The sequence below is a fragment of the Saccopteryx bilineata genome, chromosome 6 (genome assembly GCF_036850765.1).
Source record: "Saccopteryx bilineata isolate mSacBil1 chromosome 6, mSacBil1_pri_phased_curated, whole genome shotgun sequence".
Taxonomy (NCBI): Eukaryota; Metazoa; Chordata; class Mammalia; order Chiroptera; family Emballonuridae; genus Saccopteryx; species Saccopteryx bilineata.
In genome coordinates, this window is record NC_089495.1 from 161,946,447 (window position 1) to 162,017,196 (window position 70,750).

The 70,750-nt window shown below is 46.9% G+C and overlaps 2 protein-coding genes, 1 non-coding gene and 1 pseudogene across 3 annotated transcripts; 2 read left to right on the forward strand and 2 right to left on the reverse strand.

Annotated features, from left to right (window-relative positions):
* Positions 1–9,914: 9,914 nt before the first annotated feature.
* Positions 9,915–10,100, reverse strand: LOC136309833 (small Cajal body-specific RNA 16). The gene has a single exon (XR_010726466.1). It is a non-coding gene; the product is annotated as a small Cajal body-specific RNA 16 (non-coding RNA).
* Positions 10,101–11,348: 1,248 nt separating this feature from the next.
* LOC136309410 (CMRF35-like molecule 8) lies at positions 11,349–30,439 on the forward strand. Its single transcript, XM_066237564.1, has 7 exons — positions 11,349–11,515; positions 15,435–15,776; positions 16,536–16,728; positions 23,940–24,085; positions 27,539–27,576; positions 27,993–28,100; positions 29,416–30,439. The coding sequence occupies exons 1-7, from the start codon at positions 11,458–11,460 to the stop codon at positions 29,548–29,550; spliced, it is 1,020 nt and encodes a 339-aa protein (XP_066093661.1). The 5' UTR covers positions 11,349–11,457; the 3' UTR covers positions 29,551–30,439.
* Positions 30,440–54,150: 23,711 nt separating this feature from the next.
* LOC136309411 (pumilio homolog 3 pseudogene) lies at positions 54,151–55,460 on the forward strand (annotated as a pseudogene).
* Positions 55,461–56,774: 1,314 nt separating this feature from the next.
* Positions 56,775–66,084, reverse strand: LOC136308570 (CMRF35-like molecule 7). Its single transcript, XM_066236056.1, has 4 exons — positions 65,954–66,084; positions 59,910–60,239; positions 58,662–58,740; positions 56,775–57,657 (listed from the first exon to the last, which is right to left on the reverse strand). The coding sequence occupies exons 1-4, from the start codon at positions 65,991–65,993 to the stop codon at positions 57,552–57,554; spliced, it is 555 nt and encodes a 184-aa protein (XP_066092153.1). The 5' UTR covers positions 65,994–66,084; the 3' UTR covers positions 56,775–57,551.
* Between the last annotated feature and the right edge of the window lie 4,666 nt (positions 66,085–70,750).

The window sequence follows — 70,750 nt, forward strand, 5'->3', positions numbered from 1 at the left end:
AGAACAGGGGCGGAGCCTCATCCCATCCACAGTTAATACTCATATCCTACAAAGCACTATTAACTCTTGGCTTGCCTGTAGTAGCTCTTGGAAACACACACACTCTACCAGCTTCTGGTAGTGCCTGTGGGAAGACCACCATGGTGCTGGGACAGATGAGCAGTGAGGGGTCTAGATGGTTGTTGGGATGTGTGGGGGAGGAAGCTTCTGACCTTGCTGAGGCCTTGGGTGTTGAGGTCATCCCCAGAATGTCAGAAGCTCACATATTCAAGCTCAAGGGCAAATGTGGTTGCTGAGAGGTTTTTGAACTGACCATTTGCTGGTTCACCCCCAGCCTTGGTCAGCACAGCAGCTTCAAGGGCTGAGGAGGCATGCTTTGTTCTCCTCGGGCCTGGGCTCAAGGCTGTCCCCTGGGTGGGGGAGGAAGCAGAGGAGGCAGGGAAATGGAGATTCCCTGGGAAGCCTGTCAGTTTGGGACCTCATGATTCCCATCACCCAACATTCTCGTCCCCTCATGCAGTGGGTCAGCGGTCAGGGTGGCTTCCGCTGCCCCTCGGAGCCACTGGGGAGTGCTCTGTGCATTCACGCCCTGCAGAGTCATTGTAAAGCCAGTAGCCATGACCACCATCACAGCCGCCTGGCCCTTGCAGGTTCACATTTGATTCGGACAGACGGTAATGAAACAACGGAGCCAAGAACTGGTGGGCCATTAGCTTTAATCCTACCTTGCACCCAGCGGGCAAGAAATACACACAGTGGGAAAACACTCCCCTTTCCATTCAGGGCTCCCAAAGCCACTGACTCATCTGAGTTTCCTAGAATCAAAGGTTTCTACCTCACTAGCCTTATTCACCTTTGTTCCCCATCTCCTTCTCTCTGCACAAACTCTGCACAAACTGGCTTCTCCTTCAGCACTCCACCATCTTGGCTGCCTCTCTTCTGCGGTGCTAATTTCAGGAACTGAGAGAGAGAGCCCCTGGGCTCCTTTATTTTATAGTGTAGAAATTAAATAAAGCCTTTAAGCCAGTATACAAATAAGGAAGTCTCTGATACAAAGCCACTTATCTGAGGCATAATTGGGATTCCTCATAAGAGTGCACCACCCCACATCATGCAACAGTCAAGGGTGTGGAGAAAAGCTTAGTGTTGAGAAGATCTTAGTATTAAAAGGGTGGAAAAGGCTTAGTCTTAAAACTAAGCCTTAGGCTATAAGGACCCTGCCTGCTTACAGCCTGTCCCCCAGACCCAATGCAAACTATAAGCGAGCAAACATATATATCATATTTACAAATTTATTTGACCTACAGTCATGGTATGTGGACAGAAGTTTTGGGGTTAATGTGGACACATATTACACATGGCTTGCAGGAAAGTTATTTCATCTCTCTGAGTCGTGAGGAGTAGAAACTGATGCAGGTACATGGTGGCAGTTTAGCAGACCACAGCTTAAGTGACATGGATGAATTCCTGTCTGCATTCTCCCATTGAGCTTCCTGTGGAGCAGGTCAGGTGTGTAGTGGCGTTCCCATTTCACAGGTGGGGAAACTGACTGTATAAGGTCGCACAAACAGCTAGAGTGCAGCTTGGGGCCAGCTCTGCCCCCATTGCCACAGTCAGAGTCCTCCCTTACCCACTCCCTGCCCTGGTCCTGCTCCCTGGAGGGATTGCAAGGCATCACCGTGACTCAGGAGACACCTGGGGCCAGTGCTGGGAGGAGGCAGCCCCCTTAGACGCCACTATCGGTGGGCATCCCTGGGGAGCTGGGAGGGGGTGTTGCTGGGTGTGAGCTGCTTGGTGCTGCCACTGCTGTCCGTTCTGAGTGTGCGGACGTTGGCCTCTGCTGGAACCTGGCCCTCGCTGGCGGGAGGTTCGGGGGAGGGCAGGAACCTTAAGTGTTCCGCTGAATGGATTTTAACATGCTCTCTCCATTCTAAGTTCTATCCTTTCCCTCTCTCTGTGGTGGAGTTTGATGCCCTGGGCTCCTCAGTATCTATCAATAATTCTGGCTCCTTTTCCCTGGGAAGGGCAGTGGGCACATCAGCCTGGGCTGTGGGGGCCTCATGTGGTCCCTGCTTTTGTGATCTTTTATTTTTAGTTGAATTTATTGGGGTGACACTGGTTAATAAAATTATACAGGTTTCAGATGCACAGTTCTACCACACATCTTCTGTACATCACATTGTTGTGTTCATCACCCCCAAGTCAAGTCTCCACCCATCACCATTTATCCCCCCATACCCTCTCCACCCCTTCCCTTGTGAAGTCTTACAGTCTAACCATGAAACGGAGGGCAAGCAGTGACCGCCCGGTGTAGGTGGTCAAATACAGAAATAGACATTGCAGGGGACAGGGAGGGATGCCGGGGTGCATAGGGGCCTGGAGAAGGAGGAGTGTCTTCTGAGGGGGATAGCCTGAAGAGTCATCCCTTTCACTGTGGGTGCCCCAATCCCTGTGACTGGGACATTGAGGAGCCCCAAGACTGCTTCTGCAGGTAGAGCCAGGAACAGGATTCTGCTGGGTGGGGTGCTCCCTCCTGAGCCATGCCCACAGGTTCCCTGCTGAGCTCGCAGGTCCCCTCCAGAGCCAGTCTCAGGCCTAGTTCCCCTGTCCAGGGCATTGGCTCTGTGGGTGGCGAGGCTCTCAGGCCTCTGGCTGGGACTGCCGTCCATCTGCACACCCGCAGCTTCCTCTTCCTCTCCGTCTGCAGCACAGTGCACCCAGACTGGGATGGGCTGGACAGCGTGCTATGGGCCATCATGACCAACTGGTTGTGGACAGTGGGGTGCACTGGAACATCGGTTTTTCAAGCTGCCTGGAAAGTCCAGCCACACTGGCGGGGAGGCTTCCCCAGGGGTGGGCAAGAGAGTGGGCTGTGGGCAGTCCCCAGCATCCTGCAGAGAGGCGGGCAGGCCAGATCAGGACAGGGCCAGGCAATCGACGCTGATCTTGATCACCCAGGCTCCTGGGGAAGGGAAACCAAATGCTCCTAGTTCTCCGGGAAAGAAAGGGGTGGGGGCCCCTTCCTCCCTCCCCCTCCCCCAACTGCTTCTCAGTCAGTCCGTTTGCCTCATGGACCCTGAGTCACATCTGTCCAACCACAGCCAAAGCACCTGGCTGGTAGTAGGTGTTCTCAGCCACAGCTCACCCCACAGTCAAGCTCCTCCCACTGCAGCCACGTCATGTGGCCACTGCGACTCCACTGCTGCAGGTGGGGGCAACCTTGGCCCTTAGGTCACACTGGAGCCCCTCACTCAGGGGGAAGAAGAGGCAGAGAAAATAGGGAGCCATTAATTACCCTGGAGAGAGGGCAGCTCTGACTTGTGCTTCCCCCCCCTTCAGGGGAAGTTCTGCTGAGAAGCCCCACAACTCAGTCACCCCAAATCTTTTCTGGGGCCCCAACAGGTTGCAGGACTCAAAGCTGCTGCCAGTCTGCCCAGGGAGCCCCAGCCTGTCACCAGTAATGCCCTACCCACTGGACCCCAAGCCTTTGCATTCACACTGGGAAGAGGCTCCCAACCCAGTGACAGGCCTTATGGTTTCAGGACCCACGTGAGAAAGGGGCCAGGTCCTGCACCCATGGCTGGTCTTTCCTGTCTGCTAGTGGTTGGTAGGTAGCAACAGGAAAAATGCCACTTCCTTAATTTTCTAAAAACATGTAGTAAGTTGATGTCATTTTGTTTCTTCCTTAGGGTTTGTGGACAGGCTCAGGCAAGTGGGCCCCTCGGCCCTTTTCTCTCTGCAAAGTTCAATTGTGTGCCTCTGTTTTCAAGGAAAATTGCATCCCATAGATTATATGTAAAGCCTACTTTATACGCTCAAATCCTATTTTTCTGTTGCTTTTTATTAAAAATGTACCCTGAAAAGGTGCTCATACCTGCCTGCAGTGCTGAGGCTTACAGTCTAATGCACTATCACAGCTTTGCCTACAGGGGTTGGTTCAAAGCCCAGGTATAGGCAGAGACCCGCAGCTGAGCAAAGGTGCTCACCCCTGCCCATACGGTGCCGAGGCTTGCAGCCCGGGGACAGGGGCAGGGTGAAGGATGAAGCTTGTAGACTCGGGCATGTGAACACAGCCCCTCCCGTGGAGGAGAGGTGGAAACCGAAGTGACAGCCACAGCCAATGGCAACGCCCATACCCCAAGGCCCAAGGCAGCAGCAGAGGGGGTGGTGGGCCTGCAGACAGACCACACCTAGGGAACACAGAGGCCACACTTCTTATACACAGACAAAATGGGAAGGCAGAGAAATGCAATCCAACTGAATCAAGAGAAATCCCCAGAAAAGGACTTGAATGAGTTAGATACAACCAAATTACCAGATGCAGAGTTTAAAATAATAATTGTTAGGATGCTCAAAGATATTAGAACACTAATAGATGGTCATAATGAACAACGAAATAAAGAGATCGCAAGTATAAAGAAGGCCATTGACATAATAAAAAAGAATTAGTCAGAAATGACAAATACAATATCAGAAATAAAGACCACAATAGAAGGAATTAAAAGCAGAATGGATGAAGCTGAGGATTGAATCAGTGAGTTAGAGGACAAGATCAACACAGAAGCAGAGCAGCAAAAAAAAAAAAGAAAAAAAAAAGCAACTCAAAAAGTCTGACGAAACTCTAAGAGAGCTCTGTGACAACATGAAGAGAAAAACATCTGCATCATAGGGGTTCCTGAAGAAGAAAAGAAAGAAAAAGGGATAGAGACTTTGTTCAATCAAATCATAGCTGAAAACTTCCCTAAATTGATGCAGGAAAAAGTCACACAAGTTCAAGAAGCACAGAGAATTCCATTAAAAAGAAACCCAAAGATATATACACCAAGACACATCATAATTAAAATAGCAAAGCTAAATGATAAAGAGAAAATATTAAAAGCTGCTAGAGAAAAAAAGGCTATCACTTACAAAGGAGCCCCCATAAGGATGACATCCGACTTCTCAACAGAAACACTTGAGGCCAGAAGGGAATGGCAAGAAATATTCAAAGTAATGCAGAACAAGAGCCTACAACCAAGACTACTTTATCCAGCAAGGCTATCATTTAAAATTGAAGGAAAAATAAAAAGCTTCCCAGACCAAAAAAAAAAATCAAAAAAAAAAAAAATCAAGGAATTCATTACAACCAAACCAAGGCTGCAAGAAATGTTAAGAGGCCTGTTGTAAACAGATCAAAGAGGAAAAAGAATATAGCAAAACAGGAATACATCTTTAAAGAATAAAATGACAATAAACAACTACATATCAATAATAACCTTAAATGTAAATGAATTAGATGCTCCAATCAAAAGACATAGGGTAGCTGCATGGATAAGAAAACAGGACCCATACATATGCTGTCTACAAGAGACACACCTTAAAACAAAAGATGCACATAGACTGAAGGTAAAAGGATCGAAAAAAATATTTCATGCAAATGGAAATGAATAAAAAGCTGAGGTAGCAATACTTATATCAGACAAAATGGACTTTAAAACAAAGGCTATATAGTAAGAGATAAAAAGGTCACTACATAATGATAAAGGGAGCAACCCAACAGGAAGATATAACCATCATAAATATCTATGCACTTAATATAGGAGCACCTAAATATATAAAGCAGACCTTGATGGATATAAAAGGTAAGATCAACAGCAATACTATAATAGTAGGGGATTTCACTACTCCATTAACATCACTGGATAGATCCTCAAGAAATAAAATTAACAACAAAAAAGCAGACTTAAAAGACACACTAGATCAACTCGATTTAAAAGATATCTTCAGAACCTTTCACCCTAAAGCAGCAAAATATACATACTTTTCAAGTGCTCAAGGTACATTCTCTAGGATAGACCACATGTTAGGGCACAAAGAAGTCTCAACAAATTTAAGAAGATTAAAATCATATCAAGCATTTGCTCTGATCACAATGGCATGAAACTAGAAATCAACCACAACAGAAAAACTGAAAAATAACTAAATAGCATGTTATTAAATAACAAATGGGTTAACAATGAGATCAAAGAAGAAATAAAAAAAATCCTTAGAAACAAATGATAATGAGCATAAAACAACTCAAAATTTATGGGACACAGCAAAAGCAGTACTGAGACGGAAGTTCATAGCATTACAGGCATTCATTAAGAAGCTAGAAAAAGTTCAAATAAACAACTTAACCCTGCATCTAAAAGAACTAGAAAATGAACAGCAAGTAAAGCCCAGAGGTAGAAGGAAGGAAATAATAAAGATCAGAGTGAAAATAAATGACATAGGCGTTGCCATTGGCTGTGGCTGTCACTTCGGTTTCCACCTCTCCTCCATGGGAGGGGCTGTGTTCACGTGTAAAAAAACTATACAGAGGATCAATGAAACCAGGAGCTGGTTATTTGAAAAGGTAAACAAGATCGATGAACCTTTAGCCAGACTTACCAAGAAAAAAAGTGAGAGGACTCAAATAAATAAAATTAGAAATGAGAGTGAAGAAATAACAACTGACACAACAGAAATACAAAAACAGTAAGAAAATACTATGAAGAACTGTATGCCAAAAAATTAGACAACCTAGATGAAATGGACAAATTTCTTGAAACATATAATCTTTTAAAAATCAATCTGGAAGAATCAGAAAACCTAAACAGACCGATTACAACAAATGAGATAGAAACAGTTATCAAAAGATTGTAAGAGGCCTGACCTGTGGTGGCGCAGTGGATAAAGCGTCGACCTGGAAATGCTGAGGTCGCTGGTTCAAAACCTGGGCTTGCCTGGTCAAGGCACATATGGGAGTTGATGCTTCCAGCTCCTCTCTCCCTTCTCTCTTTCTGTCTCTCCTCTCTCTCTCTCTCTCTCTCTCTCCTCTCTAAAACAAAATGAATAATAAAAAAAAAAAGATTGTAAGAAAATACTATGAAGAAGCGTATGCCAAAAAATTAGACAACCTAGATGAAATGGACAAATTTCTTAAAACATATAGTCTTTTAAAAATCAATCTGGAAGAATCAGAAAACCTAAACAGATCAATTACAACAAATGAGATAGAAACAGTTACAAAAAACTACCAACAAACAAAATCCCAGAGCCCGATGGCTTCACAGGTGAATTCTACCAAATATTCAAAGAAAAACTAACTCCTATCCTTCTCAAGCTATTTCAAAAAATTCAAGAGGAAGAAAGACTTCCAAACTCCTTTTATGAGGCGAGCATAATTCTGATTCCAAAACAAGTCAAAGACAACACAAAAAAAGAAAACTATAGGCCAATATCCCTGATGAATCTAGATGCTAAAATCTTCAACAAAATATTAGCCAACCGGATTCAGCAATATTTGAAAAACATCATACACCATGATCAAGTGGGATTTATTCTGGGGAGGCAAGGCTGGTACAATATTCACAAATCAATCAATATGATTCATCACATAAACAAAAGGAAAGAGAAAAACCACATGATAATTTCAATAGATGCAGAAAAAGCATTTGATAATATCCAGCACCCATTCATGATCAAAATTCTCAGCAAAGTAGGAATACAGGGAACATACCTCAACATGATAAAGGCAATCTATGACAAACCCACAGCCAACATCATACTCAATGGGCAAAAATTAAAAGCAACCCCCTTAAGATCAGGAACAAGGCAGAGGTTCCACCTTTCACCACTTTTATTCAACATAGTCCTGGAAGTTGTAGCCACAGCAATCAGACAAGAAGAAGAAGTAAAAGGCATCCAAAGTGGAAAAGAAGAAGTAAAACTATCATTATTTGCAGATGATATAATATTGTATATAGAAAACCCTAAAGTCTCAAAAAACTACTGGACCTGATAAATGAATTCAGCAAGGTGGCAGGATATAAAATTAATATTCCTAAATCAGAGGCATTTTTATAAACCAACAATGAACTGTTTGAAAGGGAAATTAAAAAAATAATTCTCTTCACTATTGCAACAAAAAAAATAAAGTACCTCGGAGTAAATTTAACCAAGGAGGTTAAAGACTTGTACTTAGAAAATTATAAAACATTCATAAAAGAAATCAAGGAAGATACAAACAAGTGGAAGCATATACCCTGTTTATGGATAAGAAGAATAAACATCATTAAAATGTCTATATTACCCAAAGCAATTTATAAATTCAATGCAATTCCTATTAAAATACCAATGACATACTTCAAAGATCTAGAACAAATATTCCAAAAATTTATATGGAACCAAAAAAGAACATGAATAGCCTCAGCAATCTTGAAAAAGAAAAATAAAGTGGGTGGTATCACACTTCCTGATAACAAGTTACACTACAAGGTCATTGTACTCAAAACAGCCTGGTACTGGCATAAGAACAGGCATATAGATCAATGGAACAGAACAGAGAACCCAGAAATAAACTCACACCTTTATGGACAACTGATATTTGACAAAGGAGGTAAGAGCATACAATGGAGTAAAGATAGCCTCTTTAACAAATGGTGTTGAGAAAATTGGACAGCTATGTGCAAAAAAAATAAAACTAGACCACCATCTTACACCGTTCACAAAAATAAACTCAAAATGGATAAAAGATTTAAATGTAAGCTGTGAAACCATAAGCATTTTAGAAGAAAACATACGCAGTAAGCTCTTCAACATCTCTTGCAGCAATATATTTGCTGATTTATCTCCACGGGCAAGGGAAATAAAAGACAGAATAAACAAATGGGACTATATCAAACTAAAAAGCTTTTGCACAGCTAAAGACAATATGAACAAAATAAAAAGACAAACCACACAATGGGAGAACATATTCAACAATACGTCTGATGGGTTAATAACCAAAATTTATAAAGAACTTGTAAAACTCAACACCAGGAAGATAAACAATCCAATCAAAAAATGGGCAAAAGAAATGAATAGACACTTCTCCAAAGAGGACATACAGATGGCCAATAGGCATATGAAAAAATGCTCAACATCACTAATCATTAGAGAAATGCAAATTAAAACCACAATGAGATATCACCTCACACCAGTCAGAATGGTGCTCATCAACAGAACAACACAAAATAAGTACTGGAGAGGATGTGGAGAAAAGGGAACCCTCCTGCACTGCTGGTGGGAATGCAGACTGGTGCAGCCACTGTGGAAAACAGTATGGAGATTCCTCACAAAATTAAAAATCGAACTACCTTTTGACCCAGCTGTCCCACTTTTAGGAATATACCTCAAGAACACCATAGCACTGTTTCAAAAGGAGAAATGCACTCGTATGTTTATGGCAGCATTGTTCACAATAGCAAAGATCTGGAAACAGCCCAAGTGTCCGTCAGTGGACGAGTGGATTAAAAAGCAGTGGTACATATACACAATGGAATACTATGGGGCCATGAAAAAGAAGGAAATCATACCTTTTGCAACAATATGGAGGGACCTGGAAACTATTATGTTGAGTGAAATAAGCCAGGCAGAAAAAGAAAAATATCATATGACCTCACTCATTTGAGGACTGAGGAACAGAATTGAGACAGAGGAGAGATCAAAGGGACCAGAGGAAAAGAGGACAGAGGGAAAGGGGATGATAGGATGGGATAAACCTGAAGGGAAGGGGGGAGGGTGCTATGGGGAGGGGGGAATGGGAAATGTTGAGGGGAATTTGGGGGAGGAGGGATGCATTCGGGGCAACACTAGAATCTATGTAAACACAATAAATTAAAATCAATTAAAAAATGTATTCTGAGAAGGGAGGAATGGCCTAAAGATATTATTACTTCACATTTGAGTATTTTCATAATTACTAGACTATTCATTCCCTGGATTAGCTATTATTCTTGACATTTCACAGGAGCCGGGTTTTGTTCAGGCCACGTCAGAGGTAAGTGGATGAGCCACAGGAGAACCCAACTCCTGCCTCTCAGTCTGGTATGCTCCTCTTTTCTTTTTCTTATTTGTGTATTTCTTTTTGGTCTTGTTTGTAGTATCATATGTGATAATCAAAGTGCCGCAAGAATGTTTGCACCTGTTACTGCAAATTCAAAACCCAGGAAGAACTTCTCCTGGGATTTACTTTGGGTCAGGGTAGGGCTGCCTGGTGTGAGGCTGCACCCACAACTGGGCAGGTTGAGTAACACTAGAGGCTTTTCCCTGTCCATCGGTGCGTCTCCCTTTTAACCATGACATTCATGACCATAGCCATGCCTTCTGGTGGTTTAATTGTAAAGTATAGGTTCTGAGAAACTACTAGTATTTGACAAGTAAACCATCTCGTATGACACTTCTGCATTTTCCTCTCCAGGTCAAGATCTAGGTCAGGGGTCGGGAACCTTTTTGGCTGAGAAAGTCATAAACGCTACATATTTTAAAATGTAATTCCATGAGAGCCATACAATGACCCATGTATGTTACGCATTATCCAATAAAAATTTGGTGTTGTCCTGGAGGACAGCTGTGATTGGCTCCAACCATCCACAACCATGAACATGAGCGGTAGGAAATGAATGGATTGTAATACATGAGAATGTTTTATATTTTTAATGTTATTATTATTTTTATTAAAGATTTGACTGCGAGCCAGATGCAGCCATCAAAAGAGCCACATCTAGCTCACGAGCCATAGGTTCCTGACCCCTGATCTAGGTCTTCACAGTGTTGGTCAATCTATGACTATATTGCTATAGAAATCCTCCCGATTCCTACCAAACTCTTTGTGGAGCCCTCCGGAAGGACAGCCAGCGACTCTCCTTGGTTCCCTCGCACTCTCCTGGGGAAAATGCTACTGTGGCCTGTAGGGCTTGCTGAGTCCCTGGTCTGTGTCCTGCCCTGAGCTGGGTCTAGCCTGAGCCACACAGAAAGCAAGGTCACAGCCTGAGGAACTTTGGGTCAAGTTGAGGGCACATTTGCAAGACTAGGAAACATTCAGGGACTCTGAGGTCATTGTGTCAACTTGGGGGTTCAGGCCTTGAGCTGGAGGAAGGGAGCTTATATTCATGGAAAGGGAGCTCCCTGGGGTGGCCTAACTGTGGGTGCTGTTCAGGGCTCCTCTCCACAAGGTCTCACCCTGACCACCCACCTTGAGGAGAGGGGTTGGAGGAGTGGCTGGGCCCGACCAGAAGGAAACCCGGCCCTGAGCTCTGGTCTTGGGGGATGAGAGAGAGGGTGGACACAGGCCTGTGAGCTGTGGAGGAATGGAGAAGTCTCCTCTCTGAAAACGTGAACAGAACTGTGCCTTATCTGGGATTTAGTAGGATTGTGCTGGGTTCCGGGGGGGGGGGGGGCTCTCAACCAGCCCTGCCCCCCCACCTCCACCCCCGGTCTCTGCTCCCTCAGTGCCCTCCATTTCCTGACCAGCTCTAGAAACAAAACCAAAACAGCAGTTAACAGGAAGCAGCGGAGCAGAGAAAAGCAGAAGTAGGAGCCTTGTCGTTTTGGCTGGCCCCCTCCAGGAGGACTGAGGCATGTGGCCTGCCGGCTGCCAGCCTTCAGTGAACCAGGGACCAGGCTGCCACAGAGATGACTCAGCAGGGCCCGGCTTGGCTGCCTGCAGCTTTGCTCCTTCTCTGGGTCCCAGGTGAGGGGCTGCTGGGGAGGGTCAGCGGGCGGAAGGGTGGGAGGGAGAGTGGAAGGCTGGTGTAGGGCTGTGGGAGGCGGTCGGTGAAGCAACCCCAGGCTGGGCTCTATACTGAGCTCAGGATGGGGGTGCTCTGTCCACCAGGGAACACAAGGAGCTCTGGGAACACAAGGAGCGAGGGTCTGACTCCTTCAGCATCTGCCTGACCCTTGATGAGCCACGGTGGGGCTTGGAGCAAAGGGGTGGGCACGGAGAAGGGCTTCTCCAGAGGTGAAGAGGCAGGGAGGCAGGACACAGTGGGGAGTGTGGGAGAGTGGTCGCCCTGAGCACACATGGGAGGCTGGGTTTTGATGGGAGGCGCCCTCTTGGGAGCTGAGTTAGCAGGCCATGGTGTCAGGGACATGGAGGTGTGTAGGGAGGGCCCCTTGAGGGGACAGAGCTGAGAGCCAGCAGGGAGATGGGGACAGAGAGGGAAGGCTGTTGGGAGGAAGGGGGGTAGGAGGTTTTCACCAGAGAGAAGGACCAGGCTCCTCTCCACGATTTTCTTCCATTTCCTTTGTGAACTAGCTGTCTATCAGAAAGCTATGACTTGTGAATTAACTGGAAGCAGTCATCTCATCCTGGCCGTGTGTTTACTGACCCTCCCGCTGTTCTGCATTTCCATGGGACCTGCTGGCTGGAGAGCCCAGGTACCTTCCTGATGCCTCTTCCCTCGCCACCCTCTCACTGACCACGAGCTGATGCCCAGGACCGAGGTGGCATGGTCACTCCTGCCTTGTCCGCGACCGGGGCAGGTGTCCAGTGTTTCCCATTAAGTCTGAAGAAGGTGCCCACACGTGTCTGTTTACGAAGCATTGTTAAAACCAACAGCAACAGTTGTCAGATGCTTTTTCATTATCTATGGAGATGATTACACTCCTCTCCCTGAACTCTTAAGGTGGTCAATTATATTAAGAGATTTGGCCAGATTTTAGTCTCACTATATCATACTGACGACACAAAAAGAATTAGGCAGGTTTTCCTGTTTCTGTATTTTTCTGCAAATGCTGAAATGCAATTGGAATTGCTTGTGGCTTGAAAGTTTAAGGGTACTACCTTGGGCACTATCTGGGTTTCGCTCCTTTTTATTTTGGAAGGATAAAACTCTTCCCCCCTTACTCATTGAGGTATAATTAAAGTAAAATTTGTGCACATTTATGGTGTACACGTGATCTTTGATATAAGTATACATTGTGAAATGATCACCACATCATCTCATGTAGTCACCACTGGGAAACGACTCATGCTAATACTCATCATTCTTGGTCTACATTAAAAAATGTATTGGGGGCCAAAATTGGGCATTTACAAGTTTCATCCAAGTTTGCAGACTTATTTGTAGAGACTTGCAAATGACCCCGGTTAATTTTCTTTGTGGTTGTCTGTGGATGTATCTTTCCCCTTTTATTCTTGATTTGCCTGCCCACTAGAATGTCTGTTTCATTGTTTGTCCCTTTCAAAAGAAAAATCCATTTTCAATTTACAGTAAATCTGCTGTTTTTCTGTTTCCTGATGCACCTACTTCTGCTTTGGCTTTTCACTTTTTCCTTCCTCCTGGGCTGGGTGTCAGCCTGTGCTCCTCTCCTGAGGAGTTGGAGGGTTCACTCCTCTCTCTGGGATTGAGAGGGAGGAGACTGTGGTCCTAAAGTAAACATTAGGACAACAGAGGAACATTCTGGTGGGAGGGTTTGGGAAATGGTGAGGACCCTGGCCCCAGGTCCAGGTTCCTGTGTGTCTGGTTAGCAGGGAGGGGTTGGTGATAAGTGGTAGACCAGTCAAAGCATAAAGACGCCAGACTGGGAGGGTTGTGCATAGTGTCATGGCTCCAGGTATGTGGGGGACAGACTGCAGGTTTTCAACATCCTCCCTATCTCTAAGTTATAATGACACCTTCACGGGGCAGAAGTTTCAGGGGAAATGGTGACATTTTTTTTCACCCAAGAGTTTAGATTTATGGTGGAGAAAAGCAAATCTGGAGGGGGGTGGGAGTGAGAAGGAGGGAGGGAGGGAGAGGGAAGACATGGAGAGAGGGAGGAAAGAAAGGAGAGTGAGGAAGGGAAGGAGGGAGGGAGGGAGGGAGGGAGGGAGGAAAGGAGGGAGGGAGGGAGGGAAGGAGAGAGGACACATAAGAACAAACACAAAGGGAAGTCAGACACCGGAGATGGACAGATGGACAGGACTGGGTGTTGGGGGTGCGGTGATGGGCTAACCAAGGTCAGGGAGGGAGCCAGGGCCTTGGCAGAGAAGGAAGACAGGAGAGGACAGCTGCAGAGAGGTGGAGTATAGATCTGGGACATGGGACCAGGACAGGGGTCTTAGGTGATGAAGGAAGACTGAAGCAGATATGTGTTTATTAAGCACTTACTTGGTCTGTGTTGATTTTAGTAATTTGTGTTTTTCTGGAAAATCACACATTCTTCCAGATTTACACATGTATCTATAGAGAATTTCTGCAAAGTTCCATCTTGATTCTCTTCATTTTCTCTGTATTTGTGGTAATTTATTTTATTTATTTATTTTTTTTTTTAAATTTTATTTATTTATTTATTTTTTACAGAGCCAGTGAGTCAGAGAGAGGGACAGACAGGGACAGACAGACAGGAACGGAGAGAGACGAGAAGCATCAATCATTAGTTTTTCGTTGCATGTTGCAACACCTTAGTTGCTCATTGATTGCTTTCTCATATGTGCCTTAACCGCGGGCCTTCAGCAGACCGAGTAACCCCTTGCTGGAGCCAGCGACCTTGGGTTCAAGCTGGTGGGCTTTTTGCTCAAACCAGATGAGCCCATGCTCAAGCTGGTGACCTCGGGGTCTCGAACCTGGGTCCTCTGCATCCCAGTCCGACGTTCCATCCACTGCGCCACCGCCTGGTCAGGTGGTAATTTATTTTTTAAAGATTTTATTTATTGATTTTTAGAGAGAGAAGGGAGAGAGAGAAAAGTGGGGGGAGGAGAGGGAAACATCAACTCATAGCTGCTTCTCATTTGTGCCCTGACTGGGCAACCCCAGGGCCCCAAACCAGCAACCTCAGCATTTCAGGTCGATGCTTTATCAACTACGTCACCACAGGTCTGGTTTGATCTGTGGCTATTTCTTAATCTGGCTAGACAGAGGATGACCTATTTTTATTAGGTTGAATCATATGGAATTCCTGGTTTCTTGGTCAAAAACAGCTAGATATCAGCAGTTTCGTATAGTTCAACCTAATAATGTTTACCGGGTATTTTACACCCATTATCTCACTCAGTGCCCCAAGTGCAATATGAGGCCTACCAGATCACCACTGTGCAGATGGGCACCTGAAGCTCAGAGAGGTTAAGTAACCTGCCCCAGAACACACAGCTGCTATGTCAGAGAGCTGACACATAAACCAGTCTTCCATGCTCTTTCACTTCACCTTCACCATCACTAGTGAGCGTCTCAGTAAGTGTCACACCTGTGACAGGGCTCAGGAAGGCCTTCTCTGCAGGGCATGTGCTCACCCAGGCCAGTAGAGGAGGTTGTGACAGCCTCTGTGGAGGGACTGAGGGACGCATGTGGTCATGGCACGGTGGACACGGGGCTGCGATGGGGTGGTGAGGGGAGCACACTGAAATAGTACTTGAGGGTCTCCGGGGAGAACAGGGCACTGGAGTGAGTTCTTATGGTCCTGACAAGTTTGCAAGTGGGATCCTGGTCAGTGAGGGGTGGGAGGGCAGCAAAAGGAAATTGGGGTCTCGAGAAAGGGGCTGTGGGATCAAAACACTGGGCAACAGAGAGGAAGAAGGGGACACTCAAGATACGATCTGGCTGATGTAAAATGGGGAGACCTATGGGGTGACCCAGGGCGACCTGACCTTGGCCCATCTAATGAGGAGCTGGACTGGCTGTGTCTTTCAGGCTGTTTGTCTCTGAGGGGCCCCAGCCACGTGATGGGCCCTGTGGGGGGATCCCTGAGCGTGCAGTGTCGGTACAATGAGGAGTTCACAGAAAATAAGAAATACTGGTACAAAGGCTCATATTCGCCACTGGTGAAGAAGATTGTGGAGACCACAGAGTCACAGAGAGAAGTGAGGCATGGCCGTGTGTCCATCAGGGACCATCCAGCAAACCACACCTTCACAGTGACCTTGGAGAGCCTCACAGAGGATGATGAAGGGACATACGGGTGTGGGATCAATTTACCATGGCACGAAGGAGGATGGGACCCCACCTGGAAGGTTGTGGTGACTGTGATTCCAGGTGAGCCGCACACACCCTCCCCCGTCCCAGCTCCAGACTGACAAGAAAGTCTCAGCTTGAAATAGCCGGGGCAGGGATCAGATCAGAGACTCAGAGCAAACTCGAAAGAGAGAGAGAGAGAGAGAGAGAGAGAGAGAGAGAGAGAGAGAGAGAGAGAGAGAAGAAGAGAAGAGAAGAGAAGAGAAGAGAAGAGAAGAGAAGAGAAGAGAAGAGAAGAGAAGAGAAGAGAAGAGAAGAGAAGAGAGGAGAGAGAGAGAAGCTTCCTGGAGGAGCTGGCACCTCTTCTCAGTCCTGAGGGATGGGAAGGTGCTTGACAGGTGAAGGGGAGGTGGAGAAGGCAGTGTGTGGAGGAGAGGAGACATTGTAGGTCAGCCTGCAGAAGCCAGAGCTGCATGGGGGAGGTCAGGAGCACAAGGTGCTAAGCATGTGGGAGCTCTAAGTGACGTGTCTGGTTTGCAGCAAACCAACATCTCTGGCAGGCAGCATGTGGCAGTCGCTGGAAGGAGGCAATACAGGGGGCAGAGGTGACTTAGAGCCTCTCTGGAGGGCCATGACCCTCCTAGCCAGGCCTGAATCAGGACTCTCGGGGGCAGTACCCATGTCCTAGTAGGAAATGCTCACTTGGCCCTGGACAATCCTGGGCAGACTTTGGCCTTCCTGAGAGAGTGTTTTGTGTAAAACCAAACCAAAATGGTGTTGGCCAGTGGTAGGAGAGTCGGAAGAGAGGTCTCTGGGTCTGATTTGTGTTTTCTGCACCAGCCACACCATCAACACCACTGATAATGTTACCTACGACTATTACTACAGCCAAGACCACGACAATCACAGCCAAAATTCCAACTGTGTCCACAACTCCAGTCACAGTGGATGTCACCTGCAGCACGAACAGCCAGGATGACTTCCAGAAGATCCAGGACCACAGGCAAGGCACCCTAGTCCCTGTGTCCTGGAGGTGGGCTTGGTCATCAGGAGGAGCTCAGGGCGGCCACCTCCCTCCCAGCCGTGTGGTCCTCTGGTGGTGGTGTTGTGTGTGTGTGTGTGTGTGTGTGTGGGGGGGGTCCTGCCCCTGCTGGCTGGAGCTTCTGGCTCCCTTTGCACCAGCCCCAGGCTGAAAGCTTGGGCTGCTGAGTCCATGCTGGACCTGCCTGGGGTCGGAGACTTCTTGAGGAGAAGCTAGTGTGGATGAAAGGGAAGTAACATTTAATTAGAGCTGTTGTCACCCACCAGGCTCGGCTAATTGCCTCCCGTGAGCATTCTCATGTGCTCCCCACCATAACCCTCTACCACTACTGTTCTCACTTTACAGATGGGTAAACTGAGGCTGGACTGGTTAAGTGATTTCTGGGTCATGTAGCTACAAGAGGAAGGCTGGGCTTTCAACACAGGGTTATATGATTCTGAAGTCTTAGTTTCTTTCTTCTAAACTAGTGATTCTTGACTCTTGGAAGAGGTCACAAACCCCAGGAGAATCTGACAACATTTACAGACTTTCCAGAAAAATGCATGCTGTTCCAAACCATTGTGCGGTTCACAGACACCACCTGGGGTCCTGTGATTCCCTTCCAGCACTGATGACACCTGGATTCACACACACCCCACAGGCTAAAGGGCTTGGTCCCATACTACTGCCTGACTTCAAATGTCAGAGCACCTTGGGGATCCCCAGGCCACTGCACTTCTAACCAACTCACTACAAATTTGGGGGTTCCATAACCCCTTGGCTTTGACTATTGGTAAGCTCACTGACAGAAGACAAGAAAGTGCCATAGTTATGATAACAGTTTTACTGTAAAGGATAAAAGTTGGGACCAGCCAAATGAAGAGACACACAGAGTGAGGTCTGGGAGGGCTCTGAATGCAGAGCTTCCCTGCCCTCTCCCAGTAGAGCTGGGGTGCATCATCCTCCTGGAACATGTGTTCAACAACCAGGAAGTTCCTCCAAGGTCTCATGTCCAGATTTTTTATTTGGGTTTCATGACATAGACTGACTGGTTGAATCACTGACCACATGATTGAACTCAATTCTCAGCCCCCCTGCACTCCCTGAAGGTCAGGCTGGCTCAGAGCCCAAATCTCTAATCACATGTCTGTTCCTTCTGGTGACCAGACACCATCCTGACTTATCTTTTTTCTCTCTTTTTTTTTTTAGTTTAAAGTGGAAGTGAGTTTAGTAGTGAAACAGTGAGACAAAGAGTAGGCTACTGCATAGACAGAGCAGCCTGAGTCATCTCATCTCTTAGTATAATCTTAGGGGTGATGCAAGGGGTTTGTGAATACCAAGAGAAATCCTGAGGGTTTAGGGCCTCCCTCCCAGGAGCCGGCTGCTGCTAAAGCGAGGCTAGTAATTCCAGGTCCTGAGTGAAAAAGGATGGGCTCAGGAGGCCTCTGCAATGCTGATGGCAAGAACAAAGCACACTCAACACCTGCTTACTGCTTTATTTATAGGGCAAAGTAAGGCCATTAGCAAATCAAAGAGATCTCTGATCACATTTCCAAGGCAACCCAAGAATTTAACCAAGTGCCGAAAACCCCCACCATACATAACATCTTCACGAAACAAAGGATAAAAGAAACTTGCCTCCAGTCTTTCCAGGGGACATGGGGGGCAGGATGAGTATAAACAATCCAGCACCATAGCAAAATAGCCTTTAACAACTTCACAGAACAAGTGAGGTGGGGGGTTGGGCAGACTGTCAGCTTACTGCCAGTTCCCCACACCTCTGTCCCCCCAAAATCTAAACTTCAAAGAGCCCATTGGCTTTCAGTCCCCAGTGTATCCCCCTTTTCTATTTTTTAACTTCAATTCGTGTGCTGTGATTCATACTCATGTGATTTCCCATGTTCCAATTTGGAGGCAGACTGGAAAAATATAAATAAACACAAAATTAAAATAGCCAATACTAACAGATATCAAAACAAGTGTCTTAATACAATAAAGGGATTAAAGCCTTTTAGATTATCAAGCAAATTCTTAGCTAATACAGATGGATCTAAAATAGAATTTTTGCAGTTCTGAATGTCCTTTACATGTTATATAATTTCACCAGGTCCATGTTGACACCATCACTGCTCCACATTATTTGTAAATGTAACCCAATCCCACTTCAGTCTGAGAACTGTCCCAAGGAGCAGGAGTCACACACATTCAGGAAAAGTCTGCAAGGCACTGGAACTGTTGTCACATTTCCACACTTTGCAGCTAGCGTCCAGGTCCCAATGACCACTGCTTCTAGCACATTAAGCTTTTGTTTCAAGCTTAGTGTCAAGACTGGATTTCTGGCAATGATTCAGATAAACTGGAAGGGCCATCTGCAGCATGTAGGGAGATGGAGCTTCTGTTCTCTTTAACCTGGAGAGATGAAACCAGGGGGCCTTTTCCTGGAGTTTTGCAGCCATGGGGTGGTGAGGAGAAACTTGGGATTCACTATGCTGGGTGGTAGAGGTAAATTCATAACAGAAGTGGGCAAAAAGAGAGAGAGAGAGAGAGAGAGAGAGAGAGAAAGAGAGAGAGAGGCTCTGAATTTGGAGAGTAAGTCCCAGCCTAAAATAGGTATGGAGCATTGAAGCAGGAGAAGAAAAGAGTGTGTAAAGGAGATACTGTGTATTAAATAAGGCAGCAGATTCATGACAAACAGGGAGGAAAATAAGACCATCAACACCCACAACAGAGATCTTTGAGGGATGAACAGAACCTGAGTATTCAGGCAAAGCAGAATAAGTGGCCCTCGTGTTTATAAGAAATAAGATCAGCTTACCTGCTATTTGGATGGTTTCCCTAGGCTTGTTCATGGTGACGTGAGATTGGGCTGATGGCCGTGGGCACCTTCAGTCTTCAGTGGCAAGTCTCAGGTGGCTGGGGTAGGGCTAGAAGAGACTAAACCCTCCTTAGAGGAGCTAGGAGGCAGCCTACCTTCCAGTGTCCCTTTTTTCCACAACAAGGGCATGGCCCTGGTGGGGGCCAAGAAGCCAGGCAAGCTTTAGCCCAATGACCTTCCTTTCCACTCTTGAAGCAGGGCCCTCATGGAGTCTTATGAGGCCCATTAGGGGCATTGGAGCCTTTAAGGGTATATGTCAAGAGCTGGTATTTTGCCTGATCTCTTTGGGCTTTGTCTGCCTTTTCCTGTTCCTCTCGGTCATTATAGACTTTAAAATAGTCATGCTCAGGAGATCTCATTGAGGGGTTTGAGGATCTTCCTCTGCCTATATAAACTTTTTCCATATATCTAGAGCTGATTGGAAAAAGACAGGACAGTGTTATCAGCTGGATCAAATGAAGGAAGGTAGAAATTTGCAGGAGAAAGAAGTTTGGAGTGTGCTAAGAGGATTTGATAGAGGGAACAGGTTTGACAGAGAAAAGGATGACAGCATAGTAAAATAAGCCTTATACAATAGCTCTTGTGAAGTGAGTTTCATCCTGGCTCATGGTGTCTTACCAATCATTCAGGAACCCACCTAGGAGCCTCAGCAGACCTAGAAAAAACACACACACATCCTCGGCCCCATAGAACAAGGTCTGGCCCTTGCCAGATTCCTGTGAGTGGGTCCCTTCATTGCACTTCAGAGAAGGCTTTCCTTGAAGGATTCCAGAGTATCTTGGCTGCTGAATGGCCTTGTACATCAGTATTTAAAAAATTTAAAAGCCCTGGCCAGTAGGCTCAGTGGTAGAGCATCGGCCTGGCGTGCAGGAATCCCGGGTTCGATTCCCAGCCAGGGCACACAGGAGAAGCGCCCATCTGCTTCTCCAGCCCTCCCTCTCTCCTTCCTCTCTGTCTCTCTCTTCCCCTCCCGCAGCCAAGGCTCCATTGGAGCAAAGTTGGCCCGGGCGCTGAGGATGGCTCCATGGCCTCTGTCTCAGGCGCTAGAATGGCTCTGATTGCGCAGAGCGACACCCCAAGATGGGCAGAGCATCACCCCCTGGTGAGCATGCCAGGTGGATCCCGGTCGGGCGCATGCGGGAGTCTGTCTGACTGCTTCCCCGTTTCCAGCTTTGGAAAAATACAAACAAACAAAAAAATTAAAGTAAAAAGCATGACAAAGAAGATTTGCAGGAGTTCCAGGATATGACTCCTCCTTTTTTATTTTTTATAATTGACCTTTAAGCATTTGCTGGGCACACTTTATAATGCCTTGACCCTGAGGATTGTAGGAAATACCTGTCCTCATGTTAATTCCAAAAGTCTGACAAAATATAGTAAATGCTTTTCCAAGTAACACTCCCATATTTTTCAAAACATTTCTACCCCGTTAATTAACAGGCACTCTAGAGAGCACATAAGGCTGGCAAAATCCAGTATGACCTTTGTTATCTTTTCATTGTAAAAAAAAAACCTTACATCTTTGTTAGGGAAATATACCTTGCACCAAGTCTCGCAGCTTGCCCCTCATTGACTGCTTCATGAGTGAGTCGAGAGAAAAGAAAACAAAATAAAACCCAATGTTACTTAGCAATAACAGATGCACCAGCTCCACCAAATTAGCAAGTCTTTAGGATCCACATTCTATTCTATTTAAATTTAAATGAGCACTCCTTACATGTTCCAATTTAAAAAAAAAGTAAGGATGAAACCGTTTTATTTTTTCAATATTAGAGCTGGCATTTCTAATTTTTGCATGCAAGAACTTAAATCAGGCCTTAAAAAGAGACACATTTTAGACAACATTAAACAAAGACTAAACAGAAAGAAGAATCAGACGAACCAGAGAGAAACCCGGGATTTCAGAGCACAACCAGATTAGAAAGATGCTTGCCTGATCTTAGGGCATTTTGTGAGAGGGACAAAAGATGGATGAGACTAATCAAAACTTTCTCAAGAGAAATCTTGGCGGCTGCAAAAAATTTTGTAGACAGATCCACCTCAGGTCCCCTGTCCAAATTTCCAGATAAAGAATAGGAAAGAAACAAAATGATAGTTCAGAGGATTGTAGCTAAAACATTGAAGAGAATTAGACAATAACAGGAAAAGTTGTAACTTTCCTAACACCTGAGTCTCCTATTCATTCTCAAATTCCAATAGCTGCTGCAACTGGCAGTTCAGTTGGGTATGCTGAGATTTCTCTGCCTCAATTTTAGCTGAGTCAAACTTAGTTGACAGGGCTGGGGCAGGCTCCATTGTCTGTTTCCCTGAATCACCTGCCCTTCAGCAGTATACTTAGATTTACATTCATTCACCCAATGTCTCCGTTTCCTACATACAGCATGGGCAGAAGTCTGGAGCTTTAGGAGCTGGCTGCCCTTGAAGGAGAGGCCAAGACTGATATCTGGTTGGAACAGGGCAATTTCTAGCAAAATGTCTAAACCCCTGCATTGGAAACAAGATCCACAGGCAGATGTACTTCCCTGACCTTCCTTCTTTCATTTGTTCTGCTGTTTATCAAAGTATTGTCCTGGAGAACTCCCCTGAAACACTAAGGCAATAGCCATATATGAAGCCCCAATATCAGCATATATTCTGATGTAATCCCCTATATCTCGAGCCTGATCTAAAGCTTGTTGGAGCAAGAATCTCCAAAGGTCTGAGACAAAGACCCTGGGAGCAACCCAATAAGCATAAGAAAGAGCAGAGGGCGGCAGAGGTGCAAAGGTTAAAACGGCCACAGCCACGACATCCTCATTATCTCCCAGTCATCCTCAGACTCCAAGGTGTTCTCAAATTTATATCCCTCCATTTATAGCTCACTCTGATTAGACAACAGCTTCTCCTTAAATAAAAACATTTGTACAAAAAGAAAAAGGTCCCTTACTTTTGACCCTAAATGTCCCATAATTTATTACTCCCGATTATACTCTTTCCCAAAACTCTATTCAAAAACTTTACTTACTGTGCGCACTTGGGGAATTCCGTCACCTGCCTTTAGTTAATTTTTTTCCTTTCTCAGGTCCCTGTTTAGGCGCCACTTGCTGTGAACCAGCATGGCTAGTAATTCCAGGTCCTGAGTGGGAACGGCGCAGAATTAAGAAAATAGGCTTAGAGTTAAAGGATGAGTTCGGGAGGCCTCTGCAATGCTGATGGCAAGAACAAAGCACACTTAACACCCGCTTACTGCTTTATTTATAGGGCAAAGTAAGGCAATTAGCAAATCAAAGAGATCTCTGATCATATTTCCAAGGCAACCCAAGAATTTGACCAAGTGCCGAAAACCCCCACTATACAGAACATCTTAACCTCACAAGACAAAGGATAAAAGAAACTTGCCTCCAGTCTTTCCAGGGATCATGGGGGGCAGGATGAGTATAAACAAACCAGCACCATAGCAAAATAGCCTTTAGCAACTTCACAGAACAAGTGAGGTGGGGGGTTGGGCAGACTGTCAGCTTACTGCCAGTTCCCTACACCTCTGTCCCCCAAAAATCTAAACTTCAAAGACCCCATTGGCTTTCAGTCCCCAAGAGCCGGCAAAGATTCTTCACTACATGATAACCCTTCTGCAAACTTCCTGCCCACTCAATACCAGGCAAGGCTAAACTCAGTCCCCAAATGCACCACTTCCAGAAATTGACCCTGCAGGAATGCACACGGAGGGCAGAGTTAGTCTTTGTGGGACTTGAAGCCAAGGCAATTTGGGAAGAGGGGAGATAGATCTTTAAGAAAAACACTAGAACTGTATGAAGGTCAACTAGGGATAAAAGAACGGGCCCAAGCAAGCGAGAGTTCTGGACCCTAACTCATGTTAGCAAGTCTGCTGCTGCTTGCCCACATGTGCAGTGGTGGAGCTGCAAGGGGATTTGCTTGCAGCAATCCTTGTGATTGCAGAAGATGGTGGTGGGTGGGAAGTGCGCACTACATGGGACAAATTAAATAAATGATGATCCAGCCAGGCAGTGGAATACTATGCAGCTGTAAAAAAGAGTGAGGGACTTCTATTCAACTGATGTGGAAAGAACTCCAAGATGTATTGTCTTTGTTTGTTTGTTTTCCCCATCCTCTCAGAGTTCAAGGTATATTGTTAAGCAAAAAGCTAGTGTTTATACTATGCCTCCTTTGTGTGAAAGAAGGAGGAAAATAACAAACATTCACATTTTCTTGTGTCTGAATAAAGATTCTTAAGTATGCTGTGTGTGTGGGCCCGGGGAATTGGTTAGGTGAGGGATTGCGTAGTAGCGAGATGTTCTACTGGTTTTTCTTTTTTTTTCCGATGTAAACTTATCTACTTATTGAAACAAAGAGGGGACGGCAGGACCACCCGGCCCCCCTCCACCACCCTGTCTCCCTCCAGCGTCCCAGTGCTGTTCTCCTTGTCGGCCGTGTTGCTGCTTCTCCTGGTGGGAACCTCCCTGCTGGCCTGGAGAATGGTTCGGAGGCGGATCAAAGGTGAGTCAGCACCCTGTCCCCTTTGCCCCCCACCCCAGGGTAGGCATCAAATGCATGCCCTCAGACTGAATATCCTGGGTGACTGTACAGGGTAGGCCCAGAGCAAGTGACCCTGGTATGGTGGATACAGGCTATGGGAGGTGGGTCGCTAGAAGGAGGCCCTTCCCACAGCAGGGCCTGGGGGGGGGGGTCCTCCCATGAAGCACTGCTCCTCTTCTGCTTAAAATCCTTCCATGACCTCCCCTGTCCTCAGATGTGTAGGCCGCTACAGGACAGCCACGGCCCTCCACAGTCTGGCCCTGCCCACCCCTCCCACCATCCTTGCATCCTTAAAGTCAGTCATTCCCAAGTTCTTGTCAGTTGCCAAGGTCCTGACCTCGGGCTCGCCTTCTGTGTTCCCTCTGGGCACCTGCCTCACTCCTGCCTTACTCCTGGTGGGCCCTAGGGCGGCCCTTAGACCTCCTTTCCTCTGGGACCATTTCCTGGCCTCCAAAGCATAGCCTGGGGGCCTCCTGGGTGTACCTCTGTATCTCCACCATCATAGCCCTTTATACTCCAAATCAGCACCTGCTTCCTTCCCTGCCTCCCACCCATCAGCGTTTGTTGAATTAATGTATTATTGAATATCTCCAGCCTCAATGGGCACCCAGGAAGCTCCGGGCATCTTGCGGCCCAGTCGTCCCCCTCTGAGCTCAGATCAGAAGAGAGCACGTGTGGTGTGCCCAGCACCCGGTCTGGTTCTCAGGGAGCAGGTGCTCAGTAGACACTAGGCGAGTGAATGAAATGAGAACAGGTGAGGAGGCCTTCTCGCTGCTGGCAGGCGGCCCACAGGAGCCTGGAGGGTCTGACGCTCGCTCCCTGTGCCAGGAGTTGTTGATATGAAGAGCAGAGGGCTTCTCCAGGGAATCTTTGTCCAGCCTTTTTAGGGCTGCAGTGGGGTCGGGGCAAGCAGGAAAAGTGTTACTCTCCGTAGCTGCAGTGCTAGTTGGGAGTCACTCCATACTGGGGGCTAGTTTTGGGAGACCACTGCCTTGTGTGCTCACTGCCAGCCCCCCTCCACTCCTCCATGAGGCTGTCTCTCCCCCAGCAGGGTTCAGGCCTTTAGGAGAAGAATGGGTGTCAGCCACTTTCTCTTCCCCATCTGCTGTCCCACAGCTTTCCCGGAACCTTCTTCTCAAAGAGCCGACACTGGGTGCTCCGTTCTGCATGAGGATTCCCCTAGACTGCACTGCCTCAAATCTGTGTGTCTCAGTGGTTCCCACAGTGCCCTTTTACCTAGAAAAGTTCCCCTTTAAAAAAAGATGCATAGAAAAAAGATGGGCGTTATGTTGTAGAAAATTCAAAAGTAAGTAGAAGCACGAAGGAGGAATAAATTTCTCATAATAAACAAAAACTAGAACTCCCATCACCCAGAGAAAACCAACCACGTTGGTCCAGTCTTTCCTCATGCCTATGTATACACATATTTCTTAAAACCTTTGCTTCATACCATGATTCTTCTTTTATTTTTATTTTTTAAATGTTTCTGAAGTGAGAAGCAGGGGGGCAGAGAGACAGACTCCCACATGTGCCCAGCCGGGATCCACCCAGCACACCCAGTAGGGGGCGATGTTCTGCCCAACTAGGGCATTGCTCCTTTGCAACTGGAGCCATCCTCAGTGCCCGGGCCAATTTTGCTCTAATGGAGCCCTGGCTGTGGGAGGGGAAGAGAGAGAAAGGAGAGGGAGAAGGGTGGAGAAGCAGATGGGCGCCTCTCCTCTGTGCCCTGACCAGGAATTGAACCTGGGACTTCCACATGCCAGGCCAACACTCTACCACTGAGCAAACCAGCCAGGGCCTCTTTTTTTTTTTTTTTTTTTTTTGCACCTAATATATGGAATCATTTTCCCTGCTGCCGATGTTCTTTTTGAAATAGTGCACTGTACAGTTCCTCGGTGTGTGGTTGGAATCCACCTTTTTAACTGTGATGGTGGACAGGCTTTCTGTTCCAGTACCACTTCTTCCTCCCCAGCTTTGCAAGTCTCAGCTCCTGTCCCCTGACCATGTCTGGACTGCCTTCCCATTGTCACGGCTCCTCTCCCCTCAGCCTGACACCCGACCTGGCACACCCCCTCCAGTTCTGCCCTCAGCCGCCCTCATCTCTCATTTACACAATTGAGTAACATCATTCACACACACAGCAGAGCTGTTCCCAGCACCTACTGTGTGCCGGGCCTGTGCTGGGTGCTGGGGGTCACTGCCCTTACCAGGGCTAGGCTGGGTCTTCCATACCTGCCCTCTCCCGCCGAGGGTGGGATGGAGCCTGCACGCAGCACTGAAAACAGAATGTGTTCACACGTCAGAGCACATGGTCGCAGGTTCTGTTAAGTGGACTGAACTACTGGCTCAGCAAACACTTTGGTTGTACATGACCTGTATCTCTGACTGTGGGCATCTCACCTTTGACTTCAGCCCCGAGGGGCAAACGGTGTCTCTACCTGCGGCATCCGGTGCTGCAAACTCAGGGGTGGCGTGCCCCGACCCCGAGGGCATTCGGCTGTGTGTGTGTCACCCACGGCCCACCAGATTCTGTGTCCCAGGTTGGAAGGGCCAGGGCGCACAGAGCTGTGCTCAGAGGCAGGACTTGGCCGAGCACCACTGCAGGTGCAGTGTGACAGGCTGTGCTCCTGAGCTGTGATCCCACCCCACTGAACTACTGGGCCTCCTGTGTGTGAGGGACAGACCCCAAAGCCGGGTCGCAGAGCAGATGACCCTGGAGACACAATTGGATGCAGTTCTAGGCCTTTGTAAGGATGTTCTCCTTTTATTTTATTTTATTTAAAATTTTCTTACTTTATTGATTTTTTTATAGATAAAGGAAGGGATATATAGAGAGAGACAGGAACATCTGTTCCTGTATGTGCCCTGACCAAGGATGGAACCAGCAACCTCTGGGCTCTGGGATGAAGCTCTAACCAACTAAGCTGTCTGGCCAGGGCTGCATTGTTTTTTTAATTTATTGTGGCCGTTGCACATGACATAACATTTACCATGCTAACCACTTTTAAGTTTATAGTTCAGTAGGGTTAAGTATATTCGCATTGTCAGCAAGGAGATCTCCAGAATTTTTCATCTTGCCTGTGGGTCCTCTCAAATGGGCATTCCTCCTTTCCTGGGAGTGTTTTCTGTGAGTGGCTGTTTTGAAACCAGCTTTGTATGCCGCTCTCTCCAAGCTGGAGCCTGCCTGCTCGTTGACTCCCTCACTTATTCCCTCACTCATTCATTCACTCATTCCCTTGCTCACTATTCCACCCGCTCAGCAAACCCTTGAGTCCCAGCCCTGCTGCAGACTTGCAGTGACAAGTCCCCAGGACTAAGGTCTCCAGGGAAAGGCCTTTCTCTGGGTGGATTGCAAGGGGTGCCATCCTGCCTTGTTCTGGGACGCACCTCCTCACTCTCCCCTTGTCTCTTTAGCTGATGAGAATTCGGAGCCACCCCAGGGCCCCAGTCAGGTAAGAGAGGCCACCAGGAGTGCCGGGTGACTGGGCAGGGCACAAGGGTGTGGGGGTTGGACTGTCCCACTGGCTAGTGGTGATCTGAGTGGATCATCAATGAAAGGAGGGGGCTGCTCACCCAGAGCAGGAAGCAACATGCTTGGGAGATGTGCTCACTGGGTCTTGTCTTGTGCTCTGGCCAGTCTGTTTCCCCCACCTTCCGGGAAAGTGAAACGGGAGAGCATTCAAACATTGCCTAGAGTGGAGCAGAGTGGGGGAGGGAGAGGCAGGGCAGGAAGGCTGGGGCTCAGGCCCCCGGAGCATCGACGAAAGGGGAGATGCCTGCAGAGAAGAGGGGCAAAGGGCTCTCTGGGATGGACCATGGAGGGGCCTCGTGGACAGTTGCCAAGCCCTGTCCCTACCGCCCACCCCAGGCTTCCCAGCAGAGTGAGCCCTGCTATGCCAATTTGGAGCTGCCAATGTGGCCCCTTCCGGAAGAGACTGTGCACCCGAGGCAAGTGGAGGTGGAGTACAGCACAGTGGTGAGTGCAAGGACCTAGCTTCCGGCACGAGGCTGGCAGCGGTGGAGAGGGAAGCGAGGGGCTGGCTCGGTGATCTTGTGTCTCTCTAGGACAGAGCCACACAGAAAGTAGGGCAGAGGTAGATTTTGCCAAAGCTTGATGTCATTGTTGTAATACTCCAGCCCTCTGGGAACTACCAGTGTCTCATGGAAAAAACCTACTCAAGACACAAATTTATGTCAAGAGGAAGAGGGGGAGGCTTGCCAAGGGAGGCAAAGAAGACCTGAATTTCCTCCTCTCTTAGCTTTTATTACCAGAAGCAGAACGGAGGTAACAGGATTACAAGGGAGGGAATCAGGTGATAAGGGGAAAGAATGACTAATGGCCATTTTGCGACAGGGAGAAAGGGCTAATTTGGGTCAGTACATTCTTTTTCTTTTGCTAGTTAACAAGCACAAAGGAAGGAGCAATCTAGAACCTCTAGGCTAATTTCCTAAAGCCCGTTCACATTTAGTCCTTTGTGTCTGCACAAAGGTCACCCACTCACACTTTCTTGGTGTTTGCATCCAAGAGACATTCACTCAGGGCTTTTAACTAAAGTTCCCCAATCCAAGTCATAGAGGGTTCAAGGTTACATGGGTGAGTCCCTACAATTGTGGCTGGGGGTGGGGGTGGGAGCTGGGGAATGGAGGGCTATTCAGATGGTCAGCGGCTATGAACCTGATAGCCAATAGAATACAGCTTTTATGAAGCACCTACTATGTGCCATGGACCCAGTGTTAAAGCCTATGATTTCTTACTGTTTTGGCTCCATCATCTCTTTGGTATCAAGTCTGCTTTTCAGGTTTTTATCAATGACTGGCTGCAGGTCAATCCTTAAGCAGAGTCACTAAAAAGTGAAATAGTGGAAGAAGTCTCGCAGGGTCCCCCCAATTAATCCTCTCCCGCTTCGTGGAAGAGGTCAAGCAGAGGTTAAAGAACAGTTGGTGGAAAAGATGGGGGAGAGATTTAAACTTCAAACTTATGGCCCTGAGACTACAACACCCTCGTTTTTCTAACTTGGTGACTAATGATCTTAAAGTGGATCTTGGGGACCACCGGCTCTGATGACAGGCACTTTGTTCTGTGGCTGGACCAGGTGGGATGGAGCAGGTAGGTGGACAGGATCTGGCAACCCAGTCCTTTTAGGAGAAAGAAGGCAGGACAGTGAGGAAGGCTGGAGCCCCACCCCCCATGACGCTTCCCCATGACCTCCTTGGGTGTCCCTGCTCCCCAGCCTTGACTGGGGGTCTGTGACTCCTTCACCTCTCCCTGAGTCTTGGGTCTCTTTCTGCAGCAGGCCCCCAGGGAAGACCTTCACTACACCACGGTGGCATTCAACGTCCAGAATCAGGATTCTAAGGACAGCATGATTCCCTCACAGAAGCCCCCCCAGCAGGAACCAGAGTACAGCGTCATTAAGAAGAAATAAGCCCGTGTCTCCAGCCTCACCACCTGGAGGTCTCTGCAGACCACGGGGAGCCCAGGGCCAGCCCCCCACCCTCACCACATCACCCCTCCATGGTGACCAACCCCGGCTGGGCTCCTGCGAGCTGTCCCTCTTGCACTGGGGAACTGTGGGATACCCTCCCATCCCGCTGGCTGTTGTCACCTTTTCCTTTTTTTCTCTGTCTCATTCCAGCTGTGTGTGAGCTGGGAGCTCAGTCCCATGGGACGCCAGGGAAAGATGTGACTCGCACAGAGTGTTACCTCTAAATCGCTTTGTAAAGCCCGTGGAAGTATCTGGGCTTGCTGGGGTGGGAGAACTGGCAGAGAGCCAGGAGGACGCTGAGGCACCGAGCTCAGGACACCGCATCTCCCAGACGAGGAGACAGAGGTCCAATGAGACGCTTGCCTACAGCACCAGAACCAGCAATGGCAGGGTCCTTGGTTCCCCTGGACTCTTAGATCGATTTATTTTAACAAAAGAGATATCAATAAAGTTTAAACTATCTCGAGAGAAGAAAAGTTATTAAACGATGCCTGCTACGCATCTGCAATCCTGTGTTAAGGAAAGCCCTGCCTGTGACCCCGGAAAAGCACAGAGAAGCTGGGAGGGTCCAGCAGGTGGGGTCAGCCTGACAGATGTCATCACTGCTGGGAAAGGAACCGCCCAGCTCAGTCTCTCCACCTCACTAGTGATTCTCTAAACATAAAGTAATGCACTAACTTTACCAAGAATATAGCAGACATCTGTGCAGAAAAGCAAAAGTCTAAGAAACGCCAGTTAGGCTCTGGTTTTGGTTAATAGCATAAAGATGTCAATTCTTCCCAAATTAATCAATAAATTTAATGCAGTACCAGTAAACATGGCAACTAGATTTTTATTTTTTTTTTTATTTTTTATTTATTTATTTATTTTTTTTTTCAAAATGCTCCAGAGAAGGGCATTTTTTTTTTTTTTTTTTAATTTATTTTTATTTTATTTATTCATTTTAGAAAGGAGAGAGAGAGAGAGAGAAAGAGAGAGAGAGAGAGAGAGATGGGGGGAGGAGCAGGAAGCATCAACTCCCATATGTGCCTTGACCAGGCAAGCCCAGGGTTTCGAACCGGCGACCTCAGCATTTCCAGGTCGACGCTTTATCCACTGCGCCACCACAGGTCAGGCGGCAACTAGATTTTTAAAAAGGAACTTAATAAAATTTTTCAACATTTATATAGCAAAATAAAGCCCTGTGAATCGCTCATTTCACCTTTCAAAAAGATTAAAGGGGGCAATTGTCCCACCAGATGTTAAGATGGACCAGAAAGCCGGAGTGATCATGTTGTGAAGTAGTGTGCTTTAATCCGCGGGTTACATAGAGGCACCAAGGCAGGTCACAGAGGAAGTTTTGAGTTTATTAATTAGCCGGCTAGCTACATGGGGCACAGTCCCAAGTCATGTAGGGCTTCATACAGTTCTGGGCATGCTTTTATACAAAATCAAGTACTGGTTGGGGTGGGTAAGGAGGGGTTTATACCCTTTGTCCAGAGGTATAAGTCACTCTTACGATTTTAGGATGGGAGAGTGAGTCTGAGTTTAGGAATTCTTGATTAAGGTACATAAACATTGTTTTCTAAGGTTTTCAGATAAGTTCTATCTTCTTTGCTCTGTGTGGTAAGTGGCCCCAGGCACCCTTTCAGAGAATTCTAGGAATCAGCTAAACTATGACTAGATGACCCAGTTGTCCTTGTGAGCCAGAAAGCTCCTGCATTCTTCTCTTTCCTTTCCTACAGAAAGGTAGGGGTAAGAAGCCTGACTTTTCCTTTTTAAAATGGCGTTGCTAATACTAAGTTTTACAATTCCTTGGCACCTTATCACAATCAACATGGTGTGGAGAAACTGGCGCGAGATCAGAGCGGCACATCAACAGCAAAACAGGAAGGTCAAGGACAGACCACTGCACAGAGGGCAACTTAAAGTATGACAGTAAAGGTGCCTAAGGCCGTACCACCCTGAACGCGCCCAGTCTCGTCTGATGAAAAGGGTGACCCACCGGTCACTGGGAGGGGATGGACCTGAGAAATCCTGCTCCCTACGTGGAGATGAACAAGCCTGGGTCTCCTCCTCACCTCCCCCCGTCCCCTCACCCACAGAGGTCCTGGATAGATTGAAGACTGAAATAGGAAATCAAAATGAATCTGTGGTCACGTGAACGAGAGGCACAGAACTTTGTAAAAATGACAGATTTCATGTACAATGTGAGTTTATGAAGATGATCGTATGAAATAAATGAAGTGGCCCCACTTGTTTTTTCTGCTGTTATCTAAAAACACACTGTGTATTGTACATACAGGATGCCGTGGATCAGGCAGGTACCACTGGGGGTCCCAAGACAGATGGGATCCATCTTACCTGCACCCGTATTGCTTTGCAAAAATTGGGAGAAGCCTTTTCTTTGGTTTCTTAGGGGGTGCCCATGGGCTTGAGCTCCTTTTTGCCTCTTATAAATTAAGTGATATAGGTAAGGTGACCAATCGTCCTCCTTTAGGGAGGACAGTCCTTCTTTTGTAAGTTCCGTCCTTCCTTGAAAAGTGTCCTCCTCCATGTCCTCCTTTTTGATATTGGAAGCCTAATCTGTAAATGTCGGTATTCGATCGATGCAGAGTCGATCCATTGTATGATGTGACATTGTTGGGCAGATAAAATATATTATGCTCACTTTGTTAAAGATGGCGCTGCCCATTTGGAAGCCCATTGCCCAGGTGGTAATATTAGTTGCCCTTCTTGCTTGGGATGGGCGTGGTTATATTAATGTGTGTTGGGGGAGGGCTTTTGCACCAAAAAGTTTTAAAAGAAGAGATCACGTTGTTCCGGGGAAGGGGGATTATGATCCCATGGAGGGAGAGGAGGGCAGAAAAAGGCCACGTGGATGAGAGGAGAGGCAGCCAAGATGGCAGAGTGCTGAGGGAGAAGCCAGTTTGTGCAGAGTTTGTGCAGAGAGAAGGAGATGGGTAACAGAGGTGAATAAGGCTGGTGAGGTAGAAACCTTTGATTCTAGGAAACTTGGATAAGTCAGTGGCTTTGGGAGCCCTGAATGGAAAGGGAAGTGTTTTCCCACTGTGTGTATTTCTTGCCCGCTGGGTGCGAGCTAGGATTAAAACTGGCCCACCAGTTCTTGGCTCCGTTGTTTCATCACCATCTGTCCAAATCAAATGTGAACCTGCACGGGCCATGCAGCTGTGATGATGGCCATGGCTACTGGCTTTACAGATGTATTTGTATCTAAATGAGTATTTTTTTCTTACAATTATTATTAAAAATTAATAGGCATGTAAGCATAATTAAAATATAAAATATTACAAATGTTTTATTATGCATTATCATATTATAGTGTCTTATTGTTGCAATGAATAAAATGTTTCTTTTATTTATGGTATTGTTTTCTTCAATTTATTTTTGTCCTCCTTTTCATTGTAAAAAAGTTGGTCACCTTAATATAAGACGAGTCTCAGATTACCCGACTTGCAGTTTGCTCAACTGTAACATGGGGCAATAACATATAATTATTCATATGTTTGTGATGAGGATAAACCAATAGGGCAAGATACTTAAATCACACAACCCAATAATAACAAGTGCCACATTTGTAAAATCTTCCTTCTGCCCACGGAGACATTGCAGTCTGTATCCCCATTGTCCTATATCCTGTAATCCAAGCCAAACAATTGTTCCCTAAACTGAGCTCTGCAAATCCTTCTTATGTTCAAGCATTCAAGTGAGTTATGCAGAAGGATCAGAGCCTTGACCTGAGGAGGGGAACTCATCAGCCCTGAATCATGGCCTCCTGGTGGAATAGAGGAGTTAGGGAGTGTGGGATCCTTCTATGAAGAAACTGCTCCCCTCCCCCTCCCCTTCCCCTTCTCCCTCAACCTACATGCACACACAAAGAAGAAAACAAAATGAAAGAGAAAGAACTCTGTTGTGGGAAAGTAGTTGTGAAATACTGACCAATGCTTTTTTGTTGTCCTGGTACTTCCTCTAATCCACACACACCTCTGGCTACTCCTTCATTGCTACAGAGTAAGCATGAAGCAACAGAAAAGAGAGGACGGAAGCTGCTTGCCCTTGTGGTTTCCAAGCCTCCAAGCCTTCTTCAAGAGGAAGTGCTGAGCCTGACCAGGTGGTGGCACAGTGGAGAAAGCAGGGGTTGGGAATCTTTTTGGCTGAGAGAGCCACGAACGCCACATATTTTAAAATGTAATTCTGTAAGAGTCATACAACAACCCGTGTACATTATGCTAATAAAAATTTGGTGTTGTCCCAGAGGACAGCTGTGATTGGCTCCAGCCACCCGCAACCATGAACATGAGTGGTAGGAAATGAATGGATTGTAATACATGAGAATGTTTTATATTTTTAACGTTATTATTTTTTATTAAAGATTTGTCTGCGAGCCAGATGCAGCCATCAAAAGAGCCACATCTGGCTTGCGAGCCATAGGTTCCCGACCCCTGGGATAGAGCATCAGAATGGGACATGGAGGACCCAGGTTCAAAACCCCGAGGTTGCCAGCTTGAGCACGGGCTCATCTAGTTTGAGCAAGGCTCACAGCTTGAGCCCAAGGTCGCTGGCTTGAGCAAGGGGTCACTCGGTCTGCTGAAGTCCCCAGGGTCAAGGCACATATGAGAAAGCAATCAATGAACAACTAAAGTGCCACAATGTAGAACTGATGCTTCTCATCTCTCTCCCTTCCCGTCTGCCTGTTCCTCTCTCTGTCTCTCTCCATCTCTGTTACAAAAAAAAAAAAAAAAAAAAAAAAAGAAAGTGCTGGGCTTTGATGTTGAGTTGCCTGAAGTGGTAATTTTCAACCTTTCCCATCTCTTGGCACACATAAGCTAATTACTAAAATTCTGCGGCACACCAAAAAGATATTTTTTGCCAATTTGACAAAAAAATTAGATATAATTTTGATTGGTTTACAAAAAATAATAATAATAGTAATTACCTACCTTTTTTGCTCCAAAGTGACTTTTTAAAAATCAGATGCCTAGCCTGACCTGTGGTGGCGCAGTGGATAAAGCGTCGACCTGGAAATGCTGAGGTCGCCGGTTCAAAACCCTGGGCTTGCCTGGTCAAGGCACATATGGGAGTTGATGCTTCCAGCTCCTCCCCCTTCTCTCTTTCCTCTCTCCCTCTCTGTCTCTCTCTCCTCTCTAAAAAATGAATAAAAAAAAAAAAAAAAAATCAGATGCCTACCCTGACCTGTGGTGGTGCAGTAGATGGAGCATAGACCCAGCGCACTGAGGTCACTGGTTCAAAACCCCACTCTTGCGGGCTTGCCCAGTTAAGGCACATGCAAAAAACGACTATGGGTTGATGCTTTCCTCTCCTCCTCCCTTTCTTTCTTTTTCTCCCCTCTAAAATGAATAAATAAAATCTATTTTTTAAAAATCAGATGCCTATTCTTGTGTATAAGAATTTTTGGTACCAAAAATTAACCAATCAGACACAACCTTGTTATGTGATGTGACCAATAAGATACAACTCTTATTATATGGCCTATATATTTATGGTTCAAGACAGCATTCATACCAGCCGGCTATTGTGTTCACTGTTATAATTTTTTTTTTTAATTTGACAATCTAAGGAAAAGAGGTCTGTGCCCCTGACTAAATAGTTAGGTACTGCATGTTTTAAAAACTCTTGCAGTGGGGCCCTGGCCGGTTGGCTCAGTATAAAGCGTTGGCCTGGCGTGCAGGAGTCCCAGGTTCGATTCCCGGCCAAGGCACACAGGAGAAGCGCCCATCTGCTTCTCCACCCCTCCCCCTCTCCTTCCTCTCTGTCTCTCTCTTCTTCTCCCGCAGCCGAGGCTCCATTGGAGCAAAGTTGGCCCAGGCGCTGAGGATGGCTCTATGGTCTCTGCCTCAGGTGCTAGAATGGCTCTGGTCGCAACAGAGCCACGCCCCCGATGGGCAGAGCATCGCCCCCTGGTGGGCATGCCAGGTGGATCTCGGTCGGGCGCATGCAGGAGTCTGTCTGCCTGCCTCCCCGTTTCCAACTTCAGAAAAATACAGAAAGCCTCCCCCAAAAAAACTCTTGCAGCACACTGGTTAAAAATCCCTGACCTAGGGAACCAGCACCAACCCACACTGGCCACAAGTGGGTATTTTAGCTCTTGAAGTGTGCTGGTCTCAACTGAGATGGGTTGAGAATATGAGAAGACTAGGCACAAATAAGAGAACATAAAATATCTTGTTGATAGGTTAACACAGTGATGGCCTGTTGAAATGATAATATCTTGGATATATTGAGGTAAATAACATATATTCTTTTTTTTTTTTTTTTTTTTTTTTTTTTACAGAGATGGAGAGAGAGTCAGAGAGAGGGATATATAGGGACAGACAGATAGGAACAAAAAGAGATGAGAAGCATCAATCATCAGTTTTTCATTGTGATACCTTAGTTGTTCATTGATTACTTTCTCATATGTGCCTTGACCACAGGGCCTTCAGCAGACCAAGTAACCCCTTGCTTGAGTCAGCGACCTTGGGTCCAAACTGGTGAGCTTTGCTCAAACCGGATGAGCCCGCACTCAAGCTGGCGACCTGGGGGTCTCTAACCTGGGTCATCCGCATCCCAGTCTGATGCTCTATCCACTGCGTCACCGCCTGGTCAGGCATAATAACATCTATTCTTAATATCAATTTCACTTCTTTTCTTTCTCCTTGTTCTTTATAGGAGAATGGATAAGCTGAGGTTTATGCACCCAGTCGAATACCGACCAGGAATGACAACAGATTGCCTTCTTTGTTTTGGAGAAGAGCTGCGGGTCAAAGAGGTACCTTGAAGTGACAGGTGCCACTCAGATGGGTGATGGAAATCTGAATCTTGTCTTCAGGACCCCTGGATCTTAGTGCTTTCTGAAATCCTTTCTTTTGAAACAACTTCAGACTTACAGAAAAATTGTGAAAACAGTACAAAGAACTCCCATTTAGCCTTTATTCAGATTCACCTAATTAAAAAAAAAACAACAAAAATTTTTTTCCCACATTTGTTATTCTGTGATTGTGTGTATGTGTATAACCTTTTTTCTGAAGCATCTGTGGGTAGTTTACTTGTATGATCTCTATTGGAATAAACCTGATACACCGAGGTGCTATGCATCTTGCTGTGTGTGTTCCGGTGCTATTTGATCATCAGTATATTCACAACTTGTCCAAGAAAGTGCAAGTTATTTTTAAATTAGCCCAAATCCTTTAGAGAAATGACCTAGCGCTGACTTAACTAAGGTTTAGAAAATGACCTCGAGACTATGTCTGTTTTTAAACCTTACACCCCAGCGAGTCTACCGTTTGGGTAAACCCGGTGGTATGGTTCAGCCCTGGAGCAAGATGTAGGCATTAGACAACGTGTGTCTCCACCCTGTGGCTGTGTCTGGAATCACGCATACTGGACACCCCCAAGCTGGTTTTATTTGCTCCATCAGCTGGTTGGACAGTGCCAAGGAATTCTGTTTTTTCAGGGTCAATACAACTAAGAAGGGGAAGGCCTGAAATAGGGGAAAGGACTCAAAAACTCCTCCTCGGCTTCCCAATACCCCAACCGATCCACCCCGTGGGTGTCGTTGTGTCGGAAAAAAGTTCAATTTCTCTCCAACCTTGAGTTCTCTTGTTTTATACCCACTATCTCTCTGGATTTCTGCACCCTGAGCTCAGTGTGTCAAAGGAAAGCATAGTCACCCCACCTGTGGTTGGCATGCCACATTTGTCAGATGGGACAGTTCCTAAGTCCCACCTCTGCCCTTACCAGCAGTTTCCTTATCCATGGCAACTAGTAGCCTAGTAGCTTCAATGCTTTCTCCCTTGCCAGGCTCAGAAGCTCACACTTTTATCTTCTGGGAATTGTTTTTAAGTGTCTTATTAATACTTATCAATCGACAAGCAGAGATGCTCAGTGCTCCGGAAGCCAGATGAGAAACAGCCCAGGGAAAGCAAGTCAGAGAGGCAACTCCTTCCCCCACCCTTGCCCTGGGGCTGCAGAGTCCAGCAGAGTCCAGCAGAGCCCACATTAGGAACCCCCTATGAACCTGGCCTGCAAGGTGTGCAAATGCCAGGGCTTCCTACATTCTTGGGGCTCTGACTTTAGGACCAACACCTGCCCCCTCCCTGCTCATTGCAAGCATCTTTCTTGCTGGGGACAGAGATTTAGGAGGTTAACTGCAGAAGAAATCACCCTCCATCTGCAATCATCTGAGGCAACAAGTCCTCCCAGTTCAAATTCTCTGTTAAGGCCCTGGCCGGTTAGCTCAGTGGTAGAGCATTGGCCTAGCGTGCTGGAGTCCGGGGTTCGATTCCCGGCCAAGGCACACAGGAGAAGCGCCCATCTGCTTCTCCACCCCTCCCCCTCTCCTTCCTCTCTGTCTCTCTCTTCCTGCCGCGGACCAGCGCAGCTTCCAAATAATGGTGCGGAATTAAGGAAACACACTTTGTCAGAACAAAACCGATGGGACCAGGAGGACTCCTCAAACTGCCTGGCAGCATCTGAGTGCCTCACAGCCTCAGTTCGCTTTATTATATGGACCTATGCAAATCAAGGACCCTGATACAAAGTTGCACATCAAAGGCTAAGACAGGAACTCTCCTAAGGCAAAAACAGTATACATTAGTGAAATTTACAAACATCTGAAAACAAAGAGTCAGAGGAAGGGTATGTATATTGCTTCCTGCAACCCAAGGAAGGAAGGGGAGTGGGTGCAAACACAGAGCATCAAAGCCAAATATGGAGATGGAGGGGGTAGAACTTAAGCCCCCTGCCAAGCCTTGAATCTATAATGGCTTTTTGCCATTACCGGTCCACAACATATCCCCCTTTTCTTTTTAATTTGTGTGCGGAGATTTGCACTCATCTGATTTTCTAATTTGGAGGCAGACGGAGAAAATACAGAATAAACACAAAATTAGTATAGCCAATGCTAACAGATACCCAAAACAAGTATACTAATACATCACAGTAATTAAAACCTTTAAGCAAACTCTTTAAGCTAATAATACAATAAGAATCTATAAAAGAGTAATGTCCTTAAAGTGTTCACCAAGTCCAAGTTGGCACCAACACCATTCCAAATCTCTGCAAATGCAACCCAACCCCAGTTCAGTCCATCAAAAACTGTCACAGGAGCAGGAGTCCAGGAAAAGTCCACTTTCAGGAGAAGTCCACATGGCACTGGAATTGCTGTCACACTTCCACACTCTGCAGCTAGCATCAAAGTCCCAATGACCGCTGCTTCCCAGCTGGCAATGACCCAGGTAGACTGGAAAAGCCATCTGCAGCACGCATGAAGACGGAGCTTCCGTTTTCTTTAAACTGGAAAGATGAACCCAGGGGTCCTATACTGGAGCTTTACAGCCATGGAGTGGTGAGGAGAACCTTGGGATACACCAAGCTGGGTGGCAGAGGTAATTTTGTAAATTGGCAAAAAAGGAAAAAAGGAGCTCTGAATTAGGAGTAGGTCCTAGCCTAAACTATGAGTGGGGCATTGAGGCAGGAGGAATAAAAGAAAGACTGTATATTAATCAAAGCAGCAGAAAACAGGACTATCAATACCCACAACAGAGATCTTCGAGGGAAGAATAAAAAACCTGAATATTCAGGCAAGACCTAGTTAAATGACCCTTGTGTAAATGAGACCAGTCTACCAGCTACTTGGAAGAAATACCCCAGGCTCATCCACAGTGTCGTAGATGGGGCTGACGGCCCTGGGCACCTTTTAGCCTTCAGTGGCAAATCCCAGTATTCTGGGCAAGGTTAGGTCACAGGTGGATGGAGCAGGGTTGGAAGAGACTGAACCCTCCCTTAGAGGAGTGAGGGGGAAGCCTACCTTCCAGTGTGTCCCTTCTTCCTCACAGCAAAGGCATGTAAGCCTGGCAGGCTTTGGCTTAAATGACCATCCTTTCCACTATTGAAGCAGGGCCCTGATGAAGTTCCAGTTGGAGCGTTGGAGCCTCTGAGGGCGTATGCCAAGAGCTAGTATTTTACCTGATCTCCTTTGGGCTTTTTCAGCCTCTTGGTACCTTAAAAGCCATGCTCAGAAGATCTCGCTGAGGGGCTTGAGGGTCCCTATCTGCCTATATATCTGGAGCTATTCAGAATAGAACAAAACAGTGTCATTAGCTAGAATCAAATAAAAGTAAAAAAAAAAAGGTAGTAGTTTGCAGGACAAAAATTTGGGCATCTCTTGTACATCAGCATTCAAGATAGACTGTTTGAAGTAAAAAGCGTAACAGGGTAGACCTGCAGGAGCTCCAGGACATGACTCCCCCCCCCCCTTTCTTTTTATATTATTTACAATTGAATTACACTTTACAATATTTTGACTTCAAATATTGCAAGAAATTCTTGACTTTGTTAACTTTTAACAAAAATAGAGTAAAAGCACCTCCAAACAACATTCCCACACTTATCAAAACACCCCCTTAACATTAATTAACAGGCACTTTAGAGAGTACATATCAAAACTGAAAAATCCCATTGTGATCTTCATTATTCTTCTACAGCAAAAAAATCTTTACACCTTTATTATGTAAATCTATGCTGCTTCAAGCCTTTCACTTGCGGCCTGGAGCAGCCTGGCCAAACCAGCAAGTCTTTTGGATCCAAAATGAGCGTGCTCTACTTATTCCAAACAAAATTATATTTATATAGGGAAATGAAATTATTCCCGTTTTGTTTTCAATACTACAGCCGGCACTTCCAAAACTATTATTATCATTATTTTTCATGTAAGGACTTATTCAGGCCTTATAAACAAAAACACTTAGACATTAAACAAAGACTTCACATACAATCACACAAATCAAGAGTGAAACCCGGGGTTTTAGAGATTGAACTATGGCCTGCTTGATCTTAAGTAGGGCTATCTTAATAGGAACGTAATAAGGATATATACTAAACAGAGATCTCTCTCGAAAAATCTCAAGACGGCCGTATGAGATTTCTATTCAGCAATACCCAAATCAGGCCCCCCTTTCACCCTCTTTTCAAGCAATGGATCAGGAAAATAAAATGATCTAAAACATTAAAAAAAATTAGATAATAATTGAGAAAGGGAAAAGAGCATAGTAACTCTTATGCAATTGCTCTTGTGAAGTGAGTCTCTCATCTAGAATCATGGTGTCTCACCAGTCGTTCAGGGATCCACCGAGGAGCTTCAGCAGACCTAGGAAAAACACACACATATCCTCGGCCCCATAAGAGAACAGGGTCTGGCCCTTGCCAGATTCCTGTGAGTGGGTCCCTCCATCGCACTTCAGGGAAGGCTTTCCTTGCAGGGTTCCAGAGTCTCTCTGCTGCTGAATGACCCTGTACATCAGTATTTAAAAAATTTAAAGTGAAAAGAGCATGACAAAGAAGATTTGCAGGAGTTTGAGGGTATAATTCCCCTTTTTTAATTTTTTCCAATTGGTTTTTAAGTGTTTGATGTGCACGCTCTACAATGCCTTGACCCTGGGGATTGTAAGGAATTCCCGTCCTTAGGTCAAGTCCAAAAGTCTGACAAAATGTAGTAAATGCTTTTCCTACATATGCAGGAGCATTGTCAGTTTTAATCAGTTTAGGAAGTCCAATAATAGAAAATGCATACAAGCAGTGAGCTATAACATGTTTAGCAGCCTCTCCTGTTCTGGCAGAGGCTACTATAAATCCAGAATAAGTATCTACTGTAACGTGGACAAAGGATTGTTTGCCAAATGAAGGTATATGAGTAACATCCATTTGCCAAAGTTGCCCCGGTAGGAGTCCTCGAGGGTTAATTCCAAACAAAGGGACAGATTGTAATATAGGGCACCTTGGACAAGATTTAACAATCTGCCGTGCTGCTTCCCGAGAAAGTTGAAACTGTTTACGCAGGGCTGCAGCATTCTGGTGATGGATAGTATGAGACTGAATTGCTTGATCTGTCATGGTTGCTCCAATAATTTTCTTTTGGGTAGCTTGATCAACAAGGGCATTCCCTTGCGCTAAAGCTCCAGGGAGCATGGAGTGAGCTCGAATATGTCCTATAAAACACGGAGCTGTATGTTGACATACAAGTCTTTGAAGAAGGAGGAACTGCTGAAATAGTTCCTCATCAGCAGTTGTCCCTAAGACAGCAGTCTCTATAGTGGAAACAACCATAAGTAAATATCTGCTGTCTGTATATAAATTAAAGGAGGAGTGTGGCAAATGCTGAAAAGCCATGATAATGGCATGTAATTCTACTCTTTGGGCTGATTTTAAGGTGACTGTTTCAGTATAAAGCTGTCCATTGATTATTAAGCCTGCTATTCCTGAGCTGGATCCGTCAGTAAAGATTGTAGGTGCTTCAGGAATGGGCTCATTAATAATTGTCTTAGGAAATATAAAGGTAGTAATTAATGAAAATTGAACTATTTTATCAGCTGGGTAGTGAGAATCAATTTGGCCTGTAATATTTGCAAAAGCGATTTGCCATTTTGTGGAAGTTTCCCAGAGCCATTGTTGTTGATCCTTTGAAAAAGGAACAACAATAGTCTGTGGCTCAAAACCTATAAGCTGCAAGAGTCGCCTATGCCCCTTGATAATCAAGGAGGCAACAAGATCAAAATATGGAGATAAAACTTTCTTAGGAGTAACAGCTAAATGAATCCATTCAATAGGACCTGAAGCTTGCCACAATAGTCCTGTTGGAGTGTAACTTGAGGGACATATTAGTAGGGCAATTGATTCCTCAGGATTTATGCGTTTTAGTTGTGCTTGCTGCAAGGCCTTTTCTACAAGCTTTAAAGCTTGTTATCCCGCAGGTGTAAGTAGCTGAGGAGAAGCTGGTTCAGCTGAGCCTCTAAGAATATCAAAAAGTGGCTTCAGTTCTCCAGTAGTTAATTTCAAGGAAGGTCTAAGCCAATTAATGTCTCCTAACAGTTTCTGGAAATCGTTTAAAGTTTGCAAATGATCTGTCCTGATTTCTATTTTCTGTGGGCGAATTTGTTGTCCCTCAATAATTTGTCCTAAATAAGAAAAAGGTAAAGATTGCTGTACCTTTTCAGGAGCTATATAAAGTCCTGATTTTTTCAGAGAATATTCTAGTTGTTGCAAAATGGTCAACACAGTGTCTTTATCTGGATGAGCAATAAGAATATCATCCATATAATGAATTATGTATGCCTTAGGGTGTTGCCTTCGTACTGGAGAGATGGCTTGAGCAACATATTTTTTGGCACAAGGTAGGACTATTAGCCATACCTTGAGGCAAAACTCTCCACTGGTATCACTCCATGGGAGCCTGAAAATTAAGTGAAGGAACACTGGATGCAAAACGCTTGCAATCATGAGGGCTTAAAGGAATAGTAAAAAAGCAATCCTTCAAATCAACAACTATAAGGTGATAGTTCCATGGAATGGCAGTAGGAGAAGGAAGTCCTAGCTGGAGAGGACCCATAATTTCCATAGTCTTATTTATTGCTCTCAAATCTTGTAATAGCCTCCAGTTTCCTGATTTCTTTTTAATGACAAATATAGGCGTATTCCATGGACTATTAGATGGTTCAATGTGCCCAAGCTGTAGCTGTTCCTGTACCAATTGAGCAGCTGCCCTAAGTTTCTCCTGAGAAAGGGGCCATTGGTCTACCCATACAGGATTATCCGATTTCCAAGTAATTGGGTCTGCACAGTGCATTATTGGGGTAGCAGGAGCTACCAAGGCCCCTATGCAAAATTTTGATATCCTAATCCATGCCTTCTGGTATTGGGTGCCACTTCTATGGGGGTGAGAATTTCTCGCTGTTCTTTCCCTAGACCCTTAGTGGGCAAAAATCCCTGATCAAGCATTTGAGTGCTAACTAAACTATTAGGACTGACAAGCAATGCCCCCATATTTTTCAAAACATCTCTACCCCATAAATTAACTGGCAATCCAGGGAGCACATAAGGCTGAAAAAATCCAGAATGACCTTCTTTATCTTCCCATTGTAAAAAACTAGAACTTTGTTGAGGGGATTTACTCTGCCCTATACCTTGTAATTCTGTGGCTGCTGCATGAGTGGGCCAGGAAGGAGGCCAATGTAGCTTTGCAATAATAGATACATCAGCCCCAGTATCTAAAAGCCCTTTAAATTTACGCCCTTGTATTGTTAGTTCCATTTCAGGGCGTTCCTGACCTATTTTTTGAATCCAATAGGCAGTATCAGTGGAGCCAAATCTTTGATTCTCTTGGGGTCCCTTTAGCAGGGTTTGGCCTTGTCTTAAAAGAGGTAAAAGGATTAATTGAGCAATTTTCATATCAGGGGAGATAGTGACTATATTCCTCAAAGTGTGAGCCATTACTTTAATTTCCCCTGTATAATCAGAGTCTATCACTCCAGGAAGAACAAAGAATTCCCTCATAGTTAAACTACTTTTGCCTAACAAGATTCCTACTGTGTTACTGGGAAGTGGCCCAAAAATTCCAGTGGGTATGGCTTGAGGTCCCATCTCTGGAGTCAATACGAATTGGGAGGTGGGACTGAGGTCCAGTCCTGTACTGCCTGTTGTTGCCTGGGATAGTTGGGCAATGTTTGGCCTACTGGAATCTGAATTTGCTGAGGAAACACTGACATTGCCCCTATTGTTTGATGGGGCCGGGGAGGGCCCCATTGTCCGTTTCCCTGTCCTGCGGTAGTACATTTAGGCCTCCCCTTATTCTTCCAATGTTTCCCATGTCTACAGAGTGGGCAGAGGTCCGGAGCCTTAAGGGCTGGCTGTCCTTGAGGGAGAGGCCGAGACCAATATCCGGGGAAAGCAGGGCAGTTTTTAGCAAAATGCCCTGAACCCCCGCATTGAAAACAGTTTCCATGGGCAAAAGTACTTCCCTGACCTTCCTTCCTTCGCTTGTTCTGTCCTTTATCAAAATTTTGTCCTGGAAATCTTGCCTTATTACCTGTGGTAAAGGCAAGACCTTGCATGTACGAAGGCCCAACATCAGCGCAAATTCTAATATAATCCTCTATATCTCCCTTCTTGCGGTGAGGCCGAAGTGCAGCCTGACAAGCAGAATTAGCATTTTCATAGGCTAGTTGTTTTATTAAAACCTTTCCCACATTTTTATCCCCTACTATTCTTTCAACTGCTTGAATTAGCCGTGAGACAAAGTCTTGAAATCGCTCGTCTGCACCCTGCCTAATTTTACCAAATTCTTCTGGTTTGGTCCCTGGAATAGGCAGGCATTTCCATGCCTGTGTGGCTAGCTGATTAATTATATCATAAATAGCTGGTCGATATTCTAATTGAGTTGCCATATGGGCATACTGTCCTTCTCCAGTTAACATATCTATAGTAACAGCAACCTCCTCTTGCTGATTTTTCTCATCCAGCTCTATAGCCTTTTCATGAAAGTTTGACTTCCACAACAAATAATCACCCCCAGAGAGACAAGCACGAGCAATCGCCTTCCAGTCATTTGGGGGAAGAGCCTTTGCACTAATGGTATCTAATAAACCAAGTGTAAAAGGGGCAGTAGGCCCATACTGAGCACAAGCAAGTTTAAGCTCTTTCAGAGTTTTAAAAGGTACAGGTTCATGTTCTCGCACTAGTCTCCCTGTATCATCCTGTCTTTCCACAATAGGAAAACAGGCAAAGCCATCTATTGTTTCCCCTATATTTCGAGCCTGGTCTATAGATTGTTGGAGAGGAGATTTCCCAGATTTTGAGCTATAGACTATGGAATCAGCCCGATAAGGGAACGGAGGAGCAGAGGGTTGAATGTAGGAAGGAGCTGAGGGCAGCGGAGGCCCCGCGGCTAAGGCAGCCATAGCCACGGATTTTTCATCCCCCCTGTCATCCTCAGACTTCAAGTTATCCTCATATTCACATCCCTCTGTTTCCGGCTTACCCTGATACTCTTCAGACAATGATTTGTCTTCATATGGAAACATTTTTACAAAAAGGTCCCTTACTTTTGACCCTATTTGTCCCATATTCTTTTACTCCCAACTACACTTTCCCCAAAAACTTTCTTTACTCACTGTGCGCACTTCACTTTGGGGAGTTCCGTCACCTTCCTTCAGTTTTAGTTTCCTCGTACTCAAGTCGTCTGTTCGGGCGCCACTTGCCACGGACCAGCGCAGCTTCCAAATAACGGTGCGGAATTAAGGAAACACACTTTGTCAGAACAAAACCGATGGGACCGGGAGGACTCCTCAAACTGCCTGGCAGCATCTGAGTGCCTCACAGCCTCAGTTCGCTTTATTATATGGACCTATGCAAATCAAGGACCCTGATACAAAGTTGCACATCAAAGGCTAAGACAGGAACTCTCCTAAGGCAAAAACAGTATACATTAGTGAATTTTACAAACATCTGAAAACAAAGAGTCAGAGGAAGGGTATGTATATTGCTTCCTGCAACCCAAGGAAGGAAGGGGAGTGGGTGCAAACACAGAGCATCAAAGCCAAATATGGAGATGGAGGGGGTAGAACTTAAGCCCCCTGCCAAGCCTTGAATCTATAATGGCTTTTTGCCATTACCGGTCCACAACATCTTCCCCTCCTGCAGCCAAGGCTCCATTGGAGCAAAGTTTGCCCGGGCGCTGAGGATGGCTCCTTGGCCTCTGCGTCAGGTGCTAGAATGGCTCTGGTCACAACAGAGCAATGCCCCAGATGGGCAGAGCATCGCCCTCTGATGGGCATGCCGGGTGGATCCCGGTCGGGCGCATGCGGGAGTCTGTCTGACTGCCTCCCCATTTCCAACTTCAGAAAAAGAAAAAAGAAAAAAAAATTCTCTGTTAGAAGCAGCACAGCCTGGTCTGTGATTAGGGAGGCCTGGACCAGATGGCAGGAAACAAGCATCCTGTTCCAACTCAGAGTCACAGAAAGTGAGGATTGGAAGGGACTAAGAGGTCAGGCATCATCCATTTCACAGATGGGAAAACTGAGGCCCAAGGAGGTGAGGGGATGTGCCCAAGGCTGTGCTACTTGTACAGAGCTGGGGTTCTGGACCAGGCTTTAAATAGACATGAGTCACCTTCCTTGAGCTGCATTCCTACACCTGTGAATGAGGCTTGAGGCTGGCCTTGTCCACCATTCGGAGCCCCTGGGAAGGATGGATGGGATGGACATTGTGAAAGCAGGGCATGAGCTGTTAAAGCTCAGTGTATGCACGCATTTCGCAATGTTACTGTTAAACCGTGGTGTAAGTTCCTTCCCTCCCCTGAGCATCTGTCTGCCCATGGTGTGGCTGACTCTCTGACCTCTGTCTTGTGAGCTTTTCCCCTTTCTGGTGAATTTTAGGTTCAGCACAGCAACTCAATGAAGTCATATGGGGGTGACACTAAGGAGGGAGTAAAGGGGACTGTGCGTGAGCAGCACAAGGGGTCGGAGCCCTGCAGATGCTCAGATGCTCCTGTCCCCTCCGGTGGCCAAGGAACCCTGGTTTCGTCAGGTTGGACCAATCCCCCAAGTACTTTTGAGGTTGATGGAGTTAGATGGTGCAGAGGCATCACAAAGACAGGTGCTGTCTGTGCCTGGGACGGGGAAGTAAACAAGATAAGCAAGGTTCCTGCTTCGTAGCTTTCCTCTTCCTCCTGCTCACCACCACCACCAACAACAAACGTGCAGAGAGGGCTCAAGCACTCTAGACATTTTCAGTGTAAAGTCTGTTAGAAGCTCTTCAGCCCCGACTCTCACTGGACGCAGGATGCCTGAAGCACAGGAGCTGGGAAATCAGAGAAGGTCACAGCAGCACAAGGACTGGAATCCACGCGTTCTGATCCCACTGTAGTGCCCTTCGTCTCTGCTGGGGCCCCTCCGCCCCATCCCTCAGCTCCAGGAGGCTGAGGAGGAGCGGAGTTGGCGTCAGCTTCTGAATTCCCCCTCTCCAGCTCCTGTGTCTGCTGGTGGATAAAATGTGAAATTAATTTTAGTAGTATATTTGATTCAACCCAATACAAATATCATGTCAACAATATTGAAGATATTTTATTTATTTTTATTAATAATTATTTAACACCTAGTGTGTATCTGATACTTACCCCACACCAAAATGCGGACCAGCCCATCATCAGGTGCTCAGGAGCCAGGTCTGGATGCAGATTACCCGGCTCCCACTGCTCCAGCTCGGACCTCCTGGGTGTCTGCCTTCCTTCACACCCTCTCTGGCTGTGTCTTCCTTACAAGGATTAGGAGAGGCAATGGTAACAGAAATGTTAAAAAGAGGAAAGAATGACAGAAAACTTCCAAAGCAGGGTTGAAAGAGGGGTGGTAAACTTGACCCTGAGCTTTACTTGGTAACATAATAAGCAGATTGCATGCAAAGTTCTGGTGTAAAGGCCATAGAATGCGGTAATTCTTCGCCTTCCACTGTCATCCCTGATGTGTGGTCAGAGCTCCCTCCACTCCAAGGTTCTAATTTTCTCTCTTTGTGGTCAAGCCTTCCAGGTGAAGATTCTGCCCCTGTTTCCTGTCTGATGATCAGGATGTGTTATGTTGGATTTCCCCCCCTCTTCATCTTTGCTTTGTCAGGATCAATTTAATTAGTGTTCATCTTGTCTTTGGAACACTGATGCCGTATGATGGGTGGTGGAGATACATGTGGTCCTAGGGAAGAGTCAGTGGCACCAGGGTGGAGAGAGGCTGTCAATTCTCTGTTACTCTGGTAACACGATCTACGGGGGTTTCCAGTGCTGGTTGGTGGAAGTGGGAGATCATAGCACATCCTGGGCCCACACAGGTACATACCACCAAATCAGACACCAGAAGACACATCCAGAAACCTCCCAATTTCTGCATAAACTGGAGAGTCAGGAGCCAGAGGGCATCGGTGCCATCTTTGGCCACTCTGTATAAATACGTGATTGTCATGGGTGAGCAGCGATGGCTCTGAGGTTCAACGAGGCATCACTGTCAGAGGATCACATAGATTCCACCAGCACGTCCAGATTGGGACCTCCAGCCTGTGCCGCGTGGGATTTCTGCATCTTCCTGCTCTGAGGCCTGTGCCCGCAGCGCCTCGTCTATTTTTGCCCTGAGGATGCCCTGAGGTTAGGACATACCTCCCCGAAAGCAGGAAGGAGAGCTGCGCCATCAGCGCTTGAGGGTCTGTTGTTTCCCAATAAATCTAGAGAAATTGGTGGCTGAATCAAGTCTTTTTTTTTTTTAATTTTTTTTTCTTTTTTGTATTTTTTTTCTGAAGCTGGAAACAGGGAGAGACAGTCAGACAGACTCCCACATGCTCCCGACCAGGATCCACCCGGCACGCCCACCAGGGGGCGACGCTCTGCCCCTCCGGGGCGTCGCTCTGCAGCGACCAGAGCCACTCTAGCGCCTGGGGCAGAGGCCAAGGAGCCATCCCCAGCGCCCGGGCCATCCTTGCTCCAATGGAGCCTTGGCTGCGGGAGGGGAAGAGAGAGACAGAGAGGAAGGGGGGGGGGGCGGGGGTGGAGAAGCAAATGGGCGCTTCTCCTATGTGCCCTGGCCAGGAATCGAACCCGGGTCCCCCGCACGCCAGGCCGATGCTCTACCACTGAGCCAACCGGCCAGGGCCTGAATCAAGTCTTAATACTTGTTTTTTTTGTTTTGTTTTTTGGGCCAGAGGCACAGCCACCTGGGTTGATCCCTGAATGGCACAGCTAATCCCAGACTTGCGCTGTGAGGGTCTTGTATGCTCATGGAGCCTTCTGTTTGCCAAAAGGAAGCTGCTGCGGCCCTGATGGAGACAGGCCTGGGAATCTGAGGAGCGAGAAGAAGGTCGAGTTCCCGAGGCTGCAGCTGCAGAGAGCTGGAGAGGTGCATGGGTGAACGGAGCCTGTGTGTTCACATCAGCCAAGGCAAGGGACCCAGGAAGACGCGAGGGGAGTCAGAGAACAGAAGGGGCTTCCAGGAAGGCTTCTGCCGCAGACGTCTTGATTGCCACCTACCCGGCTCCCACTTCCCCAAAGATGGAGCTGTCCCCTGTCTGGATCTCCCCTCTTCCCCCTGGAATCAGGAGAGGATGTCCCAGCTGTAAGATAGTCCCCATCACCTATCAGTGATTGGTTTAAAGGTGGTTGCCTGAGTCTAACCAGCCAATGAGGTTTCGGGGGAGACCTGGTAGTTGGGGATCTGGGAAGTTTCTTGAGAGAGCTGGCGTGATATTCTTTCTCAGAAGTCCTGGGTCGAGTGAGATAACGGTTTGCTACGTGATCCCCAGGGGGGCAGAACCAGCCACAGGGTGTAGACAACACTGCAACGATGATGCAAAGAGTAGGAACTTGCACCAGCCGCCCGAGCGTACCCCCAAGCCAAACAAATCAACAAAACCCCCAGTGAACTGCTATCAGTGAAAGCAGAGGGCAGCTGTGGCTGCTCTGAGCCACAGCCCTTGCAGGGAGGCCAGGGTTTCAGGGTGAGCTGTAGAATTTGGGAGGACAACAGACTCAGACACTGACCTTGAGGAGTGGCATCTGAAATGCCACGTTAGATCAGAATTCCGCAAGTTTCCCTGTCCTCAGCACAACGGCACACCGGGAATTACCTACTGTGAGCGAAGGGAAATAATTATTAAAAAAATAACAAAAACCTGTCTTTGTTGCAGCTTCACCTACAAAATTAACAATCATAATATTAATAGTATTCTTTGAGAATTTTAAGCGTGGGGCTGGGATTCATATTTACACATAGTCAGGGAAACCCTAAGCAGGAAGAGGAATTACAATGCTGCCACGTGACTATCACTCCTTGGTGACCAGCAGAAGCAAACACAAATGCTTTCTAAAGGGAAGTGTCCTCAGCCCACAGATTAAATTCAGCTAACTGCAAGCTCCCAGCATAATATTAGCAAGTGCAGAAAAAATAAGTCACCATAAGGGAGAGTCAGTAGAACCAAAATAATGAATTTCATTCTCCAAAGATTTCTGATGCTGAAATGACTTGATGAAGAACATAAAGTAGGATTTCTAGGCTTAAAGGAACAAAAGAGGCCACTGAAAAGTATGACAAAGCAAGCAGAGACTATTCCAAATTAACCGGGAAGGTTTGAGAAATAATCATATAGAATATCAGGAAAAGAACACTACAATAGTTGAAATTAAAAATAGAATGTTTGTGTTAAAGAGCAGGTTAATGATGGAAACATAAGTTGTGATCTGGACAGATTCCCCCGAAGCGGATGGAACACATGGAAGGGAGGTGAGATGTGGAAGACAGAGCAGAGGGCTTACTGTGTGTCCAGTCCAGGGTTCTTCACCAGGGTGTGTTTGCCCGCAGGGAAAATCACTAGACAATGTTGGGAGATGGGTTTTCCGTTGTCAGACTTGGGGGATGTTGTGCAGGGCAGGATGCTACTGACTCAGAATTAGATGGGCTCAACAAGTTTTCTTCCCTGCTAGGCTCGACACTAGTTAAGTTTAAAAAACAATCAACTCTATTGAGGTATAATTTATAATAACTGAAATTCACTAAGTATAAGTGTGCAATTAGACGTGTCCTTAATTCTCCTGCACTCAGGGTTGGTGGTGGGGAAGTATGAATTTGCCAGAGAGGCTGTCTTCTCTGTCCCCTTCCCATTGCTAAGCCCAGAGGCAGACCACATGAAACCCTCAGTTCTCAGCTCTGAGTGTGGACCCAGGTGGCTCACCCTGGGCTGTCACCACTGAGCACTTCCACCTGAGGGATCTGGAAGCTTCTTTGATGTCAGCTTGGTTATTATCCACTTATGCCTGGTGAATCATCCAAGTCGTAAAGAGAAGGTGGCTTATTTCTCAGAACTGAGGTGTAAACCAGGTTGGGAGCTAGTTCCTATGAGTTTAGCTTTGTCTTGGGGACCCACTTAGCTCCCAAGCATATTTTGTTTTCAGGTACTTTCTGTTTTACCTGCCAAAGCAGACAAACACCTTTCTAGGAGCGAATGGAGGGCTGTGAGCCAACCAGCAGTCTTCTTCAATCCTCTTGATCGCTCCAAGAGACAGGTTCTGTGATCATCTCTAATTTACAGAGGACACTGAAGTTTGGATTTTAGCCGTTCTAAATGGGTGTGTAGTGGTAGCTTGTTGTTTTAATCCCAGCTATGCTTTCTTAGCCAAAAGGCCAACAAGCAATTCTCCCAACTATGTTTTCTAAGTAATTTCCAATGGTGGCTGCCACAGAACCATGTGATCTCCCTCCGCAGCTGCAACCTTCCTCTTCAGTGATAAAAGGAGGGCGGTTGAGTGAGAACAGGCTCTTGCATTTCAAGCCAAATTATAGAAGCAGACAGTAAGAGGCTCTCCTCATTCATATAATAGTCGATATGCACCAGAAATGGTGCCTGGACCTAGTGAGTACTTTATGAGTTATATTTGTTGAATGAATGAATGAATGAATGAATGAATGAATGAATGAATGAATGAATAAGGCAATAGGATCTGACCTGGCCCCAATCTTCTGTTTTCAATGGGAACAGCAACCTCAGTCCTAACCTCCCAAAAGTTCATCCTTGGAGCTCTCCACTGGACAGCTCTCCACCGGATCGGGACTAATGCTGACTCAGGGCACCTCCTGTCCTGGCCACGATGAGCTAAACCTGGTCATGGAGCTATGCTGACACAGGGTGATTCACGAGACTGGTTGAGGGAAAGCAGGAGGTAGGCAGGGGCCTGGCCATGGACTTCAGGTTCCTAAGCTCAGAAAAAAGTGTGAGGGAAAGTGACCAGCAGGTGAGGAGCTGGGCTGGGGATGACGCCAGGCCACAGATGGTAGTGAGCTTCCAGCCAGGGGATGCAGAGTGGTGCTCAGAGGGAGCCCTGGGCCTCTTCCCTGTCAACCTTCACAGCATGAGTTTAGGGGGAGCCCATGAGAGCCGCCAGAGCTGCACCTGGACCCTCATTTTAGGTGGAGCCTAGACTCCCTGACTCATAGCGGACAGGGGTCTAAAGTAGGGACATAAGCTGACCCAGGCATGCGGATCTAGGCCAGGCAGATACGGGAGCCATGGAGAGAAATCTCAGAGAATAGGTGAGGAAAGTGCTGGAAACTTAATTCAGTTAGCCTCATTTATTAAGAAAACAGCATTCAGGATGTATTCAGCCTCAAGAAAAGAATCCCACGTCCCAGGTCTGGGTAAGGGGACCCTTCCCACTGCCCCCGCACTGACCAGCTACTCCCTGCCCCCGGTGAACTTCCTCTGTGGTAGCACAGTTTGCTCAGAAGGCCCGTGAGAAGGAACCCCCTGGGAAGCAGAAGTCGCGCTCTTTTCTGAAGAGGATGAGCTGCGCTTGCTCACTCCACTTCTCCACCTCGACCAACTGTTGGTTACACCACATGCTAAATTCAGCACATGAGAACTGTCCCAGCCTACCGTTGCTTAGGAGCACTAGGGCCTCTGCATCAGGCTCCATAATGGAGACATGGTAGCTAGAAAACGCTACTCTAGCTCCAATTACTTAATGCTTACCTTTCTCCTGACCTCAGACAGTCAGACAGTACACATATTAGGCAAGCTTTGCTTGACAGTTTTCACTGAACCCAAAGGGCAGTTTCTAGGGGGGGGTGTGTGAGTGCGTGTGTGTGTGGTGGGGTTCAGGACAGATAGACAATAGATGTCCACACCAGTGGATTCTCTTGTTACATTATAAGAGTAACAACCCAAATACAGTATCTCCAAAGAGATCAGGGAGGTCATTGAATACTAATTAAAAAATAGCGGGGAAAGCATGAGCCCGAGGTTGGCACCCCACCCATTTGAACCAGCTGGTAATGAGCTGGGCACTGGCTCTGCCTTCCACAGAGCTGCTGGGTCATCTGAGTCTGGCTGCATCTTCAGGAAACTGGATCCAGAGAAGTATTCACCGCAGGGCGTCTCTGGAGTGGTGAGCTGTGAGCCGTGGTCCCCAACAAGGTGACTCAAAGGTCTCGGTCTGGCTCATACTCTGTCCTTTCTGGGCTCTGTAGAATTTTCAGGCCACTCATTGACCACAGCCCTAAACCAAGTGTAAAGTGGGAAAAAGTTTGTCACTAGCTGAAGGGAAAAGAGAAGGGATTGTAGCATCCCAGTGGGGAGGAAGGTTCCAGCTACTGTAATGGGAACTGGCAGACCACCTTCCCCATTGCCTGGTGAGGCATCTTCCTGTGGCCTCTTGAGGCTGAAAACCAGGGCCCAGCTATCAGGACAAAGGGGAGGGTGGACACATCATCACGGGTGTTCAAAGGGAAACATTCCACAGAGAAACAAGGGCTGGAGCTGTGGAGAAATTGGCATCATATTGATCAAAGGGCACAAACTTCCCATTATAAGGTGAATAAATTTGGAGATCTAATGTACAACATAGTGACTATAAATTAGTAAGACTGGGGTGGGCACATGTGTGAGTTGCTAATGATGGAAGTCAAAGCAAAAATTTTTTTTTCATAAGTAAAAGTACAGAGACATCACAAGAAAATAAAACAGATTTTATAAAAACAATGATTCTGATTCTTCAAAAACATTCCCAAGCAAAGGACCTAAAATCCACCATCCTTAAAATCTAAGAACTTTCAGAAAAGTGCCGCAAAACCAAGGAAAAAGGTGTGGAGCAGTTCACGAACAAGCAGCAAGAGAATAAAATACCATAGAGCACATTCCAGCAGGGAAATATACTCAACAAAAAGAGGAAGTTCTTGCCGGACAGTCAAAGTGATGAATCAGCAGCCAAGAAACCCAAATGGGTCTGAATTAATCAAAGCTAAATATTCCAGAAATATTGTTAAGAAATCCCTCATGTATGGGAGTAAACCACAGATTGCAGAGATAACAAGAAGTTTTAAAGGCCCCGTGAGGATGACACTCCAAGCTGTGGATGCATGGGTCATCGTGGAGTACTCGTGCAATGACAATGCCACCTTGGAACACAGGAACGTGTTGACAGAGGAGCTCTCTGGGAGCACGTTTCAGCTTTACAAGTCAGCAGATCACCCAACTCTGGACAAAGTGTTAGAGAAACAGCCAGAAACACTCGAGCTTGTCATGGATGAAATGAAACAGATTCTCACTCCAGCGGCTCAAAAGGAAGCTGTGACTAAGCACTTACTGGTGCATAAAGTACTACCCTTGGACTTTTTTATCTGTGCACCCTCAAAGCTAAGATCAGAAATGTTCGAAACCATCCGTGAAGCGGGAGATGCCTGGTATACACACACAATAGCACAAGGGTGACCATGTGCTGCCATAGGGATGGGAAAGTGATTGTGAAAACATTAAAGCCTTATGTGGAAAAGGTGGCTAATAGCCAACACTCCTATTTGGTTTTACTGGTGCCATTTGATTGTACTCATGATACTAAGCAGATACTCATATTAGAAATTATTAGTTCGTCTAACACAGTAAATGACAAATACGGAAGGAAGGTCTCATGGTACCTATCAAGCCCTGCACAGACAGTAAGAGAAACCACTGAAGTTCAGCAGAGACAGAAACACACACAGTAAGAAAGATGCAGAGGTTTGTGGCCAAGTGCTCCTAGAATCTGTCTCTCCAGCTCCATTAAGCTACCTGCAAAGTCGCACCCAAGAACGGGCGCATGTGTGTTGGGAGTCCGACCTTTGGGAGCTGCTGTTGCAGATGTTCTGTCTGTCCTGAACGCCGTCGCCAGCGTGGCAGCAGCAGAACTGCATCCGGGTGGCAAGGACGGAGAGCTTCACATTGCAGAACAACCTGCAGGACGTCGTTCTCTGACGTGGTTAATAGAGAGATAAAAAGATGAAAGAAAAAGGAAGAGAAGGTTGTTTTGCAAAAACACTTGCAGAGCGTGTTGGTGTGAGGAACCTGAAACCCCCTGCTGGTGTGAATCCAGGTGCCAGCAATCTTGCTAGCCTGCCGAAGGGCTCTGATCAAGACATTGCAAACAAGTCAAAGCTGGACTAAAAAACCTGATTCCCTTTTCAGGATAAACAAACACACAATCAAACACCAGTAAAGGAATAGAAACACTGCTTGAAAAACTGTATTGATGGAAACAATTTACCAGATAGGATGATTTTTTTCCTCCTCTGACCTGCTTCCCCAGCTTGGGAAACAAAGGTGACGGGTTCGCCTTACTGATGACTTGTGTGCCCTGCGAATGTGCTTCTTCTTTGTACAAGGATCTGTTTATAAAAGCTTTCTAAAAGTGAAAGGAAAAAAAAGAGACTTTGGTGGATACTTGAAATTTGCTGAGAAGGTAGACCTTAGCTTCTCACCACACCAAACAAACAAAAAGTAACTTTGTATATTGATGGCAGTATTAACTTGATTGTGGTTTATTATTTCACGATGTATATGTATATTAAATCATTCTATTGTGCATCTTTTAAAAATCACATGCTCACCTTAAATGTATGTAATTTCTATGTGTCAATTATACCTCAATAAAGCTGGGGAAAGGAGAAGCCAAAGAGACAGATTCCAAATAGGTGCCCGTTTGAGGAGCGCCTCTCAAATGGGACTCTTTCTCTTCACGTGAGGAGACACTCCCTTTGGTGTGAGGACCCACGGCCCATGTGGCACAAAGTGACAAGTACAAGAGTATTGTTTTTGTGAGTGAGGGGCTGGAAAGGGGCAGATCGTTTCCCTCAGACATTTCTAATCTTATTTTATTTATTTTATTTTTTTTGTGACAGAGAGAGGGACAGACAGGCAGGAAGGGAGAGAGATGAGAAGCATCAATTCTTTGTTGCGCTTAGTTTCCCTAGTTGTTCATTGATTGCTTTCCCACATGTGCCTTGATTGGGGGGCTACAGCAGAGCCAGCGACCCCTCGCTCAAGCTGGTGAGCCTCCGCTCAAGCTGGCGACCTTGGGGTTTCAAACCTGGGTCCTCTGCATCCCAGTCCGACGCTCTATCCACTGCACCACCGCCTGGTCAGGCAACATTTCTAATTATTAAGATTATTTTGAAGACATCATTTAAGACAGGCAATAGTACTTCCCTCAGACAGTTTTTTAAATTTATTGGTTGACTTTAGAGAGACAGAGAAGGGGGAGGGAGGGAAGCATTCACTTGTTGTTCCATTTATCTATGCATTCACGGTTGCTTCCTGTATGTGCCCTGACCCTGATCAAAGCCACGACCTTGAGGGTTTGTGATCTAACTGAGCTAACTGGCTGTTAACCTTTTTTAAACAACATGACTTAAAAGAGAGAAATTTCCTCAGGTTTTATGACTGCCCTCCCTGGCCTTGAGGTAGTTTCTGAGGCCAGCAGCCCCAGGGGAGGCCTGGACATCAATGCTGAGCAGAGAAGCACAGGTCAGACTCCCAAATCGTGGCCCCGGGAAGAAGCCCCAGCCCTGAGATGGGGGGATGGTTACAAGGGGCTTGGGAGCCAGGGTGCAGGGGAGCCAGGGCAGAGGGCTGGCCCGGGGCTGGGCCCAGCGAGCCCCGATGGACTCAGAGCAGGGACCTCCCTGGGCGGAGAGGACATCCAGTCTCTCAGTCTCTCAGGCCCCAGAATCAGGACCTCATCACAGAACTACCCTCTTTGGTGTGGTGTGTGGGTTTATCAGTGTGTATCAGTGTTTTAATGAGCAAGAGCCATCAAAACCCAACTTGATTAGCTGAAAAGAAAAAGTTTTAAAAACTTTTACATATATCTGAAGCTCAGGCATAGAAGGTGTTGAGCTGGTCTCAGGAACCAGACACTGGCCAGTTGCTCCATTTCCATCTCTGTCTCTCTCACATTTCTGCTGCTTCTCTCTGTCCTCAGTCCAACTCTGTGCCCAAGGTCCTCCAGCACTGAGGACACAACTGTCTGAATTTGGGCTCCAAACCAACTGCTCCTGACCATAAGCCCCAAGCCCTTATGCTGTTGGGGAAGCTATTTTCTACTCAAAGAAGTGGGAATGAGATGCTGTCCCTCCCGGTGACGATGACACTTCAGGAGGAGTCAAGCTGTGTCCCTGAGCAGGGAGGGCACCTGGCCAGCCCCCAGAGGTCTCAGAAGAGTTCCTTCCACAGTCCACGTCTCCTCTGGAAACGGGTCCAGAGTCACAAGTGTCTTTTCATCCGTCGTCTACTGGGTTGTGCCTTTGGTCAGGTCAGACAAGTTCGAGGTAGATAGGCTGTTCCTATTGCTCCCTGGAGACTCTCTGAGACCCCTTCAACCAGAGGACAGCACCGGCCACGGTGAGTAAGACGGGTACCTTCACGAATACCAGCAGCATGTAGTGGTTCCTGTCAGAGGGGACAGAGCAGTCAGAGTCCTAGGCCTGTCCAGGCCCTGTCACTCCCAGTGCCCTGACACTGGGACATTAGTCAGCCCAGCCAAACCTGTGACCCCGGCCCAGCAGCCCTTCTCTGAATACCCCCATGGACCTCCTCAGCCCAGTAGGAGTGCCTGCTGTCACCCAGGACAGGCTGTTGGCCTGTGTCCCTTTGCTGCTCCACTCATGCCAGCTCTGAGTCGCTAAGTCACTCTCCTGCTCTGTGACACCTGATGCTTTGCATCGTGGAGACCTGTGTCTTATCTGCCCTCAGCACCCACCGGGTCAGCAATGTTTTTTTTTATTTGTTTGTTTTTGTTGTTTTTTTTTTTTTTGTATTTTTCTGAAGCTGGAAACGGGGAGAGACAGTCAGACAGACTCCCGCATGCGCCCGACCGGGATCCACCCGGTACGCCCACCAGGGGCGATGCTCTGCCCACCAGGGGGCGATGCTCTGCCCCTCCGGGGCATCGCTCTGTTGTGACCAGAGCCACTCTAGCGCCTGGGGCAGAGGCCAAGGAGCCATCCCCAGCGCCCGGGCCATCTTTGCTCCAATGGAGCCTTGGCTGCGGGAGGGGAAGAGAGAGACAGAGAGGAAGGAGGGGGGGTGGAGAAGCAAATGGGCGCTTCTCCTATGTGCCCTGGCCAGGAATCAAACCCAGGTCCCCCGCACGCCAGGCCGACGCTGTACCGCTGAGCCAACTGGCCAGGGCCAGCAATGGTTTTTTTTTTGTTGACAGCTGAACAGGGCGATAATGCTTATAGCGGAGAGGTCTGCAGAGCGGTTTCCTGGTGAGGGCTGGGATGAGAGGATGGCAGGTGGGGTGTGAATCGGGGTGGGGGCTTTGGGCCTTGATGTTAGCTGTGATGAGCTCTGGCCTCAGTGACTATACAGGGTCTGAGGGGTTCCCAGGCTTGGCTGCCCCATGGAAGAGGCCCCAGCTAGGGGCAGGAGAAAGGACTGAAGCCACTCACCGGGTTTGGGAGCTGGAGGACACCCCTGTGTGGTTGCTGCCATTTGTCCCAGATACCAGGTTTTCTGGGGTCGATGAACCTAGACACAGGCAAATTGGCCATGAGTTATTGGCACAGACCAAGGATTGGTGCATAGCTCACGCTGCCACCCCTGTTCTGCCAGCCCTGCCACAAGATGCCCACTTCCCTGGATTCAGAAAAGTCATCTCTTTGGAGAAGTCTCTTGGGCTTCTCCCCTTCATATTGAGTCATCTGAAACTAATAAACAATCATTGTTCTCATCACTTTCAGGTGTGGCAAGAAGAAAAAAATTAAACAGGAGTAGGCACTAGGGTGGATTCTGAGGAGAGAGATCAATGTTTCCATAACCTCTCTACTTCCTCCTCTAAGTGGGACTGCTGGTTTTGGGGAAAAAATAATCCCTGGTCCTTTTGCTCAAGCAGGGCCTGAGCCAGGCTCAGGGACAGACAGTTCTGGAAATGGAGCTTCTGTTTATTGGGGTGGTAAAGGAGAGGAGCACTCCAGAAGGCTGGTGAAGAAGAGGGTACATGCCAGTTCCATACTGAACAGTGACTACAAGGAATAAAACATCTTTAGGAGAAACCATGAGATAGTTTATGGTGAACAGCTTGGTCATAGATTCCTGAGGCCAGCCTGGCGGTGAGTGTTAATGATCCACCTTGTATTTGAGTCCCGGGTCTAGCAAACCCTGCTCTGCAAGGCCCCACCTGTGGTCACACGGGGTAGCTCCTGGCTGAGCCCCAGGTAACTGCGGTCAAAACAGCTCCCCTGGAGGCCATTGTTGGCCTTACAGACTGGTGCCTCGTGGCTTCCCACCCAAGACACCTAAACACCTTTCTCCCTGAAGCTCCACATGTGGCACACATTTTACCTGGCTGGGTCCCCTCACATGTCTTAATCAATCCCTTTTGTGTCCCCACACATCTCGGCTTCCCCTACCGGGCAGCCTTGGGGACGTTTTGCTTGGGTGGTCCTCACTGGACTTCGCTCCGCCCAGAGGCAGCCCTGCTGTCTTGGGTTCCAGTCCTTACAGCACACGGGCTACTCTGCCCTAGTTTCTCTTGCACCCCTCCCCATCTGTTCGTCTGTCTCTTGAACCCTCTCTCACACACTGGTTCTCAGGATCTCGGTCACTTCCCTTCCGCCCTGGGAAGGAGGGTAGCCGGGGTCCTCACTCTTCTAGTCCTGAGCACCAGGTTCTCATTGTAGAGATGAGGAAGTTCTCACCTGGGTTAATGAATATTTTTATTGATGTCCCACGGTCAGTTCCAGGCTTTTCAATCCCACAGTGGTAGGTATCTTGGTCATTTCGTCTGAGGTCCTTCATGGTCACCGTGATCAGGCGGTCTCTCTGATTGTCCGTGATGGACACCCGGTTTCTCTGCACTGTTTGCTGGGACCCTGTCATTTGAACGAGGATCCTGCACTTATGCCAGTATGCTCCTCGACACCACCACTTCTTGTGGCTCTCCCATCCTGGTTTATAGGAACACTGCACGGTCAGCGAGCCCCGCTCCTGGCCTCTCACGATCGCTGGGCCTTGGATGGACAAACAGCCTGGGAAACAGAATTCCGAGATACAGACGCTGCCCCCTCAACCAGGCCTGACCTGGAGGACCCTGGCTCAGGTGGCTCCAGGCTGATGACCAGGCACTGCGCCAGGGTCCCCGGGAGCCCCGGCCACTTAGCTGACCCCTCGGATCTATCTTCTCCTTCATCCAGCTTCCCCATTCGCTGCCTCAGTGACAATGCTCTGGCCTCTTTCATCCCCATCTCCCTAAATGTGCTCACAGCGGGTGACACAGCTCTCCTCTGACATCCTTAACTGTCCCCTCAAAGCTGTTCTCATCTGACCCCTTCTGACCACACTGTCTCAGAGGCCTCTCCTGGTTTCCCTTCTTCTTTCTTTAAATCTTAGTGAAACCAGCCGCATGTAAGGTAAAAATTTTAACAGTCAGCCCTCTGGAGGGAAAATTCTCTGGTTTGTGCATTTTCCTCTTTCTATAGTGACTGATTTCAGGTGATCAGTGTGATGTCACTGGACACAGAGTTGAGAAGAACCGTTTGGAACTGGGCCTTGTGCACCAGTGCCAGCAGCTCCAGAACACCTCGGGGTGGGGGTGGGGGTGGGACTCAAGGCTCCCTCTCCAGCCTTCATCTTGTCTCGTTCTATTTCACCCCCATGGAGTGACCCTCCAGTTCCATGGCTCCAGGTTTTGCCTTTGTGCTGATGAGTCTCAAGTCTGACCCTGTAGCCCAGCTTCTCCCCTCTGCTGCAGCCTAGCATTTACAATACATGCACCAAATTCAATAGTTACAGACTCAATGCCCCACCCCTGAACTTTCTCCTCTTCAGTTCTCCCTCCTTCCGGGGGGGGGGGGGGGGGGGAGGCAGCATGTGGACAAACTAGCAATGGAGAGGTAATGCCGGAGTCAGAGAGGGAGTAATGACAGAGAAAGGGGCCTTGAACCAAGGATATGGGCAGACTCTAGAGTCTGAGAAAGGTGAGAAAACATTCTTTTTTAGAAGGAATGAAACCTGCCTACACCTTGATTTTAGCTAGGAACCGTGTTGAACTTCTGAACTTCATAATTATAAGATAATACATGTATAACAAAAAGTAATGTAGGATTCAATCAGCAAAACTGACCTAATGCTCTTAAACCAACAACTGCATGAACACACTTCCTCACAGAACTTGGCATCTTCCTTGATCCCATCCCTCCTTCTCCCTCCGTGACTGGCTGGTAACTGATTTAATTAACTCTCCCTGAAAAATGCTTCTCAAAATGATCTTCTTTCCTCCTCTGCTGTCCACAAGGACAGCATGACAGAGCAGAAAGAGAAGGAGTGTTGGACACAGAAAGACACGTCCCACAGACTACTTGGGAAAGCTGCGATGAGGTACCTGAGCCCTCAGAGTCTCGTTTCTTTGTGTGTACAATGGTGGTTCTGCATCCCGCCTTGCAGGTTGTTGTGACTTGGCTAGGTGTCAAAGCCCAGCCATGCGGGGGCCGCTCCAGCAGTGATAGCCTGTCAACAGGTCAGCTGCTCACCTGGTGCGGGGACTGTAGTAACGGCACCTGGGGAGGCTTTCCCACTCCTGCTGCTCCCTTCCTCCAATCTCCTCTGCATATGGCAGCCAGACTTATGTCCTGAAATTGTCCCTACCTAGTCCTTATCTGCAATTACCATGAGCACTGAAAAATCTTTCAGGAAGCAACCTAAGTGTCCATCGATAGACATGGATATCTGAAATGGACAAAAATACCACTCAGACATTAAAATGAATGAAATCTTGCATTTGGGACAACATGTATGAACCTCGGGCCGTGATGGAGAACCTTTTTATAAAAACCACCCACTTTTGCAGTGCTGGTCAACCTGGTCCCTCCCGCCCACTAGTGGGCATTCCAGCTTTCATGGTGGGCGGTAGCAGACCAACCAAATGGCACTGCAATTGGCCCACCATAAAAGCTGGAATGCCCACTAGTGGGCAGGAGGGACCAGGTTGACCAGCACTGCAAAAGTGGGTGGTTTTTATAAAAAGGTTTGCCATCATGGACCTAGAGGGTATTATCTTGAGTGAAATAAGTCAAACAGGCCCTGGCCGGTTGGCTCAGCGGTAGAGCGTCGGCCTGGCGTGCGGGGGACCCGGGTTCGATTCCCGGCTATGCACATAGGAGAGGCGCCCATTTGCTTCTCCACCCCCCCCTCCTTCCTCTCTGTCTCTCTCTTCCCCTCCCGCAGCCAAGGCTCCATTGGAGCAAAGATGGCCCGGGCGCTGGGGATGGCTCCTTGGCCTCTGCCCCAGGCGCTAGAGTGGCTCTGGTCGCAACAGAGCGACGCCCTGGAGGGGCAGAGCATCCCCCCCTGGTGGGCAGAGCTTCGCCCCTGGTGGGCGTGCCGGGTGGATCCCGGTCGGGTGCATGCGGGAGTCTGTCTGACTGTCTCTCCCCGTTTCCAGCTTCAGAAAAATACAAAAAAAGAAAAAAAAAAGAAAAAAAAAAAAGAAATAAGTCAAACAGAGAAAGACAAATACTATATTATTTCATTTCAGTATGGAATCGAAAAAACGAAGTAAACGAGCAAACAAAACAAAAACAAATTTATAGATGCAGAAGGTATTTTGATGGTTGCCAGCTAGCAAGGGGGACGAGGGGATGTATGAAAAGGAGAAGGGATTAAGAAGTACAAACTGGCAGTTGCAGAACAGCTATGGGAATGTGAAGTCCAGCTTAGGCAATAGAGTCAGTAATATTATAAGTATGTATGGTGTCAGAAAAGTACTAGACTTATCAGGGTCATCCCTTCCTAAATCATATCTAATACAGTAACTATGTTGTACACCTGAAATTAACATAATATTGCATGTAATTGAAAAATTAAAAATTTATTTAAAAAGTAAATTTTCAAAGATTAAAAAAAAATCTTTCAGCACTGGCTGGACAGCTCGGTTGGTTTGAGTATTGTCCCAAAGCACAGAGGTTGCTGGTTCAATTCCTGTTAGGGCATATACAGGATCAATCTGTTCCTGTATATCTGTTCCCCTCCCCTTCCCCCCCATCTCCTTTCCTCTCTCACTAAAATCAATCAATAAAATTATTTTAAAAATTAAAAAAAAATCTTTCAGGTCCTCTCCTGCAGCCACTCCACTGTCTCAGAGCGATTTAAAGTGCTTGAGTTTGGCGTTCGTCTTTCTCCAGGCTGAGTTCACGTTCTCTGTCTGGCCCCTCACTGCCCCTCTTGCCTCCCACTCTGCCCTATAACCCATGGCTACTTTTCTCTTCCCCTGACTCCGATGTGTCCTCCCAGGTGGCTGTGTTATTGCTCACGTCCTTCTTCTCCATGGAAACCCCTTCTCCAATCCCTGCCCATCCACTCATCACCCTCGACAACCCCTTCAAGGCTCAGTCTCCTTCGCAAAGTCTTCCTGCCCTTCCCAACCAGCTCTGCTTCCTCCCATGGCACCCACGGCCCTTTGTAGGAACCTGAGTGTCACGTGGTGTCTTGTGACCCTTAGCAGTCCCCCTCTGTCTCCCGGCTAGGTTGCTCGTCCAGAAGAGCAGGGATCTCATGTTTGTTCTCTCTTCCCACCCCCAGCCCCCCTGGCTTGCACAGGGCCTGGATCCTGGTAGGTACCAATCAAGTTTATAGTTATTTTTTAAAAGATCTGGGACATAACCGGTCTTTATTCCAGGATTACTTATAATTTCCACACCTGTGGACAACAAATATGAGGAGGCTAATTGCAGTACTAATGTGATAGTCAATACTGGAACGGATGCAAATGCCATGAATTGGAGATCAGGCTAATATATATTTGGGTCCCTCTGTACCATGGCTAAAAGGAAAAGACGATCACAGATACTGATGGGAAAGATGTCCCAGATATACTATTACTCGGTCAGCAAAAGTTGCTTAACAGAGTGTATATGTATTCCATTTCTGTGGGGCTTTTTTCATAGCCCATGTGTAAGGGGGAAGAAAACCAGAAAATACATGTTCTAAACTTTTAATGGTGGTAAGTGCTGAGATTGGGTTTTGTGGGGGAGTAAGTTTCACTTTCTCAATCACATACTTCTATTATGTTAAAATATTTACAATATTATTAACTGAGAAAGCCATGAAGATAATTTTGAAAAAAATAAAAAAGGAGTTAATTAGGAGACAGTGATTGATGTAAATTAAAACCAAAGGCAAGCGTCTGCTGGCAGGGTCATTTTCTTTCCTAAAAGAAAAATAGCATGGCTGCAGTGCAAAGCAGAGGTTTAACCATAGACCGCAGAAAAGAGATGTTCCCGCTTCAAAACAAGAGCTTCACCCACCCAGCTTTGCTCATTTTATCTGACATTGAGCCACTCACAGTGGGACTGGGCTCACTGTCTAAATATATAAATATATATATTGCAGGAGGTTTTTTATAAATACCATTGCAATGGATCGAACCATCAATTAGGTCAATGTGAATTCCCAAGTTTGTTCGCAGAAAGAGAGGTGGAAACACTGGAACAGCCAAGCAGCGAGGAGCCGCACTCGGGGAAGCAGGCTGATGGGCTTTATTACAAGCACCAGGCTTTTGAGTGTCCATTCTTTTTTTTACCTCTCAGGTGTAAACTTACTCCCATGTCAATCATTCAGGAAAGTCTGCCATGTGTGCAAAATCCTTGTGTGAATCGTCTTGTCCCGAAATTGAGAAATGGTTGAGCTTTGTGTCTGGGCTGATGGTAGGTGACAAATGACACTCAAAACAAGGCAGAAGCAGCCACAGGGAGAGCTCAGCGCGGAGATGCCTGTGGAGCATGGGATGTGCAGTGGTGCTGGAGCCTGTCTTATTTGTACTCATGGGACAAGTGACAAAGTGTCTCTGCTGAAGTCCCTGTGCCATCATTCCAGCCCAAGCTCTGAAGTCCTGTCTGGGGTTACAGGTCTGTGTTCCTAGCCATCTTGCATCACTTTCCTCGTTGGGAAAGGAGGGTCTTCCATTTGTAAACATTTACGAGCACCTACCCTAAGCCAGCGCCCTACCTTCCTCTCAGGGCTGCTGGGGACTCCTGTAACCCAGCAGATAAGAGAGTGTACTACCGGAAGTTGGGCCATTCTCACTTCACGCCATCCACCTTCTCTCCTTCATTCCACACAAGTAACCTCAGGGTGGCGAATGGCAGTCTGTAAGTGCAAACTCGGAGGCTGGCTCTCCTTTCATCCTTGACTCACTTCTTCCCCTTTCCAAGTTACTCACAGAGTTGGAGGGAGGAGGAGGGACTCCCTGTGTTGTCTCTGTAGCACTTTCCCCTTCCGGAGCCACAGATCAACCACGGTGGGGCTCAGCCTTTGTCTGGGGGAGACGTGTTTGTGTGGGAGATTGTACATATGACAGAGACTACGTGTGTGTATGTGAGTGTGTGTGACTGCAAGTGTCTGTGTCACTTGGTGTCCCTGTAAAAACCTGCCCCATCCTCTGAACACACCTCCATCAGTGCCTGCTTGTGTCCTGCCACCAGTGTCATCCACCTGTGTGTGTGACCCATCGAGTTGTTCAGGGTCTTCTTTGTGACAACCAGTCTTACTTCTCATTCCCCTTCATGTATCAGGGCCTGAGGTATGCCTGGCATGAAGTAGGAACCCCGTGCATTTTTGCTGAATGAATGAACAAAACCACCTCCCTTTTCCCCAGACGTGACACCTCTCCTTGTAGCCGGGATAGATGCTCTCAGCTCCCTGTCCTGCCCCTGTCATGCTAAGTTCCCGAGGCCCCCGCTGCACTCACCTGGGAGGCTGAGAAGGAGTAGAGCTGGGGGCAGCCACATGGTCTTGCTCCCTGGCTGCTCGCCCTCTGGCCTCCAAGCTGAGAGCACGCTCAGGACCGAGCCAGGCGCCCGAAGCTCTGCCTGAGCCCAGGCTTGCCCCTTCTGTGTGTCCACGCCAACTTTGAGTTTCTTACTCATTTACTTCCTTTTAAGGACTGAGTATTTCCTGCTCTTAATTATTCAGCAAAAGGAGAGTCATTTCTTAGTAGGTCTGTGTCAGAGGGCACTAGAGTCCCCACTAGGTATAAAAGAGGAAGCAAGGGGACTGTGCAGGGTGAGAGGGCCAAGGGGAGATATGTCTGCAAGAGGGTCAGGGAGGGGTCATCTGGCCTATGGGACCTTGGATTGAAAGGGCACAACAGTAGGCATGGCAACTTCCAAAATGGCTCCCCACTACAATAATGGGTCCCCAGCAGCAGGGAACTGTCCCCCTGTCCCCAACTCAAGTGTCAAGTGAGTCTGCTTGGCACACCTAGAGGTGCATTTGTTCAGGTGGTACAGCCAAGTGCTTAAGTGCAGGTTGTGAGACAGACAGTGTTAGGTTCTAACCCCTCAAGCACCACCTGCAAGCTTTATGACTGAGGACAACTTATTCAAACTTTCTGAGCCTCAGTTTTTGCATCTGTAGGTTGAGCTCATGAAAGTTGTTCTAAGAATTAAATGAGAAAATGTATATGCAGTTCTGAGAACAGAATCTTGGGCCAGGATTAACACTGTGTTATTAGTGCCCTAGGAAGAACTTCAGATGCTATATAAAGAATAGATAAAACCAACCCAGGGAAAGATTGGTAAGCTGGGTTTCCTCACAAGTAACAAGAAAAAATTTTATCCTTAATCTGATATAATTTAACTAGGATCTCGATTTATCACCCAGTAGCTAAAACTTTTGAAGAACAGTTTGGGGAAGCAGGTGAGGGTATATGTTCTCAAGTGTTAGAGTCAGCAGAGAGGGAGGTGCACTCCCTGGAAGTCCTTTGATAGTAGTTGCCTAGGATACATTCAGAAAACAGGATGCAAAATTGTGTCTGTTTGAAGACAACATGATCTTATGTGTAGAAAACCCTAAAGTTTAATCTATGACAAACCCACAGCTAACATCATACTCAATAAGCAAAAATGAAAAGCAATCCCCTTAAGATCAGGAACAAGGCAGGGGTACTTTCTTTCACCACTCTTACTCAACATAGCTCTGGAAGTCCTAGCCACAGCAATCAGACAAGAATAAGAAATAAAAGGCATCCAAGTTGGAAAAGAAGAAGTAAAACTTTCGTTATTTGCTGATCACTTGATACTGTACATAGAAAACCTTAAAGTCTCAGTCAAAAAAAAAAACAAAAAAACAAAACTGGAACTAACAAATGAATTCAGCAAGGTGGCAGAATATAAAACTAATATTCAGAAATCAGTGGCATTTATATATATCAATAATGAACTATCAGAAAGAGAAATTAAGGAAATAATTCCCTTCACTATTGCAACCTATAAAATAAAGTACCTAGGAGTAAATTTAACCAAGGAGGTTAAAGATCTGTACTCAGAAAATTATAAAATTTTGATAAAAGAAATCAAGGAAGATATAAACAAGTAGAAGCATATACCATGTTCATGGATAGGAAGAATAAATACCATTAAAATGCCTATACTACTCAAAGCAATATATAAATTCAATGCAATTCTTATTAAAATACCAATGTTATACTTCAGAGATATAAAACAAATATTCCAAAAATTTATATGGAACCAAAAAAGAACACAAATAGGGCCCTGGCTGGTTGGCTCAGCGGTAGAGCGTCGGCCTAGCGTGCGGAGGACCCGGGTTCGATTCCCGGCCAGGGCACACAGGAGAAGCGCCCATTTGCTTCTCCACCCCTCCGCCGCGCTTTCCTCTCTGTCTCTCTCTTCCCCTCCCGCAGCCAAGGCTCCGTTGGAGCAAAGATGGCCCGGGCGCTGGGGATGGCTCTGTGGCCTCTGCCTCAGGCGCTAGAGTGGCTCTGGTCGCAACATGGCGACGCCCAGGATGGGCAGAGCATCGCCCCCTGGTGGGCAGAGCGTCACCCCTGGTGGGCGTGCCGGGTGGATCCCGGTCGGGCGCATGCGGGAGTCTGTCTGACTGTCTCTCCCTGTTTCCAGCTTCAGAAAAATGAAAAAAAAAAAAAAGAACACAAATAGCCTCAGCAATCCTTTTTTTTTTTTTTTTTTTTTTTTTGTATTTTTCTGAATCTAGAAACGGGGAGAGATAGTCAGACAGACTCTCGCATGCGCCTGACCGGGATCCACCCGGCACGCCCACCAGGGGTGATGCTCTGCCCACCAGGGGGCAATGCTCTGCCCCTCCGGGGCATCGCTCTGCCGCGACCAGAGCCACTCTAGCGCCTGGGGCAGAGGCCAAGGAGCCATCCCCCCCAGCGCCCGGGCCATCTTTGCTCCAATGCAGCCTCGGCTGCGGGAGGGGAAGGAAGAGACAGAGAGGAAGGAGAGGGGGAGGGGTGGAGAAGTAGATGGATGCTTCTCCTGTGTGCCCTGGCCAGGAATCGAACCCGGGACTTCTGCACACCAGGCTGATGCTCTACCACTGAGCCAACCGACCAGGGCCTAGCCTCAGCAATCTTGAAAAATAAAAATAAATTGGGGGTATCACACTTCCTGATATCAAGTTATACTACAAGTTCATTGTACTCAAAACAGCTTGGTACTGGCATAAGAACAGGCATACAGATCAATGACACAGAACAGAGAACCCAGAAATAAACCCACACCTTTATGGTCAATTGATATTTGACAAAGAAGATAAGAGCATACAGTGGAATAAAGACAGTCCTTTTTTTTTTTTTATTTTTTATTTTTTCCATTTTTCTGAAGCTGGAAACAGGGAGAGACAGTCAGACAGACTCCCGCATGCGCCCGACCGGGATCCACCCGGCACGCCCACCATGGGGCGACGCTCTGCCCACCAGGGGGCGATGCTCTGCCCATCCTGGGCATCACCATGTTGCGACCAGAGCCACTCTAGCGCCTGAGGCAGAGGCCACAGAGCCATCCCCAGCGCCCGGGCCATCTTTGCTCCAATGGAGCCTTGGCTGCAGGAGGGGAAGAGAGAGACAGAGAGGAAAGTGCGGCGGAGGGGTGGAGAAGCAAATGGACGCTTCTCCTGTGTGCCCTGGCCGGGAATCGAACCCAGGTCCCCCGCACGCTAGGCCGATGCTCTACTGCTGAGCCAACCGGCCAGGGCTAGACAGTCCTTTTAATAAATGGTGCTGGGAAAATTGGACAAATAGATGTAAAAAAAATGAAACTATACTACCAACTTACACCATTCACAAAAATAAACTCAAAATGGATAAAAGACTTGAATGTAAGTCGTGAAACCATGATCATCTTGGAAGAAAACATAGGCAGTAAGCCCTCTGACATCTCTCACAGCAATATATTTGCTGATTTAACTCCATGAGCAAGTGAAATAAAGGACAAGATGAACAAATGGGACTATAGCAAACTAAAAAGCTTTTGCAGAGCAAAAGACAATGTGAACAAAATAAAAAGACAACCCAAACGATGGGAGAAAATATTCACCAACATGTCTGATAAAGGTTTAATAACCAAAATCTACAAAGAACTTGTAAAATTCAACACCAGGAAAGTAAACAATTTGATCAAAAATTGGGCAAAAGAATGGAATAGACACTTCTCCAAAGAAGACATACAGATGGCCAATGGGCATATGAAAAAATGTCCAACATCACTAATCATTAGAGAAATGCAAATTAAAACCACAATGAGATACCACCTCACACCTGTCAGAATGGCACTCATTAACAAAACAACACATAACAAGTGCTAGAGAGAATGTGGAGAAAAGGGAGCCCTCTTGTACTGCTGGTGGGAATGCAGACTGGTGCAGCCACTATGGAAAACAGTATGGAGATTCCTCAAAAAATTAAAAATGGAACTGCCTTTTGACCCAGTTGTCCCACTTCTGGGAATATATCCTAAGAACACCAAATCACTGATTCAAAAGAAGAAATGCACCCCCATGTTTATGGCAGCATTTTTACAATAGCCAAGATCTGGAAACAGCCCAAGTGTTTATCAGTGGACAAGTGGATTAAAAAGCAGTGGTACATATACACAATGGAATACTACATGGTTATGAAAAAGAATGAAATTTTACCTTTTGTGACAACATGGATGGACCTGGAAACTATTAGGTTAAGTGAAGCAAGCCAGGCAGAGAAAGAAAAATATCATATGACCTCACTCATATGAGGAATTTAATGAACAATGTGAACTAAGGAACAGAATAGAGGCAGAGGTGGGATCAAAGGGACCAGAGGGAAAGGGGAGGAGAGGATGGGATCAGAGAAGGAAAAGAGATTAGTGAAATTATATGTACTAAACACAGACTAATAAAGAGCAGGACAGCAAATCCTGAAGGGAAAGGGGGAGGGCATTGGGGGGAGAGAACAAAGGGAAATCAAGGGGAACACAGAGGACAGGGGGAGGAAGATATATTCGGTGGGACACTTGAATCTATGTAAGCACAATAAATTAAAATCAATTAAAAAAAAAGAAAAATCAGGCCCTGGCCGGTTGGCTCAATGGTAGAGTGTCGGCCTGGTATGCAGGAGTCCCGGGTTCGATTCCCGGCCAGGGCACACAGGAGAAGCGCCCATCTGCTTCTCCACCCCTCCCCCTCTCCTTCCTCTCTGTCTCTCTCTTCCCCTCCCACAGCCGAGGCTCCATTGGAGCAAAGTTGGCCC

What these genes read in the sequence shown, in the direction of transcription:
- LOC136309410 (XM_066237564.1), top strand. Translation starts at nt 11,458, where the DNA reads ATGACTCAGCAGGGCCCGGCTTGGCTGCCTGCAGCTTTGCTCCTTCTC. An exon ending in TGTGGTGACTGTGATTCCAG is followed by an intron (nt 15,777 to 16,535) that starts GTGAGCCGCACA and finishes TTTCTGCACCAG; the next exon opens with CCACACCATCAACACCACTG. An exon ending in CTAGTCCCTGTGTCCTGGAG is followed by an intron (nt 16,729 to 23,939) that starts GTGGGCTTGGTC and finishes ATTGAAACAAAG; the next exon opens with AGGGGACGGCAGGACCACCC.
- LOC136308570 (XM_066236056.1), bottom strand. Translation starts at nt 65,993, where the DNA reads ATGTGGCTGCCCCCAGCTCTACTCCTTCTCAGCCTCCCAG. An exon ending in AAAAATATTCATTAACCCAG is followed by an intron (nt 58,741 to 59,909) that starts GTGAGAACTTCC and finishes GCCTGTGTCTAG; the next exon opens with GTTCATCGACCCCAGAAAAC. An exon ending in TCCTCCAGCTCCCAAACCCG is followed by an intron (nt 57,658 to 58,661) that starts GTGAGTGGCTTC and finishes CCCCTCTGACAG; the next exon opens with GAACCACTACATGCTGCTGG.